Source organism: Pistacia vera, unplaced genomic scaffold (assembly GCF_008641045.1).
Source record: "Pistacia vera cultivar Batoury unplaced genomic scaffold, PisVer_v2 Contig549, whole genome shotgun sequence".
In the NCBI taxonomy this organism is placed as follows: Eukaryota; Viridiplantae; Streptophyta; class Magnoliopsida; order Sapindales; family Anacardiaceae; genus Pistacia; species Pistacia vera.
Window position 1 is genome coordinate 260,717 of NW_022196389.1, and position 72,089 is coordinate 332,805.

The 72,089-nt window shown below is 35.4% G+C and overlaps 4 protein-coding genes and 1 pseudogene across 4 annotated transcripts; 2 read left to right on the plus strand and 3 right to left on the minus strand.

Moving 5' to 3' along the window:
• Nucleotides 1–4,650: 4,650 nt before the first annotated feature.
• LOC116107905 (protein SRG1-like) lies at nt 4,651–6,246 on the minus strand. The gene is made up of 3 exons (XM_031394176.1): nt 6,176–6,246; nt 5,764–6,037; nt 4,651–5,015 (listed from the first exon to the last, which is right to left on the minus strand). Exons 1-3 carry the CDS (start codon nt 6,236–6,238, stop codon nt 5,005–5,007), a joined length of 348 nt encoding a protein of 115 aa, XP_031250036.1. The 5' UTR covers nt 6,239–6,246; the 3' UTR covers nt 4,651–5,004.
• An 11,414-nt stretch (nt 6,247–17,660) lies between these two features.
• LOC116107919 lies at nt 17,661–19,708 on the plus strand. The gene is made up of 5 exons (XM_031394193.1): nt 17,661–17,679; nt 17,796–17,912; nt 18,109–18,519; nt 18,948–19,035; nt 19,159–19,708. The coding sequence occupies exons 2-5, from the start codon at nt 17,829–17,831 to the stop codon at nt 19,302–19,304; spliced, it is 729 nt and encodes a 242-aa protein (XP_031250053.1). The 5' UTR covers nt 17,661–17,679; nt 17,796–17,828; the 3' UTR covers nt 19,305–19,708.
• A 12,104-nt stretch (nt 19,709–31,812) lies between these two features.
• Nucleotides 31,813–32,450, plus strand: LOC116107823 (heavy metal-associated isoprenylated plant protein 3-like; the record flags this gene model as incomplete). The annotated part of the gene is made up of 2 exons (XM_031394110.1): nt 31,813–31,906; nt 32,029–32,450. Coding segments are annotated over 2 exons (465 nt in total), but the record flags the coding sequence as incomplete, so codon positions are not given.
• A 513-nt stretch (nt 32,451–32,963) lies between these two features.
• LOC116107884 (cullin-3B-like) lies at nt 32,964–36,505 on the minus strand. The gene is made up of 3 exons (XM_031394159.1): nt 36,187–36,505; nt 33,560–34,869; nt 32,964–33,370 (listed from the first exon to the last, which is right to left on the minus strand). The coding sequence occupies exons 1-2, from the start codon at nt 36,345–36,347 to the stop codon at nt 33,564–33,566; spliced, it is 1,467 nt and encodes a 488-aa protein (XP_031250019.1). The 5' UTR covers nt 36,348–36,505; the 3' UTR covers nt 32,964–33,370; nt 33,560–33,563.
• Nucleotides 36,506–53,399: 16,894 nt separating this feature from the next.
• On the minus strand, nt 53,400–59,723 carry LOC116107846 (annotated as a pseudogene).
• Nucleotides 59,724–72,089: the final 12,366 nt, after the last annotated feature.

Consider the following 72,089-nt stretch of genomic DNA (forward strand, 5'->3'; position numbering starts at 1 on the left):
CCAATTCTTCAAAATTCTTTCTTAGGTGGCACGATCTCAACCGCCGTTTTCAGTCTCTTCTTCAGAGTCTCAGCCAACGCTTTAGCGTCCATTGTTCCTGTAACAGTCACCAGCTCTTCCTGCATGTCCACTTTCACACTGAACACTCTTGTAATTAAGCAAGCAACGTTAAATTATATACATGGCCAACATAATACGGAGACATTGACTACGACGCCGTAACAGTAACGGCACCGAACATGAGTAGCAATGATCATTCACTCAAACTCACCTTTGGTTTTTTGCACAAGCTTTTTAATCTTACGGGCGCAACCCTCGCAGTGAAGAGCCAACTTCAAGAACGCGATGGTCACCGGAGGCTGTAATTATTTGGTGTTAATAATATAAGAGTAATTATCCTCTTTGTTAATCAATTAATTCATAATGAAGAATGTTTAGAAGTTATTTATCATAATGTGGCCGGAAATGGCCAGATCATGCTAGATCTAGTAGTCGGCCGTTGAAGGCCGAATTCGTTGATCTAGCCGTCAACGGCCAAATTGATGGCTGTTAACGGCCATGTCTGTGGTCGTCAAAGACCATCGATCCGGCCGTTGACGCCAAATCCATCATTGATATGGCCGTCGACAGCCAGATCTATCACGTTTAGCCATTTTTTGCCAGATTTTTGGCCAGAAATGGCAATACAGCTCACGGTGGTCATTTCCTGCCTTCCGTGCACCTTTAAGTTGTCGGCTATCAGTGGCTTGTGATGGTTGCCAACGGTCAGTAGTGGTTAGGTATTACTGTATGTCCGTACCGTTTGAAAATGCTAAACAAAAAACAGTAATACTACTACATGTCACAATTAATTGGAAGGTGAGGTAACTGGTTTAATTAAGTATTTAATGTAGTTAATGACGTCATATTGTGAGTATTAGAAGGTGACTGATTTAATTAATTGGATTATAAATCTATGAAAAGGGCAAATTGTGATTTTACATCGTTATAACGAATTGTCTTAATTACAATTTTCAAAGTCGTTGATGGCTCACAGCATATCATATTTTCTTTTTCAGGATTCTCTTAAATTGAACTGCCACGTATAGATATTACAATCAATGCTCAATTTAGGTGCCCAATTCCATGGACGCCCAATTGATAAAATTGGCGTAAGCTTCCAACAAGATGAGTGGTTCAAAGAGGACGTGTCCTTAATTTTTTTTGTTTCTTTCTTGGAAACAAAGTCTGTCTAAGTCATCAACTAATTGGTATTTGAATAATAAAATTGTTATTCAATGGATGTATGAATAGAGTCATAATGGGAAATAGATATTTATAGGCGAGGGAGTGATTAAGGGTAAATTAATTAATTAAAGATTGTGATTACTGGAAAAGCCTCTAGTCGCTTTCCACTTGTAGAAATTTTCAGGATTTTATCTGCCAATTGAATGAAAGCTGAGTAGCAGTTGGTGTGGGCATACGTGGCTTCTTACCTGGAAACTGTTTTCAACACCCTCATAGCCCAAGTATTCAATCAACAAAGCCCTTTTGATTAAACTTTATAATAATGTTTGATTTACACAAAAATTTCTTGTACAAAGTAAGTGGTAAGAGGTTAATAAAAAAATGAATACAAAAAGTCAAACTCGTTATATTCATTCTTTTATTCATCTCCGATCACATCATTTTGTATAAAAAATCTTTGTAAATTTCTTTATATGTGTAATATTATCCTAAACTTTAATACCAAAACTTCATCTTCTTCTAATGGTGTATTGTTAACCATTTGACACAAGATTTGGAAGATCTATGACACAAATAGTCAAAACAAGTCATCTTAGCTATTTCATTCATTAATTCTCATAATCTTATCTTATTGGCTACATAAGATATAAATTACGCCCATTAATGAACAAGACAATGAAGATTTTTTCACTCAACTTCGTGGCTTTACATAATAGCTTAACCATATAAAATCTATATCAAAATGATTTTTTCATAATATAATGTCATCGGAACAAGTTAAAATAAGTAAGAAATTTTAAAGATGATTGGAAGGTTGCCTAGTATAGCTTAGGATCCTCTCTTAGATCTGAGTCTTACCTAAACAAAATTCACTGCTGTGATTGATGGTTAATAAAAAGTAAATTTAGGAAATAAATTTTATTCACAAATATTCTATTAATTATACATATCGCAACTTCATGTAACAAAGAATTTTAAAAATTTACTCAAATATGGTGAATATATAATATAACATAAGCGAAGTAAGACCATATTTCTAGAAATCTGATACCCTACTGAACCTGAAATAAAAATAAAAGTAAAGCGGAACACTATCATCCTTACGTAATATACAACTATTAATTTTTTTTGGCGTGTCCTTAATTTTTTTGTTCTTTCTTGGAAACATAGTTTGTCTAAGTCATCAAATCATTATTATCAAGATGCCATTTTGAAATCCCATACAATCTCTTTCGTTTCAATAATTTTGAACGCGTTAAATACGTTATTAATAAGCATACTTGTATTAAAGCTGCATTTATTACAATAGCTAAAGGATTTTTTCAATCCAAAAACAGTAATAATTTTCTTTCCGTAGATCTAGATATATATTTTATAATTATTGTCCATATAAATGACAATAACTTGAACATTGATTCCATTTGTTTAATTTTAAGAATAGTATTCTATTTCAAATATGATAAAATATAATTTAATCAAATAATATAAGATTATAAGAATGTGTTTGCTAATTTTTTAAAATATTTAGATTACTTTTTAATCTTTTATATTTGTTAATTTAGTTAAACACCTCCCACAATAAAAGTTTTAGTCATTAACGACAGCGGTGGTGGTCGGCTGTCGACAATCAGTTGAGTGGGTGGTTTTTTTTTTTTTTTTTTTTTCAATATACATATATTATTTTTATGTGAAAACAATTTTTAATATGGAGTTTATTCTTATTTATAGTTATCACAAGTTAGAATCATAACTTTTTATAATTATATAAATGTTATTTCTATATGGAAATGTAATTTCTATATAGAATATCAAGGTTTGCTGTACGTGATTCTTTGCTTCCTTCCCGGTTATGTTGAGACATGAGATCTGAAATTAAAACACACAGAAATTGCCGGCTGTTTTACATTACACCAATCGAGAACCAATAGACCAATTAAAGAAAGACTAATAATTATAATAAAATATATATGGATTGTCGTAAAAATAAAAATAAATAGAAAATGAATTCATAAATGAAAAGGCGTAAATAACATGCATATAATAATGTTTAGAAAGGAGTAAAAACGTTTTTCATGTTAGAAAGAATGTTTAGCGTAATGTGTGGAGTGGTGGAGCCGAGGAAAGAAAGCAAAAGTGTGATGAAAAACAAAACAGAAAGACAGAGATCATTACGAATGAAAAAATGGGTACTAGTAAGGGTAGAAGGTATTAGAGAACACATTGTTATTAAAATAAACATTCTGTGGGAGTTCTGTTCTCCTCTTGCATCAGTCCAGTTGATCAATATGCCACTTTGCATAAAATGAGGCCTGATTGCTGGTGATACGGTATTAAATATTAGTGTTTCTCCTAATTGTAAGAAATGAAGATCAGAACCAGGTGTTTGAATTGTGGAATTCCTAATCACATTAATCTCTCAAATATATCAAAGTCGTTCATTGTCAATGTCTTCTTGGCTGATAGAATTGAATGTAAAGGGAAAAGAACTAGAATCATCTTCCTGTTGGTTTGCCTATTCTACACATACTGATATCAAAAGCCGTTCGATGCTTTCTTTTCAGATCGGCAAGAGTTCATTGCTTTGCTATGGTGCAATTTCAACTTCAAATCAGTATTTCTCCTCCAGGATTCAGTTTACACAATTCTTATGAATTTTCTGTCAAAGTCATCTAAGCAATTGTTGAACTTCCTAGGATAGAGGATATCTCTGTAGTGTGGAGTGGTCTTCATTTAAGGCTAGGGAGCCTTTATATGCGTCATGCTTGAGGGCAGTGGAGCATCTATCAGTGAAAAACTAATACTGATTGGCTAACTTTACATTGCTATCCTCTCAGGAACCTAGTTCATTTTTGCTGAGTGGCAGATCTATTGGGACGAATAGGGACGATTGGGGAATACTTGAGTATGATGGGTGCTATGATAAGATTCTTGTTTTACTACATTTCCATTTTGTGTTAGCATTTCCAATTTCAAGACCTTGGTGTAAAGTTAGTGATGTAGAACAAGGGGCAAGGAAATCACTAGCTTTGGGCAAATTGTCTTGCATGCTCAAAAATGTGTTATGAGAATGCAGGTTACTGAGGAGGATGTGTGGGAAGAAAAGCAAGGATACTGTTAAATGTTAATCATTTGTTAGAAGTTGTGGTTAGGCAATGAGTTAATTGAGATTAGCGAAAAAGGGGCGTTTTGTTTATAATAGGTTTCAGAGACGATGAACAAGACTATGCCTTTAATTTGGCCTTCATAGTTGATACAGAATCATAAATTTATTGCAGTGTACTAGGTGCACTTAGAAAATGTATAACAAAGTTTGATCTTTTGAGAAAGAGTTTGAATGTTAAGTTTTAGAGCAATACAGAAGCATACCAGTGAAGGATCATCCTTAAAAAGGATGCAAAGAGAGATTTCATTAAGTACTGTGACATCTAAATTAAGCATCTTCCTATACAGCCTAAACAAGAGAGAATAAAGATGTAGAGGTGAAGATTTTTCCCATAATAATAACTACGCTATCAATTTGTGCAAAACAAACAGATCAGTAGAGTATAATATCACACTTTTGCAACATGAAGTGCTCTCTGTCCTTTCTTGTAGTATCCCTGGTATATATCAGGGTACCCTTTCACATTCTTGAATATTCTTGGTGTTTCTTCATTGATTAATCCATCTTCTGGTCCAATCTCTTTGTTCGCTTCAGGTGAATAGAAAACAGCGATGGAAATCCTCTCCCTTTCCGAGCTGGTCACCACCCTCTGCACTGGGCTCTTGAATATCCCATTAGTCATTATCTGCAAGTCATTGGCTAGCTAGTTACAAAATGTGACAACATATCATCTCCAGATATATATGATCTTCATAAATGTATCTCTCCAATTTCTACTCATTGTTTGAGAATTTTGATGGAGCAGATTCTTTAAGAAATGTTCTGCAGACCATTCATTTTTTATGCGCTTGCAGTTCATAGTACTCGAATTGGAAGCGCTGTGCAACTTTGAAAGCAGCAGCTCACTGATACAAACTCATTATGTTGTGTGTAAGGTAATATATGAAACGGCAACTTTAGATTATGAAACAAGTTAACAGAAATATATAACTCCATTTGATCGCCCATGAGGACTAGGAGAGCTTCAGTGATTTTAGGTACTGTAAACCAGTGCTCATCTTTGAGGACTTGAAGACCTTCTTCATCCATCAGTATAATAGTGAATCCAGACACATCTGAATGTGGTTTTAAGCCTAGAACAAGATCAGGTCTTTGGCAACGTGAGTAGTAGTTAAACCTTGCTTTGTGCTGTGCTCTTTGGCCAAACTGTGTCAAGAAGCAATTTTCTTCTATGTTTAATGACTTTGCCATTGCTTTGGAAGTGAGCTCTGTCACCTTTTTCATCTTTATAGAGTATTCTTCTAATATACCTCAGCGCATTTGTAATTTGTAATGGTTCATACATGACAAAAATAGCAAAACAATCAAGAATTTGGATGAGCAAAAAAATTCAGAAATTTTCTAATGTCATCTTGATATGTTTATTTAGCCACCTGAGACATGGGGAGCATGAAAGCACCTGAAAGATTCTGGTTTTTCTGGCCATAATTCAGGATTTCTCCGATCTTCTGGGTATACATCAAGGAAGAGCCTATAAAACAAATCCAAGAATTGACCTTCTTCAGGTACAGGGTCAGCTCCATAGCCTTCGAAATCTTCAACTCCTTTCGCTTGCTTCTTCTTCTCTTCCATGGGCTGTTCGAAGGATTCCCTTGAAACTTCGCGAAATTTATCTAGAAATGTACTAGAAATCCCATGACTTACTTCCTGAAAATGCATAAAAAAAATTACAAGAACTTATAGATTATTGTATCATAGAATAAACATATATATATGTAATTAGACTTGGCCTTTTTAACTCAGGAAAAACTAGTTTACTTCTTCATTAAGTTAAGAATTTTGAACCTGAAAGCAACCCCATGAGCAAAGTGCTGATTTCAGCTTCTGCAGTTCTTCCTCTTGCTCCATACCAGGCCTTTTTTTTTTTTTTTTTTTTTTTACATAACCTTATTCTTAATTTTCATAATCATTTTTGTGCAAAAATATTTTAGAATAATTTTTTATTACATTCTTGTTATTTTATTCAGATGATTGGAAAATGTCACAAGCAAATTTTGGTTTGTAGAGTATTTAATGGATCTCGATGATTAATTGAATGTATGCAAGTTAGCTCAGATACCTAATTACCAAAAAAAAAAAAAAAAAAAAAAAAAAGAAGAAGAAGAAGTTGAATCGAAGCCATGTAATTGTATTATATCGTTTCCTGGTGTGTGCCAAAGTTTTTTTACCAAATATTTTGATGTAAAATCCAAGTTACATGTTGAGATGCACTGTGTTATATTCGGTCCACTAATTGATAAGAGCGATAATTTGATGTGTGAAGTCTTACAGGTGACCTAAACCTAATAAATTGGATATCTCCAATTAAATAAAATAACATTAAAGTAGGGTGGATGATAATCTACTATAAATCTTCGCATTAAGTCCTCTTATTACATTAACATCCGTTTGACCCTTACAAGAAGATGGGTCTGGTGAGGGAGCTGGGTTTTGGATAGTTGGTTGTTTATTTATGGAAATGGGCTATGGGAATGGCATCTCCTTGGGCTTGGATTTAATGGAGTTGGGTTGGGATTGTAAGAAGATGGCTTGGGAGGTGTTTTTTCAATTTTATATTATCCATATCATACAATTAGACGCAAAGCGTGAAAAGCTAGAACACCTAATTTGTTCATATTTCTGACTATTTTTTTATACTTTTGGAAGATTTTGACTAGTCAACCTAATACAGCTGGTTTTGCAATTATTGAATTAAATTTCGTGGGATGATTTGCCCCACTAAAAGGAAATCAATAACTTCCTCCCTTAGTTATATCTAGATCAACATATAAGGTTCCTTCTCCAATCTTCTTTTTCTTCTATGCCTTATTCTCCTCCATTTTACCTTTTCTCTTTCATCATGTAACTTTTCCACCGACCCTTTTCGTCTTCTCCATTTCTTCTTCTTCAGTACTTTTCTCTTTGTTTTTTATCGTCTTCTCTTCCAGATCTTGATAATATTCTGGACCTGGACCAAGAAATATAATCTTAATATCCGGTAAGCAAACCCACATGCATGAGACAACATCACTAATTGAACTCATCTGTTTTTAACTCAACTCAACTCATGTTAAGAATTTCCACTTCAAATTTAGTCTGGACATGGTTGTTGAGCTCATGTTTTTCTCCTTGTTGGCATATCTTCTGTTATACAAGTCTCCTTCATGGTTGAGCCAATGTTCTGCAGCCTTGTATTCATTTCCCTGCAAATGATCAAAACTTAAAATGTAAGCCTATGTATCTTTGCCTTAAAAAGGCCAAAGCCGAGGCATGACCAAGGCCAAAGCTAAGGCATGACCAAGCAGCCCCTCAGTTGCTTGTTGCTTGCGGAAACACTGCCCATCATGGGGTTTGCTGACTGATTTTGCTGCCCATGGATGCCAAGACATGGCCAAGGTCAAGCCAAGTCCTTACTAGTGAATTGATGAGCTCATCATCACATTGTCCTCTGCGGTAAGGAAACGACTGCGTTTCTATGAAACTCTCTGGATTGTTATTTGAACAGGGGAGGAGGAAATGAGAGCTGGGGACAGGAAGAGGAGCTTGAAGAGGAAGAAACAGGAGGGATTGGCATTTTCATTTTCCCTCTTCTTCACTAAACAGTAGAGAGAGAAAGAAGTGGAGAGTGGTGAGAAATTAGGTCTGGGGGTATATTATATATAGAGTATTCTAAAGGCGTGCGTGATTAAAGTAAACATGTGGGTCCTCGTTGCTACCTAATTTCAGGGTTTGCGGGATTCCAGCTGTTGAGTTTTGGTGGTTAGGTGAAAACCTGTCAAAATCTAATTGATAATAATTATCATAACATAAACTTTATTGGGTCGTCAGCTCAACTGCCCATTAGAGTGCCACAAATTCAATTCAAACTATAATAAACACCATTTGATCTATCATTTTGTAGAGTAAGGACCCAATCTATTCATTATTACTTGGATTAATATTCTAACCTTAAATATTTATTCCACCAAATATTATGGTGGAATAAAAAGAATTTAGCTTTATTTTTTGATTATGTGATTAGTATTAACCTTAAACCGGAAACAATTTCTAGAAGGAAAATTTGTTAGATAGGAAATTGACCTGTTTGGGTTCGGTGTTGGTTATCTTTGTCCTTCGAGAATTCGTCGAATATTGAGTCCAAAGAATGTTACGACCAATTATTCAATTATTTGTTGAATAGTAGTAATTTGACTTTAAAAAAAACTAAAAAAGAACTATTATAACCAGCAATTATTCAATTGTGCTCTCACGCTTGGAGCTTTTAGAAGACGCCATGCAATTGGGTGGGTCCATGCATCCATGTGCCTAAGAGTGTTGCCAAATCTGTGAGATTAATATTAATATTGGATCCATCCATTTATGTTGGTAGTAACTTCACTTTACAAAAAGGACAAGGCTAAAATATTAAGACTTACCAGGACAGTGGTCTCTGGCTGCAAGAGCCAAGATATCAGCACAGGATACTGTCTGAGGACATTCCTTCTCAAGTGCAGACTTGATCTCATCCAGGACTTCAAATCCCCTAGCTGAATCCCGGTTAGGATTGGACCTTTTCTCACTAATCATGGTGCCACTGCTATCTAACAATAGTGATGCATCACACCCCTATAAAAATTGACCAGACAGTGTGAAGTACAATTCATACATGGGAAATGAAGTTGTGAAATTTTTATGAATGAATTTAAGAAAATGAAATGAGAGTTTTGGGGAAGTAGCAGAACTTCACAAAACAGTCATGGAAATGGAGCCTCAGCAAAGAAGCAGCCATGCGGGTTTCTTTTGCAACAGCCTTAGCCACAATGGACTTCAATGTAACTTTGTTTCTTTGTTTCTTAGAGAACAAGTGAGAGAGCCCATCAATGACACTAATAAGAGTTCCTTCTGTACATCTGGCTCTTATTAGAGTATTGATGAACTCCTGATCACATGTTCCTCTGCCGTGGGGGCAACGACTGCCTTTCCAGGAAGCGCTCTGGACAGTAGAGAGAGAAAGAGTAATAAGGAAGAAAGAGGAGAGTGGTGAGAAATTAGAACCGGAAAGGGGTTTATATAGTTTACACTAAAGGGGGTTTATATAGTAATAAGAGAAGAAAGGAGGGGTAATATTAATTACTAAATGTGCTGAAGATCACGTATCCGACGTACATGAGGAAATAAAACTTTGGGTTTTATAAATTCTTTAAATTATTCAAAATTAACTCAATAACTAACCAAATTTATCAAATCTAACTTAAAACAATAGCTAATTAACCCATACCTTATAATAAACAAAATTAAATCAAAACCTATATCAAAATCTAGGAATTTAATCTTCCAATTTCAAACTCATTTATTAAACTCAACAAAAACTCATCAATTAAGAAAGTTAGAAGAAAAAAATTAAAGTAAAATAAAATAAAAAATAAGCATCATCTTATCTTATAATCCAAAAGAATAGTCATATAAAATCAAAGGAAAAAGACAATATGAAAGGAAATGAAGAAGAAAAGAAAGTTAAAAAATTGTTAATTAATAATTCATTTTTGCAAAGTCAATATGAAGTTAAGTGGATCAAAATTTAAAATCTATAAAACATTAAGGATTTTTTGAAATATTTAAAACGTTAAGTGGGTCCAATTGAAGCTACAACTCTCTAAGTGGCTACGTCTTTGGGTATGACCACCGCCACATTCTTAAAGCAATCTAAACACGTAGCTAATTACATGAAATTCAAATATTCACTACTTGTTTTGGTTTGATGCATGAACCCGTATAATAACTTAAATCCATTAATTACCCAAAATTATGCTTATTTAATTTCCTCAATTAAATGCATGTATCTCTTCTTCTTTTACTTTTTAACTTTATTCCTCTAGTTTTATAGTTTAAATTAAGAGAAGAAAAAAACGATTGAATCGGCATTGTCAATTGATGGTACCTTACAAGTTTGTAACAATTGACATCACATTCTGCAGATTTTGGTCTCTGCAGTTAATTATAAAGCTAATTAGCTATTGATAATTAAGCCTTAGCTTGTCTGGAAAGGTAATTCAATCATTTTGAAGTTGAAATATAAGTACCAACATGGTACAATACAAGGCAAATATTATACTACAACTCCAATCATTTTGTTACTTATATTGCACCCATTTTGTGAAACAAATGGGTGCCCATCAATTGACCTCTAACTCTAAATGTAGAAGCACCAATTTTGAGATTCATAAGCCTCCAGCATACAAGTTAAAATTGTCATTTCCCTGAAATCAACAACCAAGTTATTTGTTGTGTAGAACCTTAAAGTTCAAGCCAAAGAAAAAGAAAAGAAACTTAAATATTGTAAGCAAACTCTATTGGATTTGTCAATTGAAAGAGAAGTTAATTAATTAACTTACAAATACATGATATTGATATTGGAGTTTTACTCAACACCAAACCTTACGTAGTCTCTAATAGTATTCAAACCACATGATCTTGGAACAATGTTATGACCTTATAAATTGAACAAGATGGGTATATATAAAGGGTATTAAATAAACATGTGGGTTCTCTGTGCTTGGTGGATTCCACCAGTTACGTAGGGAAATAAGGGTTAATTTAATTTAAACAATTGACAGGGATTTGAAAAAATAATGAAGACGCGCGAAGGAGTGGCGGGACTTTGATTTTCTGTTGCAAAAGTCAATTCAAGGGCCGTTGTTCAATATAAGTAAACATTAAGCAAACTAAATCTTTTTCTCAAAGTCCTTCTTACAATCATAAATCTTTTAAATCTCTATTTTTGATGTATAAAGGAATAAAGCATCCAAAAGGATAATATAAATAAATTATTAATAATTAATTCAAACTTGGCTTCTTAATCAAATCAAATCATTAAAATTTAATAACGCAATATAGATAATTAAAATTAAAATTAGCTCACAAAAAGCTAAGCCCTCAGAATCTGTCATTTCTACTTCCTTTAACATGCTTAATCATTGTAAATAATATTTTCTATACAAGCAAATCTATTGGCTAAGAGATATGCCACGTGGTCACCAGTTTTTTCATGCTTGCTAAATAAAATCCCTTTATTTTTTTTATGGTAAAGTTTATTTCAAATCTAACACTCAGCCAAATTGAAATAGGTAATTGATACACCACTCATTACTAAGTTGTATAAGAAGAAGGGGAGAAGGGGGCATTATTTCAAACCAACTTGTATCAACTTCTTTTTCTTGTAAAGTACTCTTTACATTACTCTACAAGATTTAGTGGAAGCTGTATAGTATATTAATATTTCTTCAGTGAACTGAGTCATAGAAGACACCTGTAGAGAAGATGCTACTCATTGAAATTTGAATTTTACATACATATATTAATTATTTTATTATATCCAGAATCTAGCTGAAAGATATATATAGAGATCATCCTTTTTTTAGATATATTTCTTCAGTTGAAAAAACATTAAAGAAACTAATAAGAGATAACTATTGGAGACTTACTTTACCCTTTAACTACGTTTAAGTAGTTTGGCAGTTCGTTTGAGACTTTTAAGTGTGTTACTCAAGACGTTTTGAATTCGAATCCACACGAACTAATAAGAGGTAACCATTGGAGACTTACTTGATCATTAACTTTAAGACTGAGAGAATAGTCGAGATGTACACAAACTGACTCAAACACTCCTAGATACCAATAGGGACAACCATGCAATCGGGTCGGGTCCATGCATCCATGTGCTTAAGAAGAGAGTTGCTACAAAGATTTATGTTGGTAGTAATTTGACTTTACAAAAAGGACTATAACTAAAAAGATTATAACCACCAATTATTCAATTGTGCTCTCCTGTTTATGAGATTTTTTTCGCTCAAAACTTTTTTCACCAAAGATTAACAAATAAGATTTAACTTTGAGTCAGCTTAGTTATTTTATTTTAAATCTATTTTAATTAAGAATTATATTTTATAATATATATGCACAGTTGCACATGTTCATTCTCTGAGAGAATCTCTCATTCTCTCTTATTCCAGTAGGCAACAACTTTGCACTATCAATATAAATATAGGAAAATAACTATAAAATATTTTAGTAAATTTACATATTATGTTACATTATTAAAGAAAAATCATCATGTTATATTAAAGATATTCATATTAAAGAAATATGAATATCTTTTAGCTTTTATACTAAATATAAACTTAGATCTATAGATATAGAATCTATAAGCAACATTTGTAACTTTTATTTAATGTTTTATTAACATATTTATGTAAATAAGAAAATCCCAATCCCATTCAAAATTTCTCAAATTTCTCACTTAAACTTATATAGAAAATAAAACAAGTAAATCTCAATGTTTCGAAAACTGGACCTGGCCTTGACTCGGTCAAGGCCTTGATTCACCGTTTGACTAGTTAAACCGACGGTTTTCGATGGTTCAAAAAGTTTGAAATCATACAAAAACACTCCTAAAAAATACGTATTAGTTCTTGAAGGTTTAAAATCTAGCAAATACACACCTGTGATTTGTTTGGGTTTTGACTTTTCTAGCCAAATTCTGGCTGATTCCAACAGTCAAAATTCAATATGACACCACCACATGTACCACTGTCCTTCACTCTACAAAACCCCTCTAACCCCGAAACTTGGTAGCCCCCCGTTCGTCAGTTATGACTTGCGAACACCTCTGCGATTGGATTGATTTTTCGGCTAAATTTCGAATGATTCCGACATAAAAAATTCAATTCAACACCACAACCTAAACAACCGGCCTCCAAATCTACAAAACCCCTTTAACCCTGACACTTGGTGGCACCTCGTGCGTCAGCGATAAGATTATGGGTTTTACATACATATATTAATTATTTTATTATATCCAGAATCTAGCTGAAAGATATATATAGAGATCATCCTTTTTTTAGATATATTTATTTCGGTTGAAAAAACATTAAAAAAACTAATAAGAGGTAACTATTGGAGACTTACTTTATCCTTTAACTACATTTAGGTAGTTTGACGGTTCGTTTGAGACTTTTAAGTGTGTTACTCAAGACGTCATGAATTCGAATCCACACGAACTAATAAGAGATAACCATTAGAGACTTACTTGATTATTAACTTCAAGACTCTGAGAGAATAGTCAAGATGCACACAAATTAACTCAAATACTCCTAGATACCAATAGGGACAACCATGCAATCGGGTCAGGTCCATGCATCCATGTGCTTAAGAAAGAGAGTTACCACAAAGATTTATGTTGGTAGTAATTTGACTTTACAAAAAGGACTATAACTAAAAAGATTATAACCACCAATTATTCAATTGTGCTCTCCTGTTTATGAGATTCTTTTCGCTCAAAACTTTTTTCACCAAAGATTAACAAATAAGATTTAACTTTGAGTCAGCTTAGTTATTTTATTTTAAATCTATTTTAATTAAGAATTATAATTAAAATATACCTTCATCATGTCTTGGATTGTTTTTTCTGATTATAAACACAATGGAGATTATATTTTTATTATGTTGTACAAGTTGTGTTATCAGATACAGAGGTAAGTGTGCTTAATTTTGATTTAATTATGATAAAATTAAATTCAGAAACATTTTTACATATTTATATATGCTATCACTTTCATCGTAAGGCACGTGTATTTAATTTTAGTTTAAATTTGTTAAAATTAAATTAATTTTCTGAGTAGAAGATTATTCAATAATGGCCGTTGGGTGAACAGTAACTTGATTCCTTGTATGACTCTGTGAGGACCACCTGGTTTACTTTCAAACTGCCTAATCTAAATGGTTAGATCAGTGGACTTTTAAACAACTTGCTGATACAGTGGTACTAGATCAAACGGTTGGGATTAATCATTGTCCTCTGTTTTACTTAATCTCATCATAACAATAGTTCCCGTTCTCCTCTTCACATCAGATCCAACTCCACGAAACATTAAATTTATTATTATTTCTCTATTTTTCATCAGCCCACGCTATGTATTATCTTCATTCCTTAACCTGTATATTTATCTATTTGACTCTTTTGGACAACTGCCCTTGCCCTTCCTATTATGCTATAATTATAATTAAGTAATTTCAAGGGCATGATATTATTTTGTTTCATAGTTGTTTTAGTCCTTATTGTGAGCAGTGACGTATATGAGGCACTCTAAAAACGTAGCTAATGACATGAGATTTACTATTGTTTTCTTCTCATTATTTTAATAATCAGTTTGTTTTGGTATTAACCGTGATTAAAGCTAATTAGCTATTGATAATTGAGCCGTAGCTTGTCTGGAATGGTAATTCTATCATGTTGAAGTTGAAATATAAGTACCAAAATGGTACAATGCAAGGCAAAGATTATATTCCAAGTTCAATCATTTTGTTACTTATACTCTCAAAATGGGTGCCCGCCAACACAGTTCCGCAAACGACACGCAAACAATCATCAAAATCCAACAAATCAAAAAGCAATCACGAAACAACCACAAACAAGTGGTGTGACCATTTTGGGCCTTTTTCGGCGACTCCACATGTCTGCCCAACCACTCGATTCAACCTAGATCTGGGCTAATTGCAACGGTGTTGATTTGCCTTGTCGCCACCATCACCTTCCCAATCACCCACTCCATAGCCCTTTGTTCCCGAGAATCCCGACCGTTTCATCCCTTCGTTTGCCGAAATTTTTGGTTTTAGGGTGTTTTCTTTTGTTCTTCACTAGTCTGGCCAGATCCATTGTTGTAAACTGTCACAGATATGACCGTTAACGGCCAGAATAAATCTGGCCATTTTTTGTCAGATCCATTTTGGCCATTAATAGCCACAGATCTAGCCGTTAATGGCCAAAATGGATCTGGCCAAACGGTCAGATCCACAACCATTTAACCATTTACGACCTTCGATCTGACTGTTTCCAACCAGATCGATGCACGACCAGCCATATCTAATTAGTCATGCACCAGTTTGGTGACTGCCAACAACGGCCGACAGTTGTCTTGGGAGGCTAGTTATATTTTATTAAATTTTAAACTTTTGTTGTGGATTCTTTTACCTAAATTCTCAAATATAAGGGGTTAAAAGTTATGCTCTAAATAATAATAATAATATTAAAAAGGAAGGGCAATTGTGTAAAAAAAACCCTCTGATAATATTTTATTCCTCCGAAACACGCATCTTAATTATTTATGCTCATCAATTTAACCAAATATATTGATACAACATTCCCCTATCAATCTTCAAGATAATCTATCTCAGTGGTAATTCTATCTTTTCAATAATAAAAAATTCCCTAAACCACAAGCTATGACTGAGACACAAAAGTTGGAAATGGTCATTCGTAATTGATTAAATTAATTCAATTTGGAAACGCAAAATAGAATCAAGAATTTCTTTGCACTCTCTTGGAGTGTGGATCCTATCTCCCCCTTCTGTGAATTTCTGTAAGGCTTTTTTTTGGTTTGGGCAAGTGTTTATTGGGCTCCTACCAAATTTTAGAGGCCCAATGAATACTTTGGTTTGCGGTGCTTGATCATCTTATGTTTTTTAGCGCATATATATATATATATATATATATATATATATTGTTTCAGATATAAATTCATGATTTTCTCTTTCTCTCTTTCTTTTTCCCTTCTTTTAAGGGTTGGATTTAACTCTTTATATAACTCTTTATATGTCTCTTTGTAAGGCTAGTGTTACTTGGAGAGGAAACTCTCTTTTAAGCTAAACCTTGGATATACCCTAGGAAAAGCTAATCAAAAGAGGCCAAGGACCAAAATGATGTACAATCCTCTATATAAAAGGCCCAATAAAAAAAACAGGGCTTTGCAAAACAAAAGCAACCTATGTATATAAGGCCATATGGCCCAAAAGAATTATGCACAGTCCAAGAGGAGCCCATGGAAATGAAGAAGAAAAACTGTTGTCTCCAGCCCACACAAACTTCCCTAGGAATCAGTCCAATCAGGTTTTGAAGCTTCTTGTTGTTGATAACTTATACTAGCCAGCTCCATGCCAAAAAATGTTTATATTTATGTTAACTTGGGCTTTTAGATTCGTCAATGCAAAACTGTTTTCGGGCGGTGTTTAAACCGCATTAATTTGATAAATTATTAAATTATTACTCTTAACCTATTTAGCTGTGTATAGTTAATTCTACACAATACTAACATGCAACAACATAACTGAGAAGAGCTCCTGTTAATCTATACGTACACCCACATTCATATTAAGAGTGTAGGTTTATGTTATGTTCAATGTTAAGGGCTCTAATTAATATCCAAATTTACTGTTTTGGTAGTTGATTACAATATCTTTAGGGTTTTTGTAAGAAGTCATTTTAATGATGATTAAATTAATTACTTAAGCTTCTATTGTTTTGTTGGAGTCCTACATCGATTGGCACGTTCAAACCTACTGGTTTATAAGAGAGAATAATCCTCCTATTCAACAAGGTTTTATTGGGTGTAGAATCAAAGTCACCTTAAATTCTATTATGGTATTAAAGTTAGGCCAAGTTAAGTTGAGTACTTGACTGATTAGGCACGCTCAAGCTTATTGGTTTGTAAGAGAGGAACAAACATAACCCAAAATATGAGCTTTGACCGTAAGAGTGAATGTTGAAATCTCACACCGATTAGGCACGTTCAAATCTATTGATTTATAAGAAAGGATAACAAAGTTTTATTAACTAAAGAGTCAGACCTATCTTAAATTCTATTTGATTAAAAAGTTTGTAATTGCGAACGCGAAGCTCTATCGTTGCTTTCTTAGAAATGTATCACATACGTCATTTCTTGAACTTGGGAAGTTGCAACTGGGGTTTGATTAATTACCAAAAGAAGTAAAGATTTGAAGCTGATGACGAGGGTGAAATAATGTGAAAGATCTGACCGGTCTGTGTCGTAACGCAACTTTTCGGCCAGATTTCGACGGTGGTGGCCGGAATCTGGCACTGTGGGTGGCGAGGGTGTTTTTGTTATTTTATAAAAAAATTATATATTAGAGTATTTAGTTAAATTTGTAAACCTAGGGGGTTTTTTAGAAATTTTTAAATTTATAAAAAACTAAAATTCAAACTTTTAAGGGTATTTTAGTCTTTTTACTATTAATAAATAGGAATCACTAACAGAACATGACGGAAAGTATCTATTTGTCGTTTCAAAACTTTTTAAGTATCACGTTTATGGCAAACCTTGGGTATACACAACTCGTTCGACCTATATTATATTATGTAATGTTGCGTGTGCAAATTGACATTGTCAACTACTCTATTCATTCTCACTCCCACTCCCACTCCCACCCTTTTCTACTTTCTACCTTGTCTTGTAAAAAAAGTACGGAGAGATCAATTGACGGTGTGCTTTCTTGAACTCTCCTTCATTATTTTCGTTCCGCTCCCACCGGGTTATACTTTTATTGTAACAGAGTAGAGAGAATTGACGGTTTTTTTTTTTTTTTTAAGAATTGACAGTGTGTGTCAGAGCCTCAGAGATCAGAATTAAGCATGAACAACACTGAAGCAAATAGATGTGGTAGCTGCTTCTCCACCGATGATTACTTTTCATCCATCAGCTCTTTGGTCTTCCGGGTGAGTTATAAGCAAACTTTTTTTGTGAAATTAAGGGCTGTATTTATCCTCCATACTTGATGGGAAGGATTGTGGAGATTATTAGCTTTGTCTTTATTTGTTCCTCTGTTTTTCTCCTTTGTTTAAGAATGTCTTTTTCTTTCTATGGTTTTGAATTTATTAGATAATTTTGAGTCTCTCAAAATTATTGTTGTAGGGATATAAGCTACTTCGTGAAGATAAACGGCGTGCACTTGCGGTGTTTTTGGTGATGTTGAAAACAATATCATTGGTTTTGGATGTGGCTGGGCAAAGCCCCTTTATTATCCATCTTGCTGCATTTCTCTTATCATTCTCTGGTTTTGTGATGACAATTTTAACTTGTATGCCGGAAAGAATCAGAGGAGATGCTGAGAAGCAGCTTGGGGCGTTGGAGATTGGCTTCTCAGTGGTTCTGTTGATTGGTACATTTCTGCCAGTTTTGGGCATCAAGATCAACAAGAATTATACAGCACCTGTTTTGCTACTAGTCTTTGCTATTATTGCTGCTGTTTTCACTTTCATAAAGGATAAAAACATTCTTGGTTATTTAAAACGCACAAATGAGCATGAGCTTCAATTAAAGGAGGTATGGATGTGAGCATTTGCATATACTTAATAATTAGTTTGCTTAGTAATGAGAAACATAATTCTATAAAATGATCCAACAACTATATTAGGGAAAAAATTGAGATTTAAGTTGCAGATCCGAATATGTAATTTTAATTAAGTTGCAGATTCTGTCGCAGCTTGAAGAGAAAGTTGAGTTTGAGCCTTCCAATTAAACTGGAATTTTCAGGAGTTTATATATAATTAATTCGAATCCAGTGGGTATTAGTTTATGTTTAATTATTTATATTATATTAAACCTTTGTTGATGATTTCAAGTTTACTTTTTTTTTTCTTTTTTCTTCTTTCTTTCCTGTGATAAATGACTTCTAAACATTCTTCATTATGAATTAAGTGATTAACAAAGAGGATAATCACTCTTATATTATTAACACCAAATAACTACAGCCTCCGGTGACGACGGCGGTTTTGAAGCTGGCCCATCTCTGCGACGGTTGCACGGAGAAGATTCAGAAGACTCTGCTAAAAACCGAAGGTGAGTTTGAGTGAATGATCATTGCTACTCATGTTCAGTACCGTTACTGTTACGGCGTCGTTTTCAATGTCTCCGTATTATATTGGCCATGTATATAATTTAATGTTGCTTGCTTAATTACAGGAGTGCGGAGTATGACAGTGGACGAAGAGAAAGAGCTGGTGATTGTTGAAGGAACATCAACAATGGACGCTAAAGTGTTGGCTGAGACTCTGAAGGACAAACTGAACAAGCCCGCTAAGATCGTGCGACCTAAGAAAGAAAAGTGAAGAATTGACTCTGGAAGTGAAGAATTGAAGGTTTTGGAGAAGGGTTTTGTGGTTTTGATAAGTATCTTGAAATCAGTGGCATTTATTTCAACAAGTTGATAAATTTCAATAACCACGAAATGCAATTCCTGGGAGTGCTACTACTTTGAAATGGTCATTCTATGATATGATATAATATAAAATTAGTAAATATACATATACATTGTGTAAAATATGTTATATTTCGGGTTGTTGTAAGCTCAACATGTCTTTACACATAGGCTTTCAATGTTAATTTCCACGACTTTAATCATGAATTTTGGGCCATATAGGCTTAGATTTCTATATATTCCCTGTTACTATTTCCATTCTACGTTAATATGTAGGATGTTATATTCAGATACAAAAAAGGGAGTTTCTATTTCCAGAAGAGCCACAGCCCCACCGTTGTAAATAAGTCCGGCTTTTTAAGAGATGGGCGTTTGTCCAGCCTCGCGGGGATCTGTCCCAGCCCAGCCCAAATGGGTCAGGGAATCCCCAAAAAAACGGAGACAGGGCCGAGGATGGTCCTTAGTAAAATCCCCGCATCGGGGGGACGGGTCAGGGAAGGGGATAGTGCAATCCCCGAATCGCCCCGGCCCGGTGGAGCTCAGCTTCTTTGAGAATTTTATGTTTTTTTTTTTTTTTTTGTTCCCTTGTATATAAAGTTAGAATTTAAATCATAATTTTAAGTAATATATCTAAATTTATGATATTTATTTTTATAATATTTTCTAATGTTTGTATTAAATTTATAGAAAAATAATTTAAATGAAGGAGTCTAATAATTAAATATATGTATTATTACTTTGTGAATTTCATAAAATAATAATACATGGGATATGACCCAAAAATAAATTTAATTAGATTATTACAATTTACAAACCAATATAAGAATATATACAATTGTTTAACGACTTATAAATTACACAAATTAAATTATCCTTGTAATTAATTAATCGATCAATTAAATATGATGTTGAACTTAATCAAATAATGAGATTTGTCCCTATCACAAATGGACTAATTTTATTAGTTGTAATGGAGATAGTGTTTTATGAATTAATTCATCAATTTACCTAATAAATTATGTTAAGATGAATTTAGTTATGTTAATTTTATAAAAAATTAATTAATTAACATGGCTAACTAAACTAAACCTCTATATAATTGAATAATTCAACAATTTACTTAATAAATTATGTTAAGATTGAATATTATTAATCAACGTGCTAGTTTTTCATAATTAAAATAATTAAATATTATTGTTACTGAAAGTTTTGATTGATATGAGACAAAAAACCTTGTGAAGCCCTGTTCATCGGGCCGGGCTGGGATGGGGGTGGGGGAGATTTTATCTCTATGGGCCGGGGATGATCAATAGAAAAATCTCAGCCCGCGAAGACACGCCGGGGATGGTCATGGGAGGGGCTAATGGGGACGGGGCATATGGTCCCCAGCCCCGACCCTGCCCACGCCCATCTTTAGGCTTTTTCCAGAGCACGTTTATGCAAAGGTTTAAAAGTAAAAGGTTAAAATAGTGATGATTTTATGATAAAGCATAATCTTGTGATTCCAAGAATGACGGGTTCAAGTGTGAGCAGAAGTGCTTTTTGTGCTACAGGCAAACTTAGAATTGGCAGATATTGCATGTCATCATCAGCTTTTCTGTCCTTGAGTTTTTCTTTTTCCATAGAAGAAGACGATCAAGTCCAAAGTATCTCTAAAAGATTTAAGAAAAAACATGGGGAAGTGTGAAAACATATTGGAGTCTTGGATACATTCCAAATCTATCACTGTATATATCGCCATTATCATCATCAACCATTTTAACTCAAAAGTAAATTTCTTTCCCGGTAAGTTTTTTTGTCTTCAAGGTATAGACAAAAATTTCATGCAAACTAGGTTAACTAATACATTTATGAGCATAAACTAATTCGCATTGGGGAATTGCAGCCACACTGGCGTCGGCTTCTGGTGTTTGTTATGGTCGATCACTGCAGATGCGTATTCCTCTATTGATAATTCCAGATTTTAGTTGAGAATTTCAAAGGCGCGAATATGATTCAAGAGAAACTAGAAGCATGAATTAAAATAATAAATAAATAAATAAAAAACACCAAGTCGGTAAAAACAAAAGCAAACACCCACCCAATTTTAAATAAAACAGGCCTTTGGATTGTGGTCGGGTACTACCGTACTAGTTCTAAAATGGTGAGTTTAAAGCCAACAATCATGCTTAATTAGTAGTACTTAAAGCTATAATAATGCAATTTGAAATGGGGAAAGGTTTGTAATAAAGCTTGTAGAGGGCTTATGGATTCCCTATTCCTTTATGGTTGGAAAAAGTAAATACTATTTCATCTTTCAACCTTTCACTTGTACATTTCGTTAACTTAAAAAAAAAAAAAAAAAAAAAAAAAAAAAAAAAAAAAGTTAAAAATTTTTTTAACAAAATTTAATTATTACATAATAATAATAATTTTGGGCGTATGCTTAGGATTCTCACTTCAAACACATACAATTTTGTAATTTAATGTACTAATATGATTTTGTGTAATCATAGTAACCCAAGTGGTTGGTCTAACGATCAAGGATATTTACTATTTTATTGAGGTCTAAGTTTAATTAAATATTGGGATCTATTAGGGTGTGTATATTGTAAATACTGATTAGTTGTTAATCTTCAGATTAGTTACAGATTAGTTAGTTAGTTAGCTTCACTAATTACATTTATGTTTATACTAATCCATTGTAATAGTGACTATATATAGTCTGCTTGTCTGCTTCTATTTAGGTTGATAATAATAAGAAAGCAGTTTATTTCATTCTCTCTCTCTTCTCTCAGTCATCTTCTTCTTCTTCACGAAGCTTAATATGGTATCAGAGCATATTTGATCCGCTGCAAATTGCTCGTTTTTTTTTCCTTTTTACGCTGATTGTTCTTGCCTTCGTCAATAGGCTACTCTGTCCTCGAATGCTGAGATTCCAATTCTGAAGAGGTATAACTTCGAATCATTCTGCCATTGATGAACCTTCCTCCTTACTATCTTCATCATTCTGACAGCCCTGGGCAAGTGCTGTCTTGCACAGTCACTGATGAGAATTCACACAGTTGAGTCGTGTGATGTTGATTGCCTATGTGAAGAACAAAGTGGGATTTGTTGATGGCTCTATTTCTGAACCTAAAGGTACTGACAATAATCTACTTAATTCTTGGACTCGCAATAACAATATGTTATACTTGGATCTTAAATTCGGTTTCAAAGGAAATTTCTGCCAGTATTATTTTTGCTTCTTCTGCCCGAGAGATTTGGCTAGATCTTAAGGATCGTTTTCAACAGAGGAATGGACCTAGAATTTTTCAGCTTAAACGTGAATTAATGAATCTGCGTCAAGAACAGAGTTCTGTTAGCGTTTACTTCACAAAGCTGAAAACTATATGGGAAGAACTGAGTAATTACCGGCCCAATGTTCTTGTGGAAAGTGCATGTGATGGAGTTAAAAATCTTAACAATCATCATCAAACGGAGTACATAATGTCTTTCTTAATGGGACTTGATGTTCTTTCTCTCAAGTTCGTGGTCAGTTGCTCTCATGGATCCGATGCTCTCCTTAATCGTGTTTTCTCTCTTATTGTCAAGAGGAACAGCAAAGGAGAACCAATCCTTCCTCTGATTCGAGCAATTCTACTGGCACAATGGCATTTGCTGTTAAAACAGATGTAGTAAGTTGGTGGTCCTAGTTCTCAAAATTCTCAGAATTTCATTTCACTGTCCTAAGAATCAGAAAAAGAGATAGGCCTTATTGCACACATTGCAAGATTCTTGGACATACTGTGGATCGTTGCTACAAGATACATGGAATCCCCTGGCTATAAATTCAGATCTAACAACAATTATAATGCAGCTGCTCATGAAGTCTCTACTACTGATAATAAATCAGAACCTCTAATTCTTTTAGAGGTTTGTAAGAATCTGAACTCTGATCAATATCAGCAGCTATGTCCATGTTTCTACACATTTGAGTAGCTCAGCAAAGGTCACCAATGCTCCTGATCCTGCTCAACCAACTGTCTAGCAGGTATTTGCTTCTCTGTCTTCTGAGTCCTTTATTTTCCTCCAATCAATTTAGATTGTAGACTTAGCGCTACTCGACATATTTGTTCACAAGCTGGTGTTTTCCCTGCATTCTATTCATCATACGACAATTACTTTGCCAAATCATTCTCAGATTGGTTCATTTTGCTGGTGATGTTAATTGCATTCTGATCTTGTGCTAAGGATGTACTGTTTGTTCCTCAATTCAAATTCAACTTGATCTCAGTCAGTGCTTTAGTAACTGGATCTGCCCTTACAGTGAGTTTTCTCCCCGACTGCTTTGTTATCCAGGATCTATCCACCAAGAGAGATGATTGCAGGGGTGACAAAGTTCAAGATCTCTATATTCTTAATGTTCGTGTTTTGAATTCTAATTCCAATGCTTTGTCAATAATGTTTCTGCTCACATTTGGCATAACAGTAGGACATATTTTTTTAAGAGACTTGATTCTTTGAAAGATCAGTTGAAATGTGATGTAACTAGATTACATAAGGTGGATCCTTGTTATATTTGCCCTTGCTAAGCAAAGAAGGCTACCTTTTGAATCAAATAATCATTTGTCCAAATTTCCTTTTGATCTTGTGCACTGTGATATTTGGAGGATATCCAACTGTTTCTTATATGGTCATCGGTTTTTCTGACTCTTGTTGATGATTGCACTCGGTTCACTTGGGTGTATTTGTTGAAGAATAAGTCTGATGATGTCTCTGTGATACCAAAGTTTTTCAACATGTTTCAACTCAGTTTAATGCCAAAATCAAGGTGTTTCGATCGATAATGCACCTGAGTTATCTTTTGCTGAGTTTTTTCAAGATCAGGGTGTTTTGCATCAGTTTTCATGTGTTGAAATGCCTCAACAAAAACTCAGTTGTAGAGTGCAAACACAGCCTTATTGAATGTGGCTCGTCATTGTTTTTCAATCCAGGACTCCAGTTTCTTTTTGACAGATTGTGTTCTACGGCGGCTCAAACAGAAACTCCTTCCCCACTATTGAGACACAGCAACACCTTTTCAGTTACTATACAAAACAGCTCCAGTTACACTGTTTTTCGAGTCTTTGGCGTTTAGCATTTGTTTCCACCTTAGCTGCTCATCGAACCAAGTTCCACACGTGCTCGAGTTGTGCTTTCCTTGGTTATCCGCAATGTGAAAGGTTATAAGTTCTATGATGGAGAAACCAAACAAGTGTTTCTTTCCCACGATGGGTGTTTTATGAGGAAGTGTTTCCTTTTCATGCTGTTACTAGTTCCGATCAGGTTCCTGATCTGTTTCCAGATTTAGTTCTGCCCATTCTTCATTACAGGCTCCTTTTATTCCAGATCTTGATTCCTCACTTGTTCATGATCCACTTGTTCCCTCTGGTGATACTTCTACTCAGCAGCCAATATTCCAGTAAATGATACCCAGCAACTGCTTTCATCTGCGGTGTTGTTCTTTGCAAATCTACCAGGATGATTCATCACTCAGTACTTGAAGGATTACCACTGCAATTTGCTTGCTGGTTCTTCTAATCCTACTCCCACTTGCATTTATCCAATCTCTAATATATATCTTATCATGGCCTTTCGGATTACACAAGCAGTTTGTGCTCAGTGTATCTTCTCAGGTTGAGCCTAATACTATCACCAAGCTGTGAAGTTTCGAAGGAGATTGGCTATGCATGAAGAGTTAAAAGCTATGGAGGAAAATAACACCTGGATGTCACTTCTCTTCCTCATGACAAACATACCATTGGCTGAAATGGATTTATAAGATCAAACTTAAATCGGATGGATCTATTGAGCAACATAAGGCTCGTTTGGTAGCTAAAGGCTATACACAACAAGAGGTTTGGACTTATTGACACTTTTTCTTAGTAGCAAAATTAGTGACTGTAAAGGTTCTTCTTTCCCTTGCTGCCTCCAATAATTGGCATCTAGCCTAACTCGATGTCAATAATGCTTTTTAAATGAAGATCTTTTGAGGAAGTCTATAGGATCTCCCTCTAGGCTATCCTAGACAGGGCAGTCTTCTCCATCTAAGGCAAACTCGTATGTAAGCTTCACAAGTCAATTTATGGTCTCAAGCAAGCCTCGAGACAATGGTATTCAAAATTTTCTCAAGCCTTGATCAAGTTTGGCTTTTTCACTCCAACGATTATTCTCTCTTTACAAAGAGTCATGGGTCCTCGTTTATTGCTCTTCTGTTTATTGTGTGATATCATCCTTACTACCTTCACCTCAAGCTATTGATGAGCTCAAACAGTTTCTGATACACAGTTTAAGCTAAAAGATCTTGGTGGTCTCAAGTACTTCCTTGGTCTTGAGATTGCCAATCCAAACAGGGTATTGCACTTTCTCAACGTCATTAACCTTACAATTGCTTGAGGACTCTGGTTACTTGGCTTGTAAGCCACTGCTGTTCCCATGGATCCAAAACTCAGATTGACTGCTACTGAAGGTGAATTGCTCTCTAATATGCACAATAGACGGCTTATTGGGAAACTTCTTTACTCACCTTTGTCTCGCCCAGATATCACTTTGCAGTACAAGCTCGCTCAATTCTTGGCCAACCTCGCCTTCTCATCTCAAGGCGGTGCATCATCTACTTCGTTATCTCAAGAACAGTCCTGGCACGGGTTGCGTTTTCATCTCATCTTCCTTACAGCTTAAAGATTCTCTGATGCTGATTGGGGATCATGTCCTGATTCTTGTCGCTCTGGTTACAGGTTTTTGCATCTTATTGGAGACTCTTTAGTCTCTTGGAAGGCCAAAAAGCAGACCACCATCTCTCGATCATCAGCTGAAGCTGAGTACGAGCTCTTTCCTCTACTGCCAGTGAGCTCATCTGGTTGTAGCAACTTCTTCAAGATTTTCAAGTCACAGTTGCTTCTCCTGCTTTGCTTATTGTGACAATCAAGCTGCGATACATATTGCCTCTAATCCAACCTTCATGAATGCACTAAGCATATCGAATAGATTGCCATTTTGTTCGTGAAAGAGTTGCTTCAGGAGTTCTCAAATTGTGCCATTCGTTCTCAATACCAATTGGCTGACCTGTTTACTAACCCCTTCCCTCTACTCAGTTTTTTTCTTTGTTGTCAAGATGGCTGTAAAAGACATTTACCAGCCACCTTGAGGGGGAGTATTAGGGTGTGTAAATATTGTAAATACTGATTAGTTGTTAATCTTCAGATTAGTTACAGATTAGTTAGTTAGTTAGCTTCACTAATTACATTTTATGTTATAACTAATCCATTGTAATAGTGACTATATATAGTCTGCTTGTCTGCTTCTATTTAGGTTGACTAATAATAAAGAAAGCAGTTTATTCTTCATTCTCTCTCTCTTCTCTCAGCTCATCTTCTTCTTCTTCACGAAGCTTAATAGGATCATTTATTATATTGTGACTTATCTAGTTTTTTGAGTTTATACGGTATTGTAGGGTATTCAATAGACGGTAAGAGGTGTGTGCAAGCTTGGTCTTAACATCACAGTTACCCAAAAAAAAAAAAAAAAAAAATCAAATCATAAGTAGAATAGTAACATAATGAGTCTTAGGCTCATTCAAAGTAAAGTACATTTTATATGGAAGGCAAGGTCGTCGTAAGGTCAACATGCTAAAGTTAATTTCCAAAATTCCATGACTTAATCATGAAATTAAAAATTAAAAGTTATTGACATGATTGGATTTGGGACATGTAGGCTTAGATTTTCTATTTATGAAAATATTATAAGAATACTATTCCGCGGGGTATTGGAAATTCTAAAGTTTGCGCGTTTATTATGTGGCATAATCACCTTAATAAAATATGTAATTAAAATCAATATACATTGTGTAATGATTTTACACTACGCTTTTAATGTTAATTTCCATGGCTTCGTTTGGTTGGATTTTGGGAATACTACTTTTAGTATTCCCAAAAAAGTTAAACAGTAAAATACCCAAAAACTCATAATATTATTCAACTTTATTCAAAATTTTTTAAACCCCCTAAATTTATTAATTCAATTAAATACCCCTAAATATTTTTAATGTTTTTGTTACGGCGACTCCGGCCACCCTCCGACGGTGGTGGCCGGCTGTCCGTATTTGAGGGTGGATTAGAGGTGTTTTTGTTAACTTTTAATGTTTTATTATAAGGGGTGTTTTATAAAAAAACAAACATAGGGGGTATTTTACAATTTGTAAATCCTACATCCCACCAAATTCAACTTTTTTTTTAACTTTTTTCAAAAAACTTTTCCCAAAAATACAAAATTGTGAACCAAACGGAGCCCATGATTCTTCCACGACTTAATCATGAGATTTGGGTCACATAGACTTAGATTTCTATCTATTCCGCGTTACTATTCCCATTCTAAAGTTTGCACCTTTATTATGTGGCATGGATGATGACCTTAATAAAATATTCATTGAACAATTTCGACCATTGAAATACTCTTTTTAGCCCTCAAAAGACTCTTTATTGTAATAAAGAGTAAAATAAAAAGACAAAAAAATTCTAACCCCAAATTAATAAAACTAACATAATGACCATCAATATTTCAAGTTTCATTCATCAATACCCTCTTCTTCATCTCTTTTAATTTTGTGTTTTTTTTTTTTTTTATATAGTATAATGCACCATAAGTAATTTGACATGCTATTGAAGATATAATATTTAAAAGTATATCGTTTATAATAAAAATTTAGTTAATCGAAAATTGTAAATAATTTCCTCTTATTCAGCAATCCAACAAGGAGAAGCTGCATTCAAAATTTTATTATTCAATTAAGGGGTTTTTCTCAACCCCCAAGGTAGGTTTAATTAAATAACAAAATTCCTTCTAAAATTTTAGTAATAACATAAATTCTTTTGGTTGCGTTTGGTAGAGTATTTAGAATAGTATTTTTGAAAAAGTTGAGTTGGGTTATTATCACAAGAATAAGATTTGAATTTGAAAATGTGTTTGATAAATTTTTGGAAAACATTTTCTAAAAATATTTAGATTATTTTTAATCTTTTATACTTGTTAATTTATCTAAACACACCATACAATAAAATATTAAAAATTAACAAAAATACCCCTATTTACCGATTAAATGCCGACAACCGACCACCACAGTTGGAGGGTAGTCGGAATAGTGCATGACCCACTGAATTTGACCAGTTGTGTGTCGATTTAGCCATTGATAGCCAAATTTGGCCACATTTGGTTGTCAATAATGGTCATATCTTGGCCGTCGTTAATGACCATATTTGGCCAGATCTGACCTATTCATCATAGATCTTTCCAAAAAATTCCAAATCGGTGCACAACAGCCACATCCAGCCGGTCGTGCGTCATTCCAGCAAATTCCAGTCACCTTCCGACAATGGTGGTTAGCTGTCGGGAATATATGGGTGGATGAGGTATTTAATTAAATCAACAAACCTAGGGGGTTAATAAAATCTAAATATTTTGAGTTGAATAGAATATGATTAGATTTTGAGAATATTAAAACAAATATGTATTTTGGGTAGGATTGGATAGGACTCGAACGGGAAAAATGAAACAAACGCAACCATTGTGTGTCTTTAGAATTTATAATGAATATTTACCTAATTGTCATCTGTCATTTATTTTAACACAAACAACTTAAACGGCAAAAGGATTTCTGTTATTACAATGATCATGAAGAGATTTTTGTTATTTAATTATGGCTAAGAGGGATTACTGAGATGTTGGGGAGGTGACTCTGTCACTCTTTACTCTTTAGAGTGAATAGGTAGATGCCCAAGGCTAGTTTTTTAAAAAATTTCAAAATGTCAAGGGTAATGTTTTGTTTAATATATTAAATAGGGATTATTATTTAAAACCCCGACGCTTGGTCAAAGCTATAAGGCCTTTTTAAGTACCAGTAATAATTTGTTTGTCAGACGTTAACGAAATCCCGTTAAAGGAAGGGTAAAACATGCGTAAGGTTTTTTTTTTTTTTTCCTCGTTTTGGCAAACATTAGGGGGTTAAAAGTAGTTATCCCTTTCTTTTTTGTAAGCATTTATTTAAGGTTAAAAATAAAAAAGTATTTAGCCTTTACAGCTATATGAATTGTTAATTTTGTTAACGTCTTAAGGAGGTTTTTCTATTTTATTATTTCATTATCCTAACGTGAGGAACACACCAATTAACTTTGTAACACTGAGGAAAATCAACATTCCTTTTGGGATAAAGAGGTGGGAAACTTCGTAGAGGACCTTATGATTTATGAAAGTTGATTTTCTTCAAGAGATTATCAAGCAATCATTCATAATAAAGAAAGGGCCCCGAACGATTAGCTGATGTACCATAAAAAAAAATAAAAAAAATAAAAAAAAAAACTTTGTAACAGTGAATCCGGATGGTAACGCGAATTTTCATTTGAGTCAAGTATGGGATATTAAAATAATAATAGAAGTCAAGTACCCAAAGAACTCTATAAATAATATTATTGATTCCTCGTTTACTTCAATGACCATCAGCGCTGCCCGTTGGAACATTGATTTCTCTTTATCGATCTTCTACAACAAAACCCAGATCACCATGTCCACCAGCTCCACGAAGAGGGTATGTATTGAGTCTAATAATTTTTCTTATGATGAAAACCAATTAAACTTACTCTACATGAATTTAATGATAGAATAATTAAAATTTGTGTTATAGATATCTATATCTATATCTTTATATATAAAAATTATTAATTTATTACTTTACTGGTTGGGTTTTCAGGTTAGAATAGTATTCGGTATTAATATGGATAGCCCCAAATCTCGCTCTAAGGCCATGTCCATCGCTGCTGGCTGTAACGGTAAAAAGAAGTTGATACACTTAGTTATATGATGATAAATAAGTTTGATTGATTTTGATTAATATATAGTAGCATATATATATATATATATGTGTGTGTGTGTGTGTATATAACATGCAGGCGTGACACAAGTGACTTTTCTAGGAGTGGAGAATCTGGAAGTAATAGGAAATGGATTGGGCGCAGTTGATCTTGCAAATTTGCTATGTAAGAAAGTAGGGGATGCTCAGCTGCTGTTTGTTTCTACTGATGAGGCTGGTGCAGGAGGCGGCGGTGGAAACATTCATAGAGAAAATGGAGGATCGGTAAATACATATACATATGTGTGTGTATAAATATATATTTCGATTCATGTTACAACAACTATTAATTTATTACTTTACCGGTTGGGGTTTCAGGTTAAAATAGAAATCGATATTTGTATGCGAAACCTCAAATCTCGCTCTAAGGCCATGTCCATCGCCGCTGGCTTTACCGGTAAAAAGAAGTTGATAAATGTAGTTATATGATGAATAAATAAGTTTGATGGATTTTGATTAATGGTAGCATATATATATGTGTGTGTATATAACAGGTGTGATACAAGTGACTTTACAAGGAGAGGAGAAACTGGAAGTAATAGGAATCTGGTTGAACGCTGTTAAGCTTGCAAATTTGCTACGTAAGAAAGTAGGGGATGCTCAGGCGGTGGATGTTTCCACTGATGAGCCTGGTGGAGGAGGTGGCGGCGGAAACATTCATGGAGAAAATGGAGGATCGGTAAATAACCCAACTGCACAAGAACTACCGGTAAATTACCCAACTGCTATATGCTTTGAGAAAGTTTATAGTGTCAAAAGACAATACATGCATGTTATTAGAGGGTGATAATAACTAATAAGCTGTTGTATTCTAGACTTGTTCTTCTGCGAATTATATTAGGGAAAAAAATTGAGATTTAAGTTGCAGATCCGAAGATGTAATTTAAATTAAATTGCAGATTCTATCGCAGCTTGAAGAGAAAGTTGAGTTTGAGCCTTCCAATTGAACTGGAATTTTCAGGAGTTTATATATAATTAATTCGGATCCAGTGGGTATTGTTTTATGTTTAATTAATTATATTATATTAAACCTTTGTCGTTGATTTCAAGTTTCTTTTCCACCCCATACTTTTAAAATACGACTTTTCTGTCCAAAAAATACATTTGATTACATTTTCTTGCTGACCTTACGAATCGTCAGCCGATTCTAGTATTGTTGCACCCTCACACTACTATCATTCTCTTTCCCAATAATCACTTATTAAAACCCCTTAAACCTTACTTTCGTCAACCCCACCAATTATTAACAATTGAGCAATTAGGGTTTACGTAACCACCAATTTCAAGTCAAATTTCGATCAATCATGACTATCAAAAAACTCACCAGCCTTCTCTCTTACAAAACCCTATAATAATGGACCGAGTTTGCTCACTGTTTGTCATCTAACCAGAAAGTTTTTTTTTCTTTTTTTTTTCCTTCTTCTTATTTCTTTTTTGTAATAAATAACTTCTAAACATTCTTCGCTATGAATTAATTAATTAACAAAGAGGATAATCACTCTTATATTATAACACCAAATAATTACAGCCTCCGGTGACGACGGCGGTTTTGAAGCTGGGCTATCACTGCGAGGGTTGCATCGAGAAAATTAAGAAGACACTGCTAAAAACCAAAGGTGAGTTTGAGTGAATGATCATTGCTACTCATTTCCGTACCGTTACTGTTATGGCGTCGTTTTCAAAGTCTGCGAATTATGTTGGCTATGTATAAAATTTAATGTTGCTTACTTAATTACAGGAGTGCTGAGTATGACAGTGGACAAGCAGAAAGAGCTGGTGACTATACAAGGAACAATGGACGCTAAAGCGTTGGCTCAGACTCTGAAGGAGAGACTGAAGAGACCCGTTGAGATCGTGCCACCTAAGAAAGAAAATGAGGAGAAAGAATCCAACGGTGGCAGTGATGATGAGGGCGAAGATGGTGGGATAGAAGATGATGCTGAGAATGAAGGAGGAGGAGGAGGTGGCGGTGGAAATTTGTCCGGGCTGGGCTATGGATACCCGTACCCGTTTAGTGGATACGAATACGGGTACCCGGTCGTACAAGTGCATGCTCATGCTCCCCAGATGTTTAGCGATGAAAACCCGAATGCTTGTTCAGTGATGTGATATTATAGGAAGGAGAGACTTAAAAAATGAAAATTGTAAATAATGAATAGAGTGGGGGAACATTTTGGGTTTAATGCTCTTAATCTAGTTTAGTAATGGTACCTCCGTTTAATTTAAAATTTTCCTTTCCCTTTTTGAACAGCAATGTCTCTTCTGCTGAGAATATCAATGAAGAGAAGAGTTATCAACGTAGTTCTTCATCCAACTGCAATAATGGTGAAGGAGTGTGAGGGAATTTATAGGCGTGGGGATGATTAAAGGTAAATTAATTAATTTTTTTTCTAGTTTCATAATCATTTAAAATATCCACAAATATGTTGATTAATATAAATCAAGATAATGTATTAGTAGTGTTTTTGAACATCAGCAATTCATAATAAATTTTATATTTTTTAAACAACACATGATGTCAAGGATAATAAATTAGTAGACAGTAGTGTTTATGATCTCATTTTTCGGTTTTTTATTTTTTCTTTCTCGTAAATTGTGCTATATGTGTTCCTTTATGAATTTTCTATTTATATTTTCTTAGACGTACATAGTGCTTATCCTATTAATCATACATATTGCAACTCCATGTAACATAAAATTTTAAAAATTTACAAAAGTATGCTGAATATATGATATAACATAAAGGAAGAATCGTAAGACCATATTTCCAGAAATTTGATATCCTATTAAACCTGAAATGGAGATCAAAGTGAAACAGAACAATATCATCCTTACATAACATACGACAGTAACCATATGCAAACCCTTTTCTTCACGTAAGTTCATTCTACTGATGTACTATGCTCGTTTGTAATTAGCCTAATTCAAATAGCCATGAACATAATGGAAAGCGTCATTTACTCTTCTTCTCTTCCCCTGGGTTCTGCACATACATCTTTGTTTCTTCTCTTAATTTTCTGTCGACCGCTTTACAGCGTCGCCTCATAGAAATATTCTTCACACCCATGTTCAGCTTATTGCTGCAACCAAATACATTATTCAAAATCAAAATAGAAGTCACAGTGACAAATGATTAATTAAGCTTTCATTATTAATTCCTGATCAGTTAGCCTTAGTTTGGATGATTTCACAATCGAACTCATTCCTATCAATGACATGTAATAGTGTCAAACATGAAATAAACAAGTGCATCGAGTAAAAATACTTACCCGGTTACTCCCACTCATCATCTCCATGCAACAACTTGTCATCACCTTGCATTGTATCCTGGGATGTCTTCATATCAGTGAGTATACCCTCCAACTTTGAAGTGAATTGATATCCACACTCTGTTTTGAGTTTAACAATCAGACTTCTTTCTGCATCATCAGACTGTTTTCCTGCAAGAAGCCTCTTGGCTAAGTGTTGCTCATAGTACTTCTCAAATATATCTTTCTCCTGGAGGTAACGGAAGAGCATCATGACTTTATCAAGTACATTCTCTACATCCTCCTCACTAACCCCTCTCAGTCCTTTTCGGAGCTTGTCATCCACAAACAAAGAAATAAATTCAGGAGACCGAGAATTCAGGTTAATGAAGTACTCAAAAGACGAATTTAAAGCATTTTGGAATGTCTTGTCATTGTCAAATGCTGTACTGATAATCTTGTCATACTTATCCTTTAAATCCAAAAGACGTTGCACAAAATCTACAGGATCCTTTAATCTTTCTGGATCAATAACTAGCTGCTTACCAGAATCACGAATGTATGAAGTCATGACATCTCTTATTAATATAAGACCGCTTGGAACCCAGCGGAATAAAGAATAAATCCTTCCCAGGTCCTCATATTTGTCATCTGCAAGCATATTAACAATGCCAGAGTTCTCCATATGAACTAATCTTTGCATGTGACTTTCAATCATTTCACTTTCCACCACATTAGTTATTTTGCTTTCACTTTTTACATCCAAGTAATGAGACACTCTCTCAATTTCTTCATTTAGACGTCTTTCAGCTTTCTTTAGGTACTCCCCACAATCACAAGACTCAATGAACTCCTGAGATTCAAGACGGTAAAAATCAGCCGAAACCTCAAGAAAATGCTTCTCAAAATCATCCTGGTAAACAACAGAACCTAAATCCATGAGCATCTTTGTAATATTTCTCATCAAGCCCCTGTTAATAACTTCACCACTCCTTTCTCTCCGTACAAGTTCAAGAAGTGTATCCTGAAGACTAGTCTGGATTTTGCTGGAGTGAATAACAACATCCCTCCACAGATTCAACCCTAGCTCATGTACTGGAGTCTTGTGGGTGCTTGGGATGAAAGTCCTATCCATGTACATAAATATGTTTCTAATCATTTGCAATGCCTTGTTATGATCTGCCCATTTTCTATTCAGCTCTTCCAAGAATAGCCCCCCTTGAGCAGCTTCAATTGATTTGCATATTTCTGTTAGATGAAAAGTCATTGTGGTCACAAGTCCAGAGTATAGTTTCTCACCGAATTTGTGCAGCACCATATTGTAAGCATTCCTGAATATAATGAGGTATGTGAACATCAGAAGCATTAGTTAAAAGAATCATGCCAACTAAATATCAGATGTCACGAAACAGAATTTACATAAACATCAAAAGAATTTGTGAAACTATAGGTACTAACAATTGAAGAAAATATAAACCAAACCATCCTAGGAGTTTGGTAATACACAAACAAGCAAAGAGCAAAACAAAATACCTCAAACAACAAGAAAATGATTTATACATTCAATAATACAGAATTCTCTAGTTATCAAGAATAAACCAGTCAAATGAGGGAAAACAAGGAAACAAAAAGGAAGAAATAAAACTTCCAGATCGATCCAAAAAACAACAATATGATAAAATAATCCATAAACATCCACTAACATTTTAAAGGTAATAACGATACTATAATCAATTTCAAGTCTAATTCTCCAGGTACAATGATGCAAGGATATAAACTATTGATTAGTAAGGCAAAGTTACTTTTCCCAGAAAAATCCAAACAATTTCAATCATTAGCCTTTTAAATTATTCGATCAAAAAATCAGTTCATGACTTGTATAAACCAACACATGACGATTCCAACAAGAATGAGAAACATAACCTGTGATTTTAGGGTAACTAATATACTGGGAATAAGTAAAAAAATCAAGGAGGAAACAAGAGATAAAAGGAAAAGGAAAAAAAAAAAAAATAAAAGGAAAAGAAAAAAAAAAAAAAAAAAACAGAAATACATCTAGCTGAATATACACACGGCAATATTCTTGAACAAGTGACCTCCTGTTTCTTATTATTATCACAGATTTACAACAGAAGATAGCTCTCCAAAACTCAATTTCCACGACGTAAACAGACGAAACATAATAGTCAATAGAGCTGCTTTCCCAGTATTATATAGACTTAATCCTCTATCTTGCACCTCACTGATCGCCAAATGATTGCTAAAACTGAAAAAAACTGACAAAATTTCAGCAATCAGCCTAGCTAATCACACTCTTACAATTGCTTAGGGTCATTTCCAAGCAATACCCACAAAACATAATCACACAAAAGAAAGAACCCGTCACCACAAAATATACATCTCAACCAATTATAATGAACTTCTATGTAACACTACACATTCTTCACAACCTAATAGTTCAAATTCAAAGCTATTCACAATCTCCAAAGAACAACACCCACAAAACAAAACCACACAAAAACCAAAAACCCATTTGCAAAATCAACAAATCAACTCAAAAACACTTAACAAACAATCAATAAAAAATAAATCTAAAAGTGGACACATAAAGCAAAAAAATTTATCACACAAAAGGCTGAGAAATGGACCTATAAAGCTCTTCCATGTTTAGTCCACTATCGTTGTGATTGTAAATCTCGTGAATCGCATGCTCCAAAATCTTCCATGTCTTCTCTGCGTACTTCGGATCCACCACGACCTGGTGCTTGGACGCCTCTATTTGAAACGTCCTCTTCTTTGGACCACTCATCTTGTTTAAAGCTTAAACTCTCAACAAACCCGATTACTCGAGTTGTCTTCGCTTCAAACTTTTGACCCGATTCTAAGAAGTTGAGGAGAATAATTCGACCCGAATTGCTCAGAGAACAAACACGAGGGAGCTCCGCGACCAATGAAGCTCCTTTTTTATAAACGTATTTTTCATCGTTTGTATTTTATACGCGAATTATACAGTCGTCCATATAATGGGAATAAAAAACAAAACTGATTGACATCATTTTCCCATCCATTTCACACTGGTTTAACCACTGACATCCATTTGTTTTATTAGAAAATGAGAATAAAAATATAAAATAATCCTCTAAAAATTCAAAACTCAAAATGACTTACGGACATCCATTTTTCCGCTCACACCTTTACATTTTAAACTCAAAAGACATACAAAATCATTTCATATTCTTCGATTATTTTCGTACTATCTAATAAATTAGATTGGATTGATGATATTAAAATAATAATTTATTGTGAAAAAAACTGTCATATATTATAGGTATAAAATAATAGTTAGACTATTATAACACTAATCTTTTATATAGATTTATAAGATAAAATTTTATTTCTTGATAGATTAATGGGAAGTTAAAATTTGTTGCATTTAATATCAAACTTATCAAGTTTTAAATTAGTAAAGAATCATGGCTAAATATTATGTTTTAGTCTAGAAATTATAATTTAAATATCAGTTATATATTATATATTTGTGTTATTGGTTAATTGAATACTTTGCATTTGAAATACTATATTGATTTTAGCCAGGTAATCCATAAAATTATTAACACTAAGATTGATATTACTGTATTTTTCAAAACGTATTATTGACAATGCACCGTATTAAACCCGTATATACCTGTATCGTATTTTTTCCGTATCTGAATTTTATGGCCGAATTTTTATAAACGTATTTTTCACCGTTTGCCGTATTATACCCATCAAATTCCCGTACCCTTTTTTTGCCGTACCCATATTTACTAACTAGGATTTGAAGTGGCCGCCTCCCAAGTAATAAAATAATAAAGAGTAAACGGCATGTTCACACCCAAAGATTAGCCAAATAACAAGTTTTTACCCATGTGTTTCATTTATTCCAAATTCCCACTATTAAATTAACAAAAATCGTTTAATATAACGGTTAAGGGGGTATTTAGGTCTTTTTATCCAAAAATAATAAACCCTACCCTCTCAAAATTTTCTGCAAACCCAACCCTTCCTCTCCACCTCCAACTCCACCACCAACACTTAGGAGTGTTCAAAAGAACCGATTGAAACTGGAATAGACGGGTACCCGGGATTTGGTTCCAACTCCTGCACGGAACCGGCTGTCAATAGATAGGTTTCGGTTCAAAATTTTTGAAATCATTACTGTGCGGTTCTAGTTTCGGTTCCTATAGTTAGAAATCAGAATTAGGAACCGAGACTAATATAAAATAAAATTAAAGAGTATGGTGGCTAATAAAAACTTTTTTTAGAAAAAGTAATGTAAATACATTTATATTTATAGTTCATAACATTTAAAGTAAGTTGGTTTGACTTTTAAGAATCTACCTTTACAAAGTAATGGAGTTGGTAATTTTGAATTTATAATTTGTAATTTTATTTTTGTTAACAAGTGCCAGGTGGGGGGTACTTGTAAGTTTTTAAAGTTTTTTTGCCATTTTAAAATCTTTTGGGGGGTACTTGTAATTTTATAGTTTACCTAGAACCGAAACTGGAATTGTCATTACAGGTTCCGGTTCCAAATTTCAAGGAACCATCGGTTCCAGTTCTTTCAAAAAATGCAGGGTACCCGGAACTGAACACCCCTACCAACACTAATAACTTCAATCCACAACACGAATACACCTCAAAATCCCGACAAACTGAATTCACTCAACTTTGCCAATCAAATCTCAATCGGAAAAACAAACCTTATCGCACAAAGACGCACAAGATGTGTTTGGCGGCAGCTGGACGGTGAAGTTAACTGGGTGTGCAGGAAGACGGGAGTGGGAGGTGCGGGAGATGAGGTGCAAGGGCCTTCTCTACGTGCGCAGGCATCACGCGAACTATCATTCGCGAATGGGTTTTGCAGTGGCTGGTGGATGGTGTTTGCAATGACAAAGGAAAGGTAGGGGGCTGTTTTTGGTGGAGTTGTTGAGGAGAACTTCAATAATCGCTGACAGCGACGGGAGTAGTGAAGGAAGTGTGACGATGCGTCGATGAGGCAGGAGTGGCAAAGGAACTTCAAAATGGGTTGGTCTTCACTTTTGGTTGCTTTTATTTGATTTTTGGAGTTGTTTGAGAATGATTTTGCAAGAGTTTTTTTTTTATTCTAGTTTGTTTGGCTATTGATTGGGGTTGATTTGTTGAATTTTGGGAGATTAGATTGTTGAAAAAACAACCATTATCCACTCACCCACTAGCGCCCACCATCTGTCTGTAAAAAAGCCATAACTAATGGTGGTTGGGTGGTGGTAGTGGCAATGGAGAAGAGTGAGGAGTGGGAGATGAAAGAGAAGAAGAAGAAGGGAGGGTAGTTTGGTAATTGTACCCTACATATATGGAGTTCACTGACTATGTTACTTTAAGCGTGGGGATTTGAAATAAATGAAACTAGGGGTGGAAACTTTTCTTTTCGCCAATCTTTGGGTGGGAACATGTCGTTTACTCAATAATAAATTGTTATATTATCAAGTCAATGACAGCGTGTGTTCAACCTTACTTCTAATTGTTAACATGAGAAATAGTTGAATCTAAATTTCAACTGTTTAAAATTAAATCCTAGATAACCAAAATATAAACTTGGGGTTTGTAAAATCAAATAATCTAATTAATTACTAAAACAAAGTTATGAATGAAAATCAATATAAAAACAAATTCAGTTCTCGATTCAATCTCATCCTCACAATCGATGTATATTTCAATTGCAACGCAATCCTTCCCTTTCATAGAAGTATCAACCCTAGGCAATAACAAGCTCTACTACCCAAAATTCCCCTTAATTCTGACTAATGAAACATGCTCTTTAACAGTTTCTAACCATTAGACAATCTAGAACAAGCTCTCTAGATTTAATGTAATGGTTGCTTTAATTCCAATGAAATAGGTTAATCTAAGCAACAATCTCACAATCTCAGATTATTTAACTTAGGTTTTGTTATTCAAGTAATAAAATAGAAAGTTTATCCACAATATTCTATTACTAATTGCTCTCGTGTGATTAGGAAAAGATCGATTACGTAATACAATCCCTAATTCTAGCAATCGATATCAATTCAATCAATCTACTAGGCCTGAAGTAAATTAAATGAATCAAATATCATATTCCATTAAAACAGAATAACATAAATCAAATCCATAGAAAGGTAAGGATTACTTTGTCAATTATACCATCAATATGTGTTAGTAATTGAAATCTTCTTGAACTGAATTGAAAAAAATTAGCCAAACACTGTAAATTGAGAGCAATATGTGTTTTTGAATAAATCCCCTTGTGTGTGTTTTTTTTCCTTAAAAACCTAATGTTCTATTTATAGCCCCTTCAAAAACCCCTAAAAAACATGTGTACAGCCTCTCAAATGGTTTATAACTCAAATTCCTAAATTGTAAGCATTGAGTCCTACTCTTTCCAAAATAGGCTTATTAATTTTTGGCTGGAACTTGTGAGTTGATTTCGGGTCAAAAAGCAATTGAATTCGGGTTTGGGATCTTCATGAAAGTTGTAGCTCGGGTTATAAGCCTTCCAACGCATCTTCAATCATCTCACTTGGACTCCTAGAACTCAAGTTATAGCGACTTGTGCCCAAGTTGTGACGGGATTGGATCTTCTGACTTTGATGTAAACTTTGAATACCCAAATCTACTAGGATTAAAACGCATAAGCCCAATCTAAAAAGCTCAGGACGTCTACTTCATACATCAAGAAGACCCCTCTTCAAAAACCTTCCAATTAAACTGGAATTTTCAGGAGTTTATATATAACTAATTCGGATCTAGGGGTTATTGGTTATTTGGTGATAATAATTAATAAGCGATTAGGGTTTGCGTAATCACCTCTCCCAAATCAAATTTCAATCAATCACGACACCAAAAGACTCATCAGCCTTCTTTCTTCAAAAGCCCAAAAATAATGGATTGAATTTGCTCTTTGTTCGCCGCTGAACCGGAAAGTGTATTTTTTTTTTTTTTGGTGGGAAAGTAATATTTTAAAAGTTTATGGAAGAAAAGGTGTTATTAAACCGTTATTTGGGTGGAAAAATTTTGTTAACTCTTTTTTTTTTTCTTCTTCCTTTCTGTAATAAATAACTTTTAGACATTCTTCATTATGAATTAATTGATTAACAAAGAGGATTATCACTCTTATATTGTAACAACAAATGTTGACGCTTGATTTTGGACGCCAACGACTCACACGTGCAAAGTGCTAAGAGAGTTTTAGAAATTGCACGTGATGGATCCATGAGATTTGAATATAGTGTTGAGACTATATATGTTGCAAGAAACATAAATAATAGGCTAACAAGAGAGGTTTTTATAGTGGTTCGGATGCTTAAAACAAATCCTACATCCACTGTTATTTTATATTCTTTGGCTATTTCTATGATATTACCCGTAAGACATACAAAGATGGAGAAATACTTTGTTTACAGAGAGAAATAATGAAGCTCAAATATATGCCTAGCTCTCATATGCCTAGCCCCCTCTTTCGTGAAGAGAAGTGCCAATTTATACATCTTTGAGGTTAATGTAATGAGTGTTTTGCAAGTTGCCTTGACACATAGAGAACTCTCGTCCGTTCATCTCTTGAAATGAGATAGGGTTGGTATGAATATCTTTGAGGAGGAATGGGCTTGGCAGCTAGTACAAAAAGACATTTATTGAGCTGATATAAGTGTCACTTTTTAGGCATAACAGAAGCCCCCCAGCTTTTGGAGTGCGTAATCGCATTTCAAAAACTCAGCTATTTGATCTGAATGGTTGTTGCATTATAGGCTACAGTCTTGAACTGAAGAGCTCGAACTATTCTTGGCGCAATCGAGTGCTAAGAGCTAGAACTGCAATTTGAGAGCATGGAGCGATCCGAAGCTAAGGCTATTCGCAATATCAGAGCTAAAAGTTGATCGCGATTTAAGACTAGGAGCTGATCGCAACCTGAGAGCTAGAAGTTAATCGCGATTTGATAGGAGCTCGATCTGAGAGTTTAAGGCATGCAATTTGAACGATCTAATTCACACAATCTCAAGTAAACGAGTGAGCTTATGAGCTCGATCAGAAGGCATAACGAGCTCGATCAGAAGGCATAAAGAGCTCAATCATAGATCATAACGAGCTCGATCAGAGAGCATAACAAGCTCGATCTAAGATCATAAGAAACTCAATCAGAGAGCATCAAGAGCTCAATCTGAGATCATAAAGAACTCGATCAGAAAGCATAACGAGCTCGATCAGAGAGCATAAAGAGCTCGATCTGAGATCATAATGAGCTGGATCAAAGAGCATAAAGAGCTCGATCTGAGATCATAACGAGCTCCATCAGAAGCATAACGAGCTCAATCAGAGAGCATAAAAAGCTCGATCAGAGAGCATAAAGAGCTCAATCTGAGATCATAAAGAACTCGATCAGAGAGCATAAAGAACTCGATCAGAGAGCATAAAGAGCTCGATCTGAAATCATAAGGAGCTCGACCTGAGAGCATAAAGAGCTTGATCTAAGATCATAACGAGCTCGATCAGAGAGCATAAAGAGCTCGATCTGAGATCATAACGAGCTCAATCAGAAGCATAACGAGCTCGATCTGAGATCATAAAGAGCTCGATCAGAGAGCATAACGAGCTCGATCAGAGAGCATAACGAGCTCGATCTAAGATCATAAGGAGCTCGATTAGAAAGCATAACGAGCTCCATCTAATATCATAACGAGCTCGATCAAAGAGCATAACGAGCTCGATTTGAGATAATAAGGAGCTTGATCTGAGAGCATAATGAGCTCTATCAGAGAGCATAACGAGCTCGATCTGAGAACAAGAGATCATCGATCTCAACGTGCAATCAGCGATCTGAACACCCGATTTGAAGCTAAAGATCAGCGATCTAAAGCTGAAGATCAGCGATCTGAGTGTGTGATCAACTATCTGGCCACGCGATTTGAAGCTAAAGATTAGCGATCTGAAGCCGAAGATTAGAACGACCTGAGTGTGCGATCAGCGATCTAGCCACGCTATCTAGGCGATCTGAACGTGTGATCCAACGATCTTGAACGAGCGATTTGAAGCTAAAGATTAGCGATCTAAAGCTGAAGATCAGTGATCTGAGCGTGTGATCAGCGATATAGCCACGTGATTTGAAGCTAAAGATCAGCGATCTGAAACCAAAGATTAGAACGACCTGAGTGTGCGATCAGCGATCTGGCCACGCAATTTGAGAACTCTGATGCGTGCGATCTGGGACCTGACCACGCCATCGGGGAACTCTAACATAGGTTTAAGACCTGCATGGGCCACCAAACTATTGACACTTGATTTTGGACACCAACGACTCGTACGTGCAAAGTGCTAAGAGAGTCTTAGAAATTGCACGTGATGGATCCATGAGATTTGAATATGGTGTTGAGATTATATATGTTGCAGGAAACATAAATAATAGGCTAACAAGAGAGGTTTTTATAGTGATTCGGATGCTTAAAGTAAATCCTACATCCACTGTTATTTTATATTCTCTGGCTATTTCTATGATATTGCTCATAAGACATACAAAGATGGAGAAATACTTTGTTTACAGAGAGAAATAATGAAGCTCAAATCTATATCTAGCTCTCATATGCCTAGCCCCCTCTTTCGTGAAGAGAATTGCCAATTTATACATCTTTGAAGTCAATGTAATGAGTGTTTTGCAAGTTTTCTTGACACATGGAGTGCTCTCGTCCGTTCATCTCTTGAAATGAGATATGGTTGATATGAATATCTTTGAAGAGGTATGGGCTTGGCAGCTAGTACAAAAAGACATTTATTGAGTTGACATAAGCGTGCTTTTTTAAGCATAACACCAAATAATTACATTCTCCGGTGATGACGGTGGTTTTGAAGCTGGTCCTTCACTGCAAGGGTTGCATCGAGAAGATTAAGAAGACTGTGAAAAAAACCAAAGGTGAGTTTGAGTGAATGATCATTGCGACTCATGTTCTGCACCGTTACTATTACGGCATCGTATTCAATGTCTCCATATTATGTTGGCCATGTATAAAATTTAACGTTGATTACTTAATTACAGGAGTACTGAGTATGACAGTGGACAAGTAGAAAGAGCTGGTGACTTTAAAAGGAATAATGGATGCTAAAGCATTGGCTGAGACTCTGAAGGAGAGACTGAAGAGTGTTGAGTTTGTTGAGAAGCAAGTTGACAAAGAAGAAGCAAGTTGAGTTTGTAAAAGAAGCAAGTTGACGAAGAAGAAGCTGAGCTGTGAGAATTAGTTATGCTGAGTGCTGAGCTGGATGTTTTAGTTAAGAGTTTGTTATTTTTCTAGTTAGAGTTGGTTAAACAGTTATTCTACAAGTTGTATATATAGGTATATGGATGTAAACGTTGGATAAATAAGAAGATTGTATTGTCTCTTCTCTTCATTTACTTTCAGTTCTTCCAAATATATTCTTAACATGGTATTAGAGCCTTGATCTAAGGCCTGAAATTCTTGTTCAAACATCAAATTTTTTTCACAAAGATCTGGTACTGATCTGCCATTAAATTTCAGTTTGGCCTTTGTCAAATCTTTCAATTCTTTTAGTTTGTTCTTCCTCACTCAAACTATTAAGCTAGTTCAACATCAATGGCAACTAAAGGAAATGAAAGCATCTCAACTAGAACTGGTTCTCAGAATAATCAAAATTCATCATCAGTGGACTTCAATCATCCCTTGTATTTGCATCCCTCGGATACTCCAGGTTCTATCTTAGTTTCTTTTCAACTTATTGGAATATAAAATTACTCACTATGGAGTCGATCAATGAAAATTACGTTACTTGCTAAGAACAAAATAGGCTTTATTGATGGAACTTGTAAAAGAGACACAGTTTCAATTAACTTGCAACAGCAGTTGGATAGATGCAATGCCATTGTGGTCTCTTGGATTATGAACTCTGTAAGTAAAGAATTTCTGAGTGGTATAATCTATGCTTCTAATTCACATCTGGTATGGCAAGATTTAAAAGAGAGATTTGACAAAATCAATGGTTCAAGGATTTTTCAATATCACCGAGACATTGTTACTTTAGCACAAGGAACTTCAACTATATCCACTTATTATACTAAACTCAAACTTTTATGGGATGAATATGGATCTATTATACAACTACCTACATGTGAATGTGAGATGTCAAAAACCTATGTGGAACATATGCAGAATCAAAAACTTCTGCAGTTTCTCATGGGACTGAATGAGACATATGTGCAAGCAAGAGGACAGATCTTGATGATGAATCCACTGCCTAGTATCAACCAAGCTTATTCCATGCTTGTGACAGAAGAGAGTCAAAGGAGCATAACAGGATCACCGCATCAGAATCTTCCTTGGAATCCACTATCTTATACTCATCGTCATCATCACAGCAATAGTCCAAGGGAAAGAAAAACCGGAATATTACTTTTGAGCACTGCAATGTGAGAGGTCATAAGAAAGAAAATTGTTATAGGCTCATTGGCTATCCTCCTGACTTAAAGTTCAAAAAAAAAAAAAAAAAAAAAAAAATTCACAGGAAATCAATCTTCAGTCAATAATGTTTGAGCCTCATCTACTAATCATGCAGAGCCTAACAATTCAGGATCTGCTGTTCCAGTATTCTTTAAGGAACAATATGAAGAGATCCTCAAACTCTTGAACAAAGATTCAACTACTTCTACAGCAGATGGAATGGTGAACATGACAGGTATAAAATGTTTTTTATCTTCACTAGGTGAGAAACAATCCTGGATTCTAGATACAGGGGCTAGTCATCATATGTCTCCTTGTATTGATCTATTATCAGAATTAACATCTTCACCTGTTTCTACATCAGTTTGACTGCCTAATGGTCATGTGTCTAAAGTTTCTCATATTGGATCACATTATCTTGCTGCTGACCAGAAACATACCAATGTTCTCTATATTCCTGATTTCAAATTCAACTTGATTTCAGTTGCAAAGATGACAAGAGATTTGTCTTGTTTCATCTCCTTTTTTCCTGATTTTTGTATACTTCAGGACCTCTTCAGTGGGAAGGTAAAGGCGATTGGTAGAGAAGCTGAAGGTTTATACTTTTTACTGCCTCTCAAACACCATGCATCACGAGCTGTGCCTCCACATCTATCGGCTATTCCTAAGGTTCCTCAAGTTTACGCAGTGCATGAACATCCTTCTACTTTGCCTAATAATTGTTGTTTATCTTCTGTTGAAATGTGGCATAAAAGACTTGGCCATGTGCCTATTCCCAAATTGAAATATTTTCCTTCAATAAAGCTTACTCAGAATGATATACAATGTGTGGCTGATTGTAGAATATGCCCCTTAGCTAAACAAGTCAGATTACCATTTACTTCAAGTCATACTAGAGCATCTCATCCTTTTGATTTATTGCATATGAATGTTTGGGGCCCTTATGCTCATCCCACCGTTGATCATCATAAGTTCTTTCTCACTATTGTAGATGATCATACAAGAATCACTTGGGTTTTCCTAATGGGACATAAGTTAGAAACCATACTCCATCTTCGAAAATTTTTTTTGCTGGTCCAGAATCATTTTTCTGCTTCTATCAAAGTCGTTAGATCAGATAATGGAGGAGAGTTTTTTAGCACTACTTGCACTGAGTTATTTACATCCTTGGGCATTATTCATCAGAGTTCTTGCATTTAGACCCCCAACAGAATGGGGTGGCAGAACACAAACACAGACACCTGTTGGATGTAGGTAGATCCTTGAAAATCCAAGCTAGAATTCCCCTTCAATACTGGGGAGACTGCATTCTTACTGCCTGTTATTTGGTGAACAGGTTATCCTCCCCTGTTTTAGGCAACAAGTCCCCTTATGAAATGTTACATGGCACATTACCACCAATTGCTCATCTTCGGGTATTTGGTTGCCTTAGTTATGCAACTCATTTCACTTCCACAGATAAATTTGCTAAGAAAGCTATTCCAGCAGTTTTCATGGGATACTCAGCAACTCAAAAGGGATATAGGTTGCTGAATTTGGAAACAAACATGTTTTCTGTCAATAGAGATGTAAAGTTTGTTGAGCATGTTTTCCTATTTCTTTCTCAATCTTCTTCAGCAGCTTTGCCTCCTTATCATTCCCTTTCACCTGCATGTCCTGATGATTATGAGTTCTATTACAACCGATTGATGCATCACACCAACCTTCTCCACCTGAAAATTCACCTGTACCACTTGCTTCATCTGAGTCCTCTGAACATGTCCCTTCTCCTGCTATTTCATCACCTACTATACCTCTTCCAGTCCTTAGAAGATCCTCTAGGACTGTTAAACCCCCTATTTGGCTCACTGATTATGTCTCTCCTGCTGCTCATTATGCAATCACCAACAATGTTTCTTACAAACATCTTAAACATTCATATCAGTGTTTTCTCACTGCTATCCCTCACATACATGAGCCTACTACATATGAAGAAGCTGTTCAGGATTCCAATTGGGTGGTTGCCATGCAGGCAGAATTAGATGCTTTAGAGGCTAACAAAACATGGACTTTAGTTCCTTTTCCACCAGGCAAATCTGCCATAGGATGCAAGTGGGTATTTAAGGTCAAGTATCACTCCGATGGCAGCCTTGAGAGCTACAAGGCACGACTTGTAGCCAAAGGATACAGCCAACAGGAAGGCATTGAGTATACTGACACATTCAGTCCAGTTGCTAAAATGGTAACCGTAAGGAGTGTCTTGGCTTTAGCATCTATTAATGGTTGGCCACTTATGCAAATGGACATATATAATGCATTTTTACAGGGGGATCTTTTTGAGGAAGTTTACATGGAATTACCTAAAGGTTTTCGCAATCAGGGGGAGCCATTGGTTTGTAGATTGCTCAAATCCTTGTATGGATTAAAGCAAGCCAGCAGACAATGGAATATCAAGCTGACAAAAGCATTGATCAAACATGGATATCAGCAGAGCAAATATGACTACTCTCTATTTACTAAAAGGAATGACAATAAGATAGTGATTTTATTAGTTTATGTAGATGATCTTTTAATCACTGGAAATGATCAAGAGATGCTACAAAACTTGAAATCTGTTCTACAAAGGAGCTTCAAGATAAAAGATCTTGGTGAGTTGAAGTACTTCCTTGGCATTGAGATTGCTAGATCAAAGGAAGGATTGATTATGAGCCAGAGGAAATATGCGTTGGAACTCATATCAGAAGCTGGACTAGCCGATGCAAAGCCTGCCAAGACTCCACTTGAACAGAATTCAAAACTTACTTCATTCGAATATGATCAACAGTTTGAACCTGCATCAGAGGATAAGCTGCTAGAAGATTCATCCATTTATAAGAGGTTGATTGGTAGGCTGCTTTATTTGACTATGACAAGGCCTGACATAGCCTTTTTTGTTCAAACACTTAGTCAATACATGCATGCACCTAAAGAGTCCCACTTAGAAGTAGCATTAAGGGTTGTTAGGTATATTAAACAAAGTCCTGGTCTGGGGTTGTTAATGCCCTCAAGTAATGAAATGAAGCTTGTTGCATATTGTGATTTGGATTGGGGAGCTTGTTAGATGAGTAGAAAATCAGTGAGTGGATATTGTGTTAAGCTTGGAGAGTCTCTTATATTGTGGATGTCAAAAAAGCAGAGTACTATAGCTAGATCATCTGCTGAAGCAGAATACAGAAGCATGGCAGCATGTGTATCTGAGATAATCTGGTTACTTGGTTTGTTTGATGAATTAGGAGTAAAAGGAATAAAATCTGTGTTGTTACATTGTGATAACAAAGCTGCATTACAAATAGCAGCCAATCCAATGTATCATGAGAGGACAAAACACATTGAGATTGACTGCCATTTTACAAGAGAAAAAATCCAGCAAGGAGTCATACGCACAGAGTATATTGCAACTGGAAATCAGATTGCAGATATTTTAACTAAAGGTTTAGGTGTACAACAGCATGAGAAATTAATAGCCAAACTGGGTATTAAGGATATCTACAAATTGTCAACTTGAGGGAGAGTGTTGAGTTTGTTGAGAAGCAAGTTGACGAAGAAGAAGCAAGTTGAGTTTGTTAAGAAGAAGCAAGTTGACGAAGAAGAAGCTGAGCTGTGAGAATTAGTTATGCTGAGTGCTGAGCTGGATGTTTTAGTTAAGAGTTTGTTATTTTTCTAGTTAGAGTTGGTTAAACGGTTATTCTACAAGTTGTATATATATGTATATGGATGTAAATGTTGGATAAATAAGAAGATTGTATTTTCTCTTCTCTTCATTTACTTTCAGTTCTTCCAAATATATTCTTAACAAAGAGGCCCCTTGAGATCGTGCCACCTAAGAAAGAAAAGGAGGAGAAAGAATCCAATGGTGGCGGTGGTGATGAGGGCTGAGATGGTGGGAAACAAGATGATGCTGAGAATGGTGGAGGAGGCGGTGGTGGGAATTTACCTTGGCTGAGCTATGGATACCCGTACCCCTTGAGTGGATACGAATATGCATACCCGATCGGACAAGTTCATGTTCATGCTCCCCGGATGTTTAGCGATGAAAACCTGAATGCTTGTCCAGTGATGTGATGTACTTATAGGAAGAAGAGATTTAAAAAATGAATAGAGTGGGGGGCCATTTTGGTTTAATGCTCTTAATCTAGTTTAGTAATGGTACCTCCGTTTAAAATTTCTCCTTTCCCTTTTTGAATAGCAATGTCTCTTCTCAAATTACAGTAGCTTTAATTTTCTCTTAATAATCCATCCACCATAAGGGTACGTATGAATTTGTTTAATCTAAACATTATACATGTAGCACGAGTCTTTAATATTCAAGGATTAATTATTTTACTGTTTCAGCAAAAGATGTATATACTATATATATTGATGGATGTCCAAAGCTCTGACACTGCTGGATTTCCCCGTAATAAAAAATAAAGTTGGTGCATATGTTTAATTGTTTGAGTTAAATGAATAAACATCTTTCGGATAACTTTGATTGGTTGTATTAATTCTTATAATCCTCTCTTGATCAAGAAGTAATTTAAAAAAAAAAAGGTGACGAAAGCTTCATTTACTCTTGTTCTCTTCCTCCGGGTTCTCCACAGACATCTCTGTTTCTTGTTTTAAGTTTCTGTCAACTGCTCTACGGCGTCGCCTCGTAGAAATATTCTTCAGACCCATGTTCAACATATCGCTGCAAGCAAATACATTTTTCAAAATCAAAGCAGACGAATGATTAATTAAGCTTTCATTATTAATTCATGATCAGTTAGCCTTAGTTTCGGTAATTTCAACATCGACATGTAATAGTGTCAAATATGAAATAAAATACTTACTCCCACTCATCATCTCCATGCAGCAACTTGTTAATAATATTTGATTGTTTTTATTAATTTACTGGTTTAAGCAAAAAATAGAGATCGAACTTGTTTTGCAAACCTCAAAGTCCCAGTCTAAGGCCAAGAAAGTGGCCGCTGGCTTATCCGGTAATGAAAATATAGAGTTCGTGTCAGTGGGCATTTAATTATTTTATAATATATGGTAAGAACGATCATCAATATATTAGGGAGAGCTTCTATAATCATCTTCAATTTGGCCTTCACAATCATCTGAATGAATAACAAGAAATTATGTTTGTGGACATCAAATTGTTTATTTGTAGATTTTGACTAAACTGAATCCATAAAATAGAAAAGAATTCATAAAAATTTGCACAAATATGATTATGAAAACTAAGAATTAGGGTTTACGTAAAATAATATAGATAAAATAGAAATAAAAGTTTACATAAAGAGTGACTTTTCTCCTGGATGGATATTTTACAAAGTGAATTTGTTAAAGAGTGACTCTAGTCTTGGATGGATATTTTTTCCAAAGTGCATTTCTGTGGGTCGATACATCGATGTTCGTAAAAGTGTTGGGACAGAAGAAAAGCTCAGTCAAACTGCATGCCGCACTTTTTTCTTAGCTTTGCTGTGATGAGTTTATGTGCTTTAGCAGCGTCCAAAAAAACCTCCAATTACCTCGATATACCTCTGATCTCTGCAGCCAAAATAGAGTGATAAGAAAACTAAATAACTCTAGCTAAACAATGTTCAAATCAATTAACCCTCTTAGACATGTTGCTGGGTTTCTGCTGAGAATATCAATGAAGAGAAGAGTTATCAATGGTGTATTGGTAACCATTTGACACAAATAGTCAAAACAAAGTCATCCTATTTCATTTCATAAATTCTCATAATCTTATCCTATTCACTACATAACATAAAGATATAAATTACGCCCATTAATGAACAAGAAAATGAAATTTTTTCACTCAACATAGTGGTTTTACCTAACCATATAAAATTTATATTAAAATGATTTTTTCTTAATTTAATTCCATCGAACAAGTTAATATATGTAAGAAATTTTCCAGATGATTGGACGGTTGCCTAGTTTAGCTAATTAGGAGCCTCTCTTGATCTAAGTTTTACCTAAACAAAATACACTATTGTATATATATATATATATATATATACATATGAAGATGCTCACATCCATACCTCTATCAATGGAATCGCTTTCTCATTAGCTAGATGCTCATTCTCATATTCGTTTGTGCGACTAAAAGAACCAAGAATTTTTTCATCCTTTATGAAAGTGAAAACAGCAGCAATAACAGCGAAGACTAGTAGCAAACAGCAGCAATAACAGCGAAGACTAGTAGCAAAACCGGCGTTGTATAATTGTTGTTAATCTTGATGCCCAAAAATGCCACAAATGTGGCAATCAACTGAACAACTGAGAAGCCAATCTCCACCACCCCAAGTTGCTTCTCAGCATGTACTCTGGTACTTTCCAGCACACAAGTCAAAATCGTCATGGAAAAACCAAGTACTGATAAGAGAAATGCCATAAGAATGATACTCCTGTTGCTTTGCCCATAGACATCCAAAACCAATGATATTGTTTCCAACAAAACGAAAAACACCGCAAGTGCACGCTTGCGTGCACAAAGTAACTTATATCCCTACAACAATAATTTTGAGAGACTCAAGCCATCTGATATATTCAAAAGCAAAGAACTAAAATGACCCTCTTAAACATTCTTAAAACTGAAAATTTTATGGACACTTTTCTGCATAAACAAAGGAGAAAAACAGAGGAACAAATAAAGACAAAGCTAATAATCTCCACTATCCTTCCCATCAAGTATGGAGGATAAATATATGTAGTCTTTAATTTCACAAAAAAGTTTGCTCAATGCTCACCTGGCAGACCAAAGAGCTGATGGGTGAAAGGAGACCGGTGGAGAAGCAGCTTATATCACTCCAAATCACGTCCAATCTTCTTCGGCTACCAGATCTATTTCCTTCAATGTCGTTCATGCTTAATTCTGATATCTGAGGCTCTGAAACACACTGTCAATTCTCTATACTCTGTTACAATACAAAGTAGAAACCGGTGGGAGGGGAAAATAATGAAGGAGAGAGTTCAAGAAAGCACACCGTCAATTAATCTCTCCCTACTCTTTTACCAGAAACCGTATGCGTGGAGAAAGTAAAGAGAAAGAGATGGTTCAAAGAATTTTGGAGGAAAAATCTCAAAATCATAATAAAATGGTGAGCATCAGAAAGGAAAGATAAACACCAACATCTAGATACGTACAAGACTTTTGAGTCTTTGTCTTTAATTATAATATTGGCTTTGAGAATTTTCCTTCAAATTTCTTTGAACCATCCTTTCACTTTCCTTTGTGATGCTCACCATTTTAATTGATTTTTAAATGTTTTAACTAAGAACATACAGAACAGTTCAAAAATACGAATTGACAAAAATCATTTCCTAGTCTCTGTATGTCAATATTTCTTAGTTATTGTGAAAAGAAAAAACAGATTAATTTAGTTATTGTCTCATTCTCTAACATGTACGTAAGTTTTATAAAGCTAAGCTATCTAGCAGCTTCATTAACTAAGAACATACAGAACAATTCAAAAATACGAATTGACAAAAATCATAGTAAAATGGTGAGCATCACAAAGGAAAGATAAACATCAAGATCAACATACAAGACATTTGAGTACCTTTGTCTTTAATTATACTAATGATTTGGAGAATTTTCCTTCAAATTTCTTTGAATTATCCTTCCACTTTCCTTTGTGATGCTCACCATTTTAGTTCTAGTTTAATTTACAAACTAATTTTAGAAAGTACCTTTGTTTTATAAAGTATATAAAAAAATATACAAACTTTATTAATTTGTTCTTTGTAAAACTAAATTAAAAAAAAAAAAACATAAAATTTAGTGTAAATTTTATTAAATGTACTTGTGAAATATTTTGCAGAATTTAAAATTTAATTGATATATTTGATAAATATAATTATGTGAAATTTAAAATTTTTAAACATATGTATATATTTTTGAAAGTTTTTCAAAGTCAAGGAGGTCAACAGACCACCTTCCGTCTATGGTCAGTCTCGTACAGTCGTACTATGTAGTTGAACAGTGTTAACATGGGAAATGGGAATATTCCATGCACTCCCAAACTGCTCCCAAACTGGTGATTGTTACTATGCTTAGTGAGGCTGAGGGAGATGGTGACGGAAACAATCAAGAAAATGAAGGATCCGAGAATCCTTCAACAGCGGCTGAGGCGGCGGAGCCACAGCCATGTAATAATAATGACAACCGTCATGGTAATCCTCCTCCAGATAGTCGTACCTTTTTGTAGGGTGAGACTCTTTAAATAAGATTTAAGTTTGAGTTAGTTTAGTTATTTTATTTTGAGTCATAATCTATTTTGATTAAGAGATATAATTACAATATATCTTCATCTCTTATTATAAACACAATAAAGATTGTTTTTTATTATGTTGTACAAGCTGTGTCATCAGACACAGAAGACAAACACAGAGGATCCACTAGTATAGTTTGGATTTACATATCCAACACTAACCATATAAACACATCCATTGTTCACTGTAACACCAACATAAATTGTGGCTCCAGTTTCAAATGACCACAATATTTTTCCTGTCTTGGCATTCATTGCATAGATGGGTCCTTGTTTGTATGTGGATCTATTGGAAGCTAAATATTGTTAGTTTGTTAATAATCAGTTATTAGTATTAATTGTAGTTAGTAGTTTAGTTAGTTAACTCAAAATAGTTGACTTTATTGTATTTGTATATAAGAAAGCACAGTACAATCAATAAACATTGATTCAGTTTCTCCCAAATATCAGTTTCTGCTTCATACGAAAGTTAGCATGGTATCAAAGCATCAAGAATCTGTTTTTCGATCAAAGAATCAGATCAATCAAGTTCTTTTCTGCTTCCGATCAAACTCAAAAGAGTCAAGAAACTTCAATTAGATCTAACCTTCAGTTAGAGCTTTTTTGCCCCAAATTTTCCTGTCTTCAATCGAAGCTTGATTTTGCTTAGAGATCTTCGATTAGTCTTCATTTTGTTCTGATTCAGGTTGAATAACTTTCATTCATCTTCGTTTTTCAGCTCGTTTTAGTTCCAATCTTGTTATCTTAAGCTCAATACCTATGGCGAGTTCAACTAAAGATTTAATAGCACCTTCAATTGACGGTAATTCACCTCTCTATGTTCATCCATTTGACACTTTGGGCTCTGTTTTGGTATCTGAACAACTTATAGGAATTGAAAACTACGGGATTTGGAATCGTGCCATGACAGTTTCTCTTTGTGCAAAAAATAAGTTAGGGTTTGTGGATGGAACGTGCACCAAATTGACAGTTCATTCGAGACTTGTTCCACAATGGGAGAGGTGTAACTCGTTGGTTCTTGCCTGGATTTTCAACTCTATATCAAAAGAGATTTTTAATGGCATAGTTTACTCTACAAGTGCGGCACAGGTTTGGCAAGATTTAAAGGAGCAATACAACAAAGTAAATGGAACTAGAGTGTTTGCTCTTCATCGAGAAATCATCAATCTAACACAAGGCACAAGCTCAACAGCCATTTATTACAATAAGCTTAAATTGCTTTGGGATGAACTTGATTCCTTGATTAGTCTTCCTACCCCTGATAGTACTTCATCAAAAGCCTATTTGGAACACTTGAATCAATTGAAACTATTATAGTTTTTAATTGGGTTGAATGATTCTTATTCTATGGTTTGTAGTCAAATTCTCCTTATGAATCCCTTGCCAAATGTTAAGCAAGCTTACTCTGTGGTCACCAAGATGAAAGTCAAAAGGTCTTAGCTGGAATGAATCAGAATTCTGATGTAACTATTGCTCTATATGCTCACAATAATGGAAAAGTTCATAATCAAGGCCAAAAGTATAAAGGGAAGAAACCATATATTGAGTGTGATTTTTGCCACATAACTGGACACAAGAAGGAATCTTGTTATAAACTCATTGGCTACCCAGCAGATTATTAGTTCCAAAAGAACAAATCCTCCTTCAAAACAAAAGCTTCTGCCAATCAAGTCCACGCTGAAAACTCAACTCCTAATTCTGTTGAAGCAAGAAATTCTACTGCTGTGGTAGGTCCAATCTTGACAAGCGAGTAGTTTAATCAACTTCTTCAATTGTTGGGAAAGGAAAATGTCTTTCCACCAACTGCTAATCTTGCAGGTATACCTGTTGCCCTACTTTCCTGTTTTGATAATAGCAAGTGGATAATAGATACTGGAGCAACTGATCACATGACCTTTAACTATTCCCTTTTAAAATCACCTATTACTGTAGAAAAATCCTCTAGATTTCTTGTAGGTTTACCAAATGGAGCCAAAACTTATGTGAAACATATTGGAATTGTTGATCTAGACAGTAATTTGTGTTTATCTAATGTCCTACACATTCCTGAATTTCATCACAATTTACTTTCTGTTTTAAAACTTACCAAATCTAACAACTGTTTCATTACCTTCTATCCTAATTTTTGCTTAATTCAGGATCTTTACAATGGCAAATTGAAGGGGATTGGTAAGCATAGTCAAGGACTCTATTACTTTGATCCAAATTTGCATATTTCTCCTTTTGTATCAGTTTTTGAAAACTCTAATAAAACTGAATGTAACTCTTTACTTTCTTCACAAGCTGTACATTGCAATTTACAATTCAATAAAATGCCAGTTTTTTCTAATTCGTGTGTGTCATCTTCTATGTCCAAAACTATCACATTATGGCACCAAAGATTAGGCCATGTTTCCTATTCTACCTTATCTAATATGGATTTCAATTTACCCAAAATAAACACATCATGTCTTCCTCCTACACACTGTTTTGTGTGTCCCTTAGCCAAACAAACCAGGCTTCCTTTTCCCAATAGCGCATCACAATCACAACATAATTTTGATCTTTTAGACCTAGATGTTTGGGGACCATATAGAATTCTTACCAATGGTAATGCTATATATTTTTTGACCATAGTAGATGATCATTCTAGGGTGACTTGGTTGTTTCTTATGCAATTCAAGTCAGACACCTTTTCTACACTCAAACAATTCCTCCAAATGGTTCAGACACAACATCATATGCATCCTATTCGCACTAATAATGGGTCAGAGTTTTTTAATACTTTTTGCCATGATTTGTTAAGTAGTAAAGGCATAATTCATCAAAGTTCTTGTGCCTATACTCCTCAAAAAATGGCATAGTTGAAAGGAAGCATGGACACATTTTAGAAGTAGCTAGAGCCTTACATATTCAGTCTCATGTTCCTACCAAATTTTGCGGATATTGTGTCCAAGCAGCAGTTTATATAATCAATAGGTTGCCTACTTTGGTTCTTAAAGGATTATCACCTTTTGAAAAAAAAAAATTAATAAACCTCCTGCATTGGATCATTTAAGGGTTTTTGGGTCTTTGGCATATGCTACCATTTTACCTTCTAAAGACAAACTGTCTCCTAGAGCCATACCATCAGTATTCTTGGGTTATTCCTTAACTCAAAAAGGGTATATTCTTTATAATTTGTCTACTCATTCCATAACAGTTACTAGAGATGTTGTGTTCTATGAACACATTTTCCCTTTTGTTTTTTCTCAGCCTTCACAGGTTACCTTTCCACTTGATTTTGTTTTTACTGAAACAGAACCAGATCAGTCTCATTCACCTCCTAATCATGATTCTCCTTTTGTCCAGATCACAGAACCGATTGTTTCCCCTACCAATATATTATCAAATGACTTTTCTTCCCTAAATACGCTAAGTCCTGCTGACAATCTCATTCCTTCTCCTACCCTCTGGAAATCCAGCAGGAGTGTCCATCCTCCTATTTGGACTCAAGACTTTGTTTGTCCTACTATCCCTCATTCTTCCTCAGCTAATCACATACACTATCCTATCTCTAATTTTGTTTCTTATAACACTATTTCACCCACATATAAAGCTTTTTTATCCAATCTGAACTTGGTTGAACCCTCCAGTTTTCATCAAGCATCAAAAGACCATAATTGGGTGGATGCTATGAATAAAGAAATTAATGCCTTAGAACTGAACGATACTTGGCCTTTAGTACCCTTACCTCTTGGAAAAGTTCCCATTGGATGTAAATGGGTTTACAAGCTCAAGTGCAAAGCTGATGGAACCTTGGACAGATATAAACCTTGTTTGGTTGCTAAGGGGTGTACACAACAAGCTGGTATTGACTATTCTGAAACTTTTTCCCCTGTTGTCAAAATAGTTACTGTTTGGACCGTTTTAGCCTTGGCTTCTATGCTTCATTGGCCTTTATTCCAACTTGATGTTGACAATGCCTTCTTGCAAGGGGATTTGCAAGAAGAAATATACATGACACTTCCTCAGGGTTTTCCACAAAAAAAAGGGCAAAATAATCTTGTTTGCAGGCTACATAAATCTTTATATGGTTTGAAACAGGCCTCCAGGGCCTGGAATTATAAACTGACTTCAGCTTTGTTGCATGGTGGTTTTCGATAGTCCAAGTCAGACTATTCTTTGTTCATTAAAACACTAAATTGTCAAATTGTTATTATTTTGGTTTATGTGGATGACATTGTGATAACTGGGAACGATCAGCATTTGATTCATCAAACTAAGGAGCTATTGCATTCTAATTTTAAGTTGAAAGATTTGGGCATGTTTGGGTATTTTTTGGGGTTTGAGGTAGCTAGATCAAGTAAGGGCATTAGCTTATGTCAGAGAAAGTATGCCTTTGAGCTTATTTCTGAGTTTGGATAATCAGCTTCTAAGCCATCTAGTGTTCCTATGGAGTCCCATTTGAAACTTACATCAACAGCCTATGATGATCAGTTTCCAAATAATAGTGATTTTTAACTTCCTGATCCATCAGTCTATCAGAGATTGATTGGCAAGCTCCTATATTTGTGTATGACCAGACCTGATTTGAGTTACTCTGTGAATTTATTAAGCCAATTCATGCATCAGCCTGAACACTCACACATGGCAGTAGCCCTTAAAGTTGTCAGATATGTGAAATCTGCTCCAGGTTTGGGTTTCTTCTTTCCTGCAGCAAATTCTTTGAGTTTATCTGCATATAATGACTCTGATTGAGCCTCCTGTTTGATGACTAGAAAATCAGCTACAGGATATTGTATTTTTCTTGGTTCCTCACTTATTTCCTGGAAATCTAAGAGGCAAGCTACTATCTCAAAATCTTATTCAGAAGCTGAGTACAAGGCCATGGCCTCAACTGTTTATGAAGTAATGTGGATAGTCCAGCTTCTTCAAGAACTTGGTTTCTGTAATTTGTCTCATTTCCTCTGCATTGTGATAATCAGGCTGCTCACTATATTGCTTCGAATCTCATGTTTCATGAGCGGACCAAACATATAGATATAGACTGTCATATTGTACGGGAACAGCTTCAAAAGGGCCTTATTAGCACTGCCTACATCTCTTCCTCTGAGCAGCCAGCTGACATTTTGGCTAAGGCTCTTGGGAACCAACTTCATGATCATAATCTTTTAAGCAAGTTAGATGTGCTTGATCTCTACCACCCTCCAACTTGAGGGGGGGTATTGGAAGTTAAATATTGTTAGTTTGTTAAGTAGTCAGATAAATATTGTTAGTTTGTTAATAATCAGTTATTAGTATTAAGTGTAGTTAGTAGTTTAGTTAGTTAACTCAAGATAGTTGACTTTATTGTATTTGTATATAAGAAAGCATAGTACAATCAATAAACATTGATTAAGTTTCTCCCAAATATCAGTCTCTGTTTCATACGAAAGTTAACAGGATCCACCAAATAAAACTCCATTGGCAGCGGTAACTGGTCCAGGGGTCATGGCATTGCTAAGGTTGGTCGTGGACCATAGGACACTGCCGTTTTTAGCATCCATTGCCACCCATCCGCCGGCAATGGTGGTGCTCTTGGATGGTCTTAGAGTGTAAGGTTTTGTGTTGGCTGCTGGCAATGTTTGTGTAGATCCTTTTTTCATCTCTAGATGCACTCCATATTGCTCCTCCTCCTAGCCCTCCTGGTCTAGCTTCCTATAATGGAAAGCACATTTCTCTGATTAAAAGCAAAGAAGATCACTAAACAAGTGAAGAAAGATTAACTTTCTCGATATAGAATTTTAAATACGGTTTTTGTTGTTTACTCATTTTTTTACAGTTTTTAACTATGTTCTTAATGTTAAAAACATTAAGATGCAGCCCGGATTTTACCCAAACGAAACATACAACTTAACATAGACCAGACGAGGCTGCCATTAATGAGATCTAAAGCCAAAGCGAAGCCACTTTTTTGAACAGCAACTACAAGATCATGCTTACTCTATCGATCGAGCTATATGCTGAGCATCATTGGTGCCTCTTCGAAATCGGCATCAAGGCTAGGTCCAAGCGGACAATTAAGGTCTAAGTGCTTGTTGCAAGCTCCAAACCATACATCATAGCCCCCTAATTGCTTGTACCACATAATTCTGCTAGTGTCCAAGTCAAGTACCAGGATAGAGTTTGCGTGGTTTTAGGTTTAATACACTTGTCAGGACTAGTTAGAACCGTTTGATTGTTTTCCTCTTCTTGGCATTGGCGTACGCGAAGTGGAGCTGAATAGAGGTTTCCTGTGGCTATATAGACATGGTTTCCAATGGGGTCAATTGATGGGCTGCTTCCCCAAATGGCTGCCCCTGCATATTCCTCCTTCTTGCCAAAATTGTTAGGCAACATGAAGGTTTTCCATAGGATCTTGTCTGTTTTTGCATCTAATTTAACAGTATGCCACCAAAATATATGAACCCCAAGATGCATATCAAATTGAACTAACAGTCAGTGCTGCAGCTTTTAAAAGAAGCCATGAAAGTGGAAATCAAATTTATGTTGTGTGAGGGCATAGGAGACTCGTCTGAATTTATACCTGGCCCGCAGATGGAGCCAGCCAGCCAGGGAGGACCAAATTTATATTTTTTTATTCAGTTGCTACAGAAACAGAATCCGATATGCGGCCTTAAATCTATGACTCACATAAAAGGGTAACCGGGACGATGGTCATTAAAACCATCCACGAACATTGCAAGGGCCCCTGCTGTGTGGTGGATTCGGGGTGATTAGATAAGGAGTAAGGCTCACCAAAACTGCATGCCCCACTTTCTTTCTTAGCAAAGCTGTGACTATGAGTTTAACAGCGTTCAACCCAACCTTGATCTACTTCTGCTCTTCGCATATGAACTTTATTGACTCCAATTAAATGAAACCCTTACCCTCATAGACATGCTGCTATGCTTCTGTCGACAATATCAATGTAGTTATTGGTCCAACTGCAATTATGGTCAAGGCGTGGGGGTAATTAATGGTGAATTAATTAATTATGTGGATAAATTTTAATTTCATTAATTCCACATGAGTAATGCTATGCTTACTCACCATCTTACTAACATCTACGCATAGTACAGGTACCATACGCATAGTATTGGTATTATGTGTAATTTTAACAAAGGTACTAAGACAGTTAGTAAAACTCGTGAGTAAGCATAGTATTTCTGATTCCACATTAGGATGTGAATTTTGGGACTACACGGCATTCGGGTGCAATTTCGGGATAACAGTAAAAAGTAAAACAAAAACACGACAATCACTAACAAATTTTACTAACCAGCATACTAACCTAAAGTATAGTACAGGTACCATACGCATAGTATGGGTACCATATGTAATTTTAACAAAGGTTAATAAGATAGTTAGTGAGAAGTTTAGTGAGTGTGGTGTTACTCAAAGTAAAATTAGGAAATAGATATCCTATTAATCATACATATCCCAACTTCATGTAACATAAAATTTTAAAAATCGTAAGACCATATTTTCATTTTCCATAAATCTGATATCTGACTAAACCTGAAATGAATATTAAAGTGAAACTGAACAGTATCATCCTAACTCAAATAGCCATGAACATAATGGAAAGCTTCATTTACTCTTCTTCTCTTCCGTCGCGTTCTCCACATACATCTCTATTTCTTGTTTTGATTTTCTGTTGACTGCTTTACGGCTTCCCCTCACGAAAATAGTCGTGACACCCATGTTCAGCTTATTGCTGCAACCGTATACATTTTTCAAAATCAAAACAGACAAATGATTGATTAAGCTTTCATTATTAATTCATGATCAATTAGCCTTAGTTTCGATAATTTCAACATCGAACTCATTCTGATTAATGACATATAATAGTGTCAAATATGAAATAAACAAGTGCATCAAGTAGAAATACTTACTCTCGCTCATTAGCTCCATGCAACAACTTGTTATCGGCATCCTCGGGATAACATCGCACCAATATCCGATTGGAACTCTTTGAACCCGACGATGTAATTCTTGAACACTGTACCAAAAAAAATGGTTAAATGGTGAGGAGTGCTTGAATTTCGGCGGAAACTGTCTTAAAGAAACAATGTACAAGTTAATAACTTAAAAGTAATGAAAAATTCTTTGATCACAAAATTTTATAGAAAAATATTTCTCATTACTAAGCAAACAAATAATTAAATATATGCAAATGCTCACATGCATACCCAGAATATGGGAAGCTCATTCTCATAATTTTTTCTTTGTACTGAAGAAACATGAATGTTATCATCCTTTGTGAAAGTGAAAACAGCAGCAATAATAGCAAAGACTAGCAGCAAAACAGGTGCTGCATAATTGTTGTACATCTTGATGCCCAAAACTGGCAGAAATGTAGCAATCAACTGAACCATTGAGAAGCCAATCTCCACCACCCCAAGTTGCTTCTCAGCATGTACTCTGGTTCTTTCCAGCATACAAGTTAAAATTGTCATCACAAACCAAATACTGATAAGAGAAATGCAGCAAGATGGATACCCCCGCGGCTTTGCCCAAACACATCCAAAACCAAAGATACTGTCTCCAACATAACGAAAAGCACCGCAAGTGCACGCTGCTTATGTTCACAAAGTAACTTATATCCCTACACCAATAATTTTGAGGGACTCAAAATTATATATATTCAACACCAAAGAACAAAAAAGACCCTCTTAAACATTCAAAAACAAAGGAAAAAAACAGAGAAACAAAGAAAGACCAAGCTAATAACCTCCACTATCTTTCCTATCAAGAATGGAGGATAAATATATTCTTTAATTTCACAAAAAAAGTTTGCTTAATGCTCACCTGGCAGAAGAAAGAGTTAATGGATGAAAAGAGATCGGTGAAGAAAGAGCTGACAGATGAAAAGAGGTAGGTGAAGAAGCAGCTTACATCACTCCAAATCACGTCCAATCTTCTTTGTCTACCTTGTATATTTCCTTCAATGTCCATGCTTAATTCTAATCTCTGAGGCTCTGAAATACATTGTCAATTCTCTCTACTCTGTTACAATACAAAGTGGTATTGTAACAGATCTTGTATATTTCCTTCAATCTTGTATTTAGATCTTGATGTTTACCTTTCTTTGTGACTCAGATTTCGGTGAGGAAATTTAACTGATACGCATTCCTAACTTTTTATTTGAGAATATAACCTTGAAAAGGTTTTTGATTTTTTTTTTTTTTTTTTTGGGTTAAAAAATATGACATGGCACACTTAAGTGTAATTAAAGTAGCAAAAAGGATTAGGGTGAAAAGATTTAAACATTTGTGGGTTAGAGAATACTAAAGAGAAGTTGATTTAAAATTTGAAAGGCAAAACACATTTCTCTCAGCTTCTGTTTCTCAAAACAAGATTCAAACACCTTCCTCTATCTCGTTTTTTCTTCCAATTTTCTGCAATTTCTCAATTTCTTTGCTCTTTGCATTTTTATTATTCCTTGCCATTCTCGGTTAAGTTATAATGGCTGAGATCCTCAAAGAAATAGAAAAAAACCCATCCACTCCCCAAATTGTAGGCACCATTGGGTCTACCAAAAATGGAGAAGAAGAAGTTGCGGTGGAGCAACTTCCAAAGACTGAAGTTGCTCCACCAGGAGAGGAGACGGAGCCGATAGAAGACATTCTGCTGGCAGAACAAGGGAGGGCAGGAGTTGAAATTGAAACTGAAAGGAGGACGCCGACGCAAATTCCAACGAAGAGGTGGAAGAAGATGAAATTATTGGTTGTTGGTACTAATTTGGGGATATTTGTTGGTGTTTGTTGTTAAGGTCATTGTTGCATTTTGTCAACTAGTTGGAGGGCATCAGAAGAGTGGGTGTTTTAGGCTTCCAGAGGACCGGGGAAACCAAGGGAGGCCATAAGGAGGTTGTTTGTGGTAGTGTTGTGTTGTTCTTCAAATAGGAGTGAGCCTGAGCCGGAAGATGGTGCAGTGATGGTCTTGCCATCACTGTAATTGACCATGGTCCTTGGTGCCATAAAAATCATGGTGGTATCAAGCGTCGGACATGATCGCTTAAGCGATCTAAAATCGCTTAAGCAACAAAGAGTAAAAGCGAAGAATTGCTTAAGCGATCGTGCATCTGGGCAGAAGTTGATTCTGCCTCGGACATGATCGCTTAAGCAACCAACGTTAAAAGCAAATGATCGCTTAAGCGATATAATAAATCGCTTAAGCGATCGTGCGTCTGGGCACGTATTTATTGTCTTGTTCATGATCGCTTAAGTGACCAACAGTAAAAGTGAAGAATCGCTTAAGCGATCGTGCATCTGGGCAGAAGTTTATTCTGCCTCGGATAAATTGCTTAAGCGACCAAGGTTAAAAGCAAAGGATCGCATAAGCGATCGAATAAATTGCTTAAGCGATCGTGCGTCTGGACACTTATTGATTTTGTCTTGTTCGTGATCGCTTAAGCGATCGCGACCAAGTGTAAAAGCATAAAATTGCTTAAGTGATAACATAAATACAACCAGATCTCTTAAGCGACTAAGTCTAAATACACAGGATCGCTTAAGCTAGAAATATAACCTCTTAAGCAATCCAGTGTATTCGAATTATTTTTATTGTATTTCACTAGATCGATTAAGCAATTAACGCTATCTTAAACATATAAGGTGTACGATTCGTTCAGTGGATTATGACCGTTATTATATTTTAATTAAATTAGTTCTTTTACGGCTATATTAAACATATATGGTGTAGAATGTTTACGTCTATATTAAACATATCAGATGTATGATTCGTTCAGTCGACCATGACCGTTATTATATTTTAATTAAATTAGTTGTTTTACGTCTATATTAAACATATGTCCATAAAAATGGAAAAGAAATATTGAAGTAAATTACCTTTAATCGCTCAAGCAATCCCGTCTATTTAGCCTTGGTCTACAGAGTGCAGAACAGATGGTTGCAGAGTTCAATTTTATATCAATATTATATTTTTAATATTACTTTCTTGCCAAGAACTAACAAAAATAATAGAATAACAATAGATCTTTCAGTTTTATGTACGGTGCTGATCGACAAAGACCGAAGTGTTCTTTTCACATTCTATGGAAATGAAAAAATTAATTAATAATTAATAAAAAAAGACTAAATATTAAATAAACATTACGGAATATAATTTCTCACTCAAATGTTCACAATATCAAAAGATTGAGGAGAAAAGAAGCAAATTGACCTTGGTTGCTTAAGTGACATAGGCTATCGCTTAAGCGATCACGACTTGTCTATACTAGATCACTTAAGTGAGAGTTGAGATCGCTTAAGTGATTGTGTATTTGAGAAGGATTATTCTAAGTACAAAAGCAAATTACCTTTGATCGCTTAAGCGATGTCAGCTCTCGCTTAAGCGATCCTATGCAAATAAGCCATGATCGCTTAAGCGATAGCCTACGTCGCTTAAACGACCAAGACCAATTTTCTTTGTATTTTACTATTCCTTCTCAAATTCAAGATCGCTTAAGCGATGTCAGTTCTCACTTAAGATATCCTATACAGATAAACCGTGATCGCTTAAGCGATAGTTGATGTCGCTTAAGCGACCAAGGCCAATTTTCTTCATACTTGTCTATTCCTTCTCAAATTCAAGATCGCTTAAGCGATGTCAGCTCTCGCTTAAGCGATCCTGTATAGATAAGCCGTGATTGCTTAAGCGATAGCTGACGTCGCTTAAGCAACCAAGGCCAATTTTATTTGTACTTGACATTTCCTTCTCAAATTCATAAAAATTAGCTAAAGTGATGTCATTGTTGGCTTAAGCGATTTTGTATTGATAACATCTCAATATTGAATGAATTTATATGCACAATAACATCTCAATATTGAATGAATTTATTAGCACAATAAAAGCAACAATTAAGTAACTAGAAGCATCCTTACTATCATCTATTCAAAACTTCAAACAAAAAGATATCCAATTGTCAACATAAAAAATTGAAAACAACAAAGCATTCATAACAAGTCCATGAGACCAAAAAGGGAATCTCATAAAGTACTCATCAAAACTATTAAAATTGTTTTATGATTCACTAATAAGTCTTCAACAGTTGGCCTTGGCAGCTTTCTCGATTTCATCATTCTTCTTGATGGCATAGCTGAAAATACAAGGACATAAAATCAGTTTAATGCACCACAAAAGATTGACATACAACCAAGAGAAACTAGTGAACAAGTAACAAAATAGCATCTAGCCACTCACCAAAATATTCAACACCCAAAACAACGTCTCATGTCTAATAATAGCCAAGTACCGATAATGCAAGGAAAAAAAAATTATTAACCAATATATTAAGGGTTGACAATCTTTAAAAAGCATTTGAAGAGTCACTCAAGCGATCTGGTGTATCGCTTACTTCATCGCTTAAGCGATCTGGTATATCACGCTTACTTCATCGCTTAAGCGATCTGGTATATCACTTACTTCATCACTTAAGCGATCCAATATGTCGCTTAAGCGATCTGGTGTATCGCTTACTTCATCGCTTAAGCGATCGAGTACAAATAAGCCTGATCGCTTAAGCGATCTGCTGCCATATACCTGATCGCTTAAGTGATTTGCTGCCATATACTAGACTTATACCAGATCGCTTAAGCGATCTGCTACCATATACTAGACTTATACTAGATCTCTTAAGCGATATATTAGATCGCTTAAGCGATCCATTTGATCCAAAACACATTTTCAGCCATCTCCACCTACAATCGGTGCTACCACCCTTAGCTACCTATAATACAAGAAAATATTCAACAAATTTCACTCCTTTCAACTTGCATTACATCAAACACAACCCAACAACCTAAACAACTAAATCAAAATCATAACCCAAACCCAATCCATTATTAAATCTTTATAAATATTAATATAAAATGTAAAGAGAAGATACACATACTTGGACGAAATGTCAGGGGGAGAGGAGTCAGATCTTTGGCAGAGAAGATGTTAATGGTAGAGGAACAAAAAGATATAGAGGAATGAGGAAAAAGAAGATGTAGAGGAAGGAGGAAGAAGAAAATGTAGACGAAGAAGAAGATGCAGAGGAAGAAGAAGATGTAGACGAAGCTAAGAAGAAACAGCAACCAGGGTAAGGATGCGCTAATGGCGGGAGGAAGAAAAAGGTGTTTGGGTTTGTTTGCAAGAATTTTGAGTTTTTGGGAATATAGTATAATTTTTAAAAGATTACACAATACTTCATTAATCATAATTAAGCACTAATCATGTTTAATTATCCTTAATCAATAATAAAGCTATTTAGTTAACAATTTAAAACTTCATAGTCTTTTAATTAAATTTGAAGTTGACATAGCCTTTTAATAAAATGCCCCAGGAAAGGTAAATATCATGATCTAAATACAAGATTTTGATAATTTTCCTTCAAATTTCTTCGAACCATTCTTTTGAACAAGTGGCTTAGGTTTTGGTGCGTAACTCATATGTATCTGAACTTTTTTGTCTCGCATTCACACATATTTACTTGGTTTTGGTGCATAGCTTATAAATACTGAACATTTTTTTTTTTTTTTTTTTTGTCTCCCATTCACACATATTTACAGATTTGAAATTACATTTCTATGGAGACATACAATGACATCGAATTGGAAGCGAAATTTTAGCTCTCTTAAATAAACTCAATATTCTCAAGATTCAAGATAAGATTGCGGCTAAAAGTTGTTGCAAATCCCTTATTTTATCTCGTAAATTTTGATATAAAATGGCTTCCTTTCACTTTAAATATGGGTGCATTTTGAGGGGAAGAACAACACACACATTGTCAAGCAATACAAACACTAGACACACAGAGCTTAAGTTAGAAAAATTAGAGTGTGTGAAAGTGTGAGAGATACTGGGTGTATTTGAGATTTAAGATTGAGAATTCCACCAAATGTTGTATACTCTATTTTGTTAAGAAATTCTTCTTTTATCTTCATCCGTGAACGTCAGTTAAAAAGTCAAATCACGTAAATTATATTATCTTCACGTCAAGGGTTGAAAGATAAAATATCTGCTTACTAAAGGCTGAAGCCCAATTCAATAAGCAATCTTCTAAATCCTTCCCCATTTCAAATTGAGTCTTATATTATATTATATTATCTACTACTCTATATTTGCGTCCATTTAATAACAATCTTATTATTTAAATACATATATGTGCTCGTCCAATAATATTAAGCAACGCTTTAATTTTATTTGGAATTAAAATGTATAAGGCCGTAAATTAATTAATTATGTGGCTAAATTTTGACCGCGTAGATGTATCCTTCCAGCTTGGAAATTTTCCTTCAACAAACTCTAAGTAAATTCGCCGCATTTTCACCTTCTTTTCTTTGTTCCTTGGAAAATTTAGTCTGGCCACCGTGGAAAATAAAGTGTTGTCGAAAACCGCCGGCGTTACAGTTACACGCCTTATTAACCTTTTTACTATTTCTTTTAACTTAACATAAATTTACACAATACCAAAAAGCCCTTACAATAACTTCACAGGCGGAAGGAGTTCCACCTACTCAAAGTTTGGTATAAAGACAGATTGATACCCAAAAGATTTAAAAATGACAAACAAATATTTTCTGTCATATTTTATTAGAGGTTTTTATCTGCTAAAAGATAGTATAGTAATTTCATTTACAGTCACAAAATTTTTAAATTTTAAATCTTTTTTGTTGAGGATATAAACCAGAAATCCTCCAAGAGAGTTCAAACACGATCAAGATTATCAAGAAGAACACAGCAAAAACAGAGACAGGGAGGAATGACAAAGAAAGGAAGAATACACACGGTGTTTACTTGGTTCGGATTTTAACTCAAGAATCCTACTCCAAGGCAGGGTTTGTAAGGCCCTAGTTCGTCCACTATATTGAAGTCAGATACAAAAACTAATCTGAGAATTACAATTCTGAAAGCTTAACTCTCACGTCTTTCTCACTCTGTTTTTCGTTATTTCCAGAAGGTACAGTCCACCTTCTTTATACATGATCCTAAGAGAAGGTTTGACGGTTATCACAACCATGTGAGCTTAGCGTGGTTAGTTAGAAAATAACTAACGTAACAAACGCTAGCCATGCAGCTGAATAACCGTCTTATCTTCTTAACAGAATGAGAGGCATTAACCAACAATCTCCACCTTGACTCTTATTACCATGGTGAACGAAATAGGTACCCTGCATGCCCTTCCAAGACTACAAGTTTCTGAACTCCAGGATTTCCAACGCTGAGTGAAGTTTGCTGGTTGGAACTCCTTTCGTCAGTATGCAGCTGGTTTGTTAACGTAGAAATCTTTTTCATTTCTACCAGTCCTTTGTCAATTATGTCCCTGATAAAGTGCAGCTTTACGTCTATGTGTTGGTCCTCTCTGATACATGCTGTTTTGGTCAGTGAATAGCACTTTGAGAATCGCATTGAACTTGGATACATTCCTGTTGCACCCCCAGTTCATTGATTATTCCTTTCAACCAGAGAGCTTCCTCACTGCCTCTGTTACGGCTATATACTCAGCTTCTGTTGTAGAGACAACCACGCCTGAAGAGAAGATTTCCAACTCACCAGATTTCCTCCAATCGTGAACGCATAGCCTGTTAGGGATCTTCTTTGGTTAAGTCACCTGCATAGTCTGAGTCACAATATCCTTCTACTTCAACCTTGGAGTAGTCTGACCCGTGTACTTCAACCCAACTCAATGGTACCCTTTAGATACCTTAGTATCCATTTAGTATCTTCCCAGTGAGCCTTCTCGGTTTGCTCATGAATCGCCTCACCAACTGACTCCATATGCAATATCACTCTAGTACAAACCATTGCTACATGAGGCTCCCCACAGCACTTTAGAGGAATATCTCCATATCCACATCTTCTTCAGATGCACAACTCATCACGGGCAGCAAGCTTAAAGTGTGCACCCATAGGGGTTGTAACAGGCTTGGCTTCTACCATATCAAAGGCCTGAATGACCTTTTAATTAGTCCTTTTGATAGAGTTAGGACCTCTTTGGTCTGTCCCTATTAATATCAATCCCAAGGATCCTGTTAGCTCTCCCCAGTCCTTCATTTCAAACTCAGATTTGAGCTTCTCTTTCAACACTTGGATCTCTGTTTTATCATGGCAGGCAATGCATATCGTCTACATACAAGAGAGATAGATGTAGCTGTTGTCCTCTAACTTTTGGAAGTACACGCAGCAGTCATGGTAGCTTCGTTTGAACCTTTGCTTGAGCATGAATTCATCAAACCTTTTTGACCATTGGCGGGGAGACTGCTTCAAACCATAGAGTGACCTCTTCAACAGACACACTTTGTTTTCTTCCCCTTTCTTGATGAAGCCTTCGGTGAGCCATGGAATTTTCTCCTCCGAATTCCCTGTAGAAGGCAGTTTTTTACGTCAAGTTGTTCAAGTTCCAGGTCCCTTATGGCAGTGATGGCAGGATGATTCTATTAGGTGGCTAACAACCGGTGAGAACACATCATGGTAATCGACTCCTTCAACTTGGAGTAACTTTTTGCCACGACTCTAGCTTTATCTGGCTTTCTCCCCCCCTGGAATTTCTGGTTTTCGCTTGAAAATCCATTTGCAGCCGATGACTTTCTGATTCTCTTCCTTTTCCACAAGGGTCCAAGTCTCATTTTTTGTGAGAGAGTTCATTTCCTCAACCATGGCTGCTTTCCAGTGTAGCCAGTCCTTGCTTTTTCTGGTTTCGAAAAAATTTTCTGGCTCTTCTATCCAGGAGTCAGCCACGTTCAAAGCATAAGCTGTTACTCTGCATGCGCATGCCAAAGGTATTTGGGGGGCTATTGTTTGAGCATATCTGGCAGGTCTGATCACTTCCCTTCTACTCGATCTCTGGCCAGCTGATAGTTTATAATGTCACTGCTTTCGGCTACAGCTCCACCTGCTTCTTCTGTTTGTTGGATGTCACTTACGTCTGCTGATGTACCTCTCATTCCCTTCATTTTCAAGGTCACTTCTCGTAAGGTGTTTCGAATTCAGTCAGCTCCACCTCAATCTGAGTAGATGCTGTTGTATTTTCTTTGTTTCCTGCATGTTAGTCTTATACGGTACTAGCTCATTGAAAGTAACATCTCTGCTTATTATGGTTTATTTTCAGAGATTATCCATACTTTTTACCCTTTGACACCTTGAGGATATCCTAAGAATGCACCTTTTAGCTCTTGGATCTAATTTCCTACTTAGAGTGAACAAAGGCAGTGCAACCAAATATTTTGAGGTGCTGGTAGCTTGGGGATTTCCTAGCCTTTTGCCTTCAGGGTGAGAAACCTATAGCTGAACTAGGTGACCTATTAATCAGAAACAAGCAGTGTTTGCTGCTTCAGCCCAAAATCTTTTCGGCAAGCCTGAGTCAACTAACATGCATCTACTTTGTCCAATATTGTCCTGTTCTATCTTTCAGCAATACCTTTTGCTGGGGGGTTAGGTGCATGTCTTATGTCTTGATCCCATTAGCCACACACAGTCATCAAAATCCTTATTGCAATATTCCAGTCCATTACAGTCCTTAATGTCTTAATTTTCTTTCCAGTTTCAGTTTCAACTAATTTTTCCATCATGACTTTCCTAAGGGCTTCACTTTTGTGTTTAAGAAAGTATATCCAGACTTTTCTAGTAAAGTCATCAATGAAGCTAATGAAGTATTGATTCCCAGATAAAGACAGAGGTATTTGGGGTGAACCCCACAAATCAGAGTGGACATATTCAAGCACATCAAATGATCTATAAGAAGCATTAGGGAATTTTAGTCTATGGGCCTTACCAAACGTGCAGCTTTCACAGAAGCCAAGATCCTTTACTTTCACTGCTTTAATCAGACTTTGTTTGCACAATTCTTGAAGACCTTTTGAGCTGATATGTCCCATTCTTCTATGCCAGGTTGTCATCTCATCTTGTTCTATGGTGGTCACGGCAGCTTTCCCAGTTAGGACAGTCCCTTGTAGAATGTACAGACCCTGCTTCATAGTCCCCTTCATCACCATCTCTTTATCCTTGAAGACCTTGAGAGTACCTCCACCTGAGGCATACGTCAACCCCTTTGCATCAAGCAAACTCAAAGAGACCAGATTTCTTTTCAGGTCTGGAACATATCTCACCTCCTGGAGGGTCTTTAAACTGCCATCCCACATCCTGAACTGGATTGAACCGATACCAGAAACTTGACATGTCATGTCATTTCCCATAAGCACTTTACCTCCATTTTGGGACTTATACGTGTAGAACCAGTCCCTCCTAGGTGTCATGTGATAGGTGCAGGCTGAATCCAGTATCCAGTCTTTGTGATCATCGATGGAGGACACCATTAGAGCAGTGGCAACCTCACTTTCTGCAACAGCCGCAATGATCTCTGAGTCTCCATTTTCTTTCAGTTTCTTGAGCCTTGATTTGCAAAATCTTCTAATATGACCTTCTTTGTTGCAAAAGTAGCAGATCACTTTCTTGTTAGACTGCGATTCTTGCTTGTTTTTGTGACAGTGCTTGCCCTTCTTGTTATACTTCTTCTCTGATCTTGCGTTAACGTAAAGGCCATCTCCATTCCCTTTTCTTTCAGTCCTTATCTCAAGATCTCTTATCCTGAGGGCAGCGATCACATCATCTGTAGATACGTTTTCTCTGCCATATTTAATGGCATTCTTGACATCTTTGTAAGAGTCGGGTAGGGAGTTTAATAAGAGAATAGCTTGAGTATTGTCACACAGTTCTTCACCACTGTCAGTAAGATCAATTACCAGTTTTTGAAAGTCATCAAGATTATCTTCCAAAGATTTTGCAGAGTTCATTCTAAAACCGAAAAGTTGTTCCTTT

Bases quoted from the DNA above. Each gene is read 5' to 3' on its own strand.
- LOC116107919 (XM_031394193.1), top strand. From the start codon at position 17,829: ATGAACAACACTGAAGCAAATAGATGTGGTAGCTGCTTCTCCACCGAT. The intron at 17,913-18,108 runs GTGAGTTATAAG...TTATTGTTGTAG, and splicing joins TCAGCTCTTTGGTCTTCCGG to GGATATAAGCTACTTCGTGA. The intron at 18,520-18,947 runs GTATGGATGTGA...AAATAACTACAG, and splicing joins ATGAGCTTCAATTAAAGGAG to CCTCCGGTGACGACGGCGGT.
- LOC116107884 (XM_031394159.1), bottom strand. From the start codon at position 36,347: ATGAGTGGTCCAAAGAAGAGGACGTTTCAAATAGAGGCGTCCAAGCAC. The intron at 34,870-36,186 runs GTCCATTTCTCA...CATTATATTCAG, and splicing joins AACATGGAAGAGCTTTATAG to GAATGCTTACAATATGGTGC.
- LOC116107905 (XM_031394176.1), bottom strand. From the start codon at position 6,238: ATGGAGCAAGAGGAAGAACTGCAGAAGCTGAAATCAGCACTTTGCTCA. The intron at 6,038-6,175 runs GTTCAAAATTCT...ATGCATTTTCAG, and splicing joins GCTCATGGGGTTGCTTTCAG to GAAGTAAGTCATGGGATTTC.